Source organism: Anastrepha obliqua, chromosome 2 (assembly GCF_027943255.1).
Source record: "Anastrepha obliqua isolate idAnaObli1 chromosome 2, idAnaObli1_1.0, whole genome shotgun sequence".
NCBI classification, from domain to species: Eukaryota; Metazoa; Arthropoda; class Insecta; order Diptera; family Tephritidae; genus Anastrepha; species Anastrepha obliqua.
The window spans coordinates 15,527,446-15,599,534 of NC_072893.1; positions in this window are offsets into that span (position 1 = coordinate 15,527,446).

Consider the following 72,089-nt stretch of genomic DNA (forward strand, 5'->3'; position numbering starts at 1 on the left):
TCTAAAGAACGGTTTGACCCACTGACTCTCAAAATTTAAGTGTCTCAGTACTTTCTTCTCATTTTTTGTTTCGAAATATTCAGAGAAATTTCAAATTTTGTAAACAATGTAAGTGCGCTTAATTTTGAGCTAGGAAAAGTAATTAATTTGATGAAAATGTTGAGACACACCTCAAGCACTTCGTCAGCTGATATTCTACGCCTCCCTCCCATAGCATTTCGTCGCAACTTGATTGAGTTAAGCGACAACGACAATCAAAATGTGCGACTGGCAAAAGCATAACTCACCAAATAGAATTTAATTAAAAAAGCTTAAACAAACAAAGTAAAGCCAAATGGCAGCTAAATTACTTGTCGCAGTAAACGCCCCGCGCGCGCTCTTCAAAAGCTACCTATACTACTTTAATAGCAGTAGATGTAGGTGCTTGTAGAAGTAGTGGCATTGCTAAATATCAGTAGGAAAGTAATTAAAACCACGACAACGACTACAACAACAAATACGATGATGACTATATGGCTATAGTGAAGCTGATGCTAAGACAACCAAATGGTGGGGCAATTGAAAAAGAAGCGGGAGCGGCCAAAGATAAGCAAGCGTTTTACTGCTACGAAGAACTAAAACGTGGAGCGGATACGCTGCTGAAGTGATGATGGGGGTGGCAATTATATGCCACCTGCTACCAGCAAAACGCCATCAAAGCCACAAACAACGACACGCGCACCGAAAATGCCGCCCACTTAACTCAAATTAAACGGCGCTTAGTCTGCTTATAGGCGTTGGCATTGGTGTGAGGCGGTGTGCGTTAAGCGCGCGCGAATAAGAAAAAGTTGCAGGAGAAGCAGCTACAACAGCTAAAGCAGCTGTCATTGCAGCAATTTCAGCATGTCATGTCAATTCTAATAACGCGAAATTATACGATTCATTAGCGTGAAGCAGCACAAACAACGAATGGGTGGAGGGCAGCAGGATAACGCAGGGAAAAGGAGGAAAATTGCAAAAATGCCACGAAAAAAAGAGGTTTAACACTACTATTAATGCTAAGCAAATCAAGTGGGGCGTGAGTGGTGCAGAGCAGTACTTACAAGGAAATTTATCTACTACCCAGAAATTCCAATGGGAATATGCAACTTAAGCGCGCGGCACCGCTGCCGCTCCCAGCAACCCCGCATAGCTGAACTTACATCTTTAGCGCATTAATTGCTTCGCTAAACCTTTGTGTATGAGGACTAGCGGAATGCCTTTTCTTTTAATTTCCCTGCTAGTTCGCTCAATGGCTTCTTTTCTTTTTCTTAATGAGCCCTTTAAAAATATTTTTCCCTCGGCATCCTTAAAAAGTATTTAAAAAGAAAGTGAGTGTGAGTATTTTGCAGTGGCTATGTGTGTGCGTGATTGTGTGTGTGTATGTGATAAGAAGTGGCGCATATCACGCTTTTAATTAATCGTCCCGTGTCATTTAATCGACGCGTAATTAAAGTGCCATCAAAATAAAAAGTAAAAGAAAAAATAAAACGAAGTGGCAGCAGCGAAAGTAAGTCAAGTCAAACAAAGTCAGTTCAAATCATCTAAGTTGCAGATATCTGAAGCAAAAGTTGCGTTGACTCTTTTGTTATTTCTTCTTCCATGTACCGATTTGCTCTGCATCTATAGCTGTGCACTTCAACCATCTCAACCAATGACAGGCGTTTCGGGTTGAGACAGTTGTCCGTAGAAGAAGATAGACAGCTTGGCAGCCGTGAATATTTTTGAATTTAAATTGAATGAAAGATTAAAATATGAAAATTGAGCAAGTTTTCGATCGAATGCAAATGGATATGGATTTACATATCTACATCTAAATATGGATTAGGTTAGGATGTGGCAGACACACTCAGGCTCATAGCCAGAGTTGAGCATTTTGCACTTCCACTAAATTGCACTACAACTAATTTTTAGTGCTTGGTTGGTTGGTTGGTTGAAGTGGTGATTCATCCAGAATCCCACTAGCGCTTCCGCACCATTTTGTTGCCACATCCTCGTTACCAACTTCTTTAACGGTTATTTACAGCATGACTATATCCAGTCTGTATTAGGTTGTTGACGTATAAGCCAGACAGTGGTTCGAGACTCTCGAACAGTTTTTAGTGCTGGTTGAAATAAGAGCTTCATTATCACTATATCTTCAGTTGTTCAGTTATACGCTTATTGTTTTAATTATTTAGTGCACTGTGCCCAACCCTGCCCATAGCCTATCACGATGCCGAGAGGGAATCTTGTACTTATCTCTCCTAAAACCAGTATCAAGTTTTCAAAAATTTTGGAGGAACCCTCATTTGCACAGTACTGAGAGTTTCCCACTAATTAAAAAGTTGTCTGCCTAAAGTCATGACCTGATATCCATAGTTTCATTTGGAAGGAAATTTGATGTCAGATTTCCATTGCGTGAGTAATGAAGCAATCCAGAATGCATTCAGGGAGGTTTGACGGATTTTTTCTTTACCGATCGGTTCAAGAATGAAATAGGGTCTGGAGCCAGATGGTACTTAAACGATAGTAATAAGTATCACCATGCTATGGGGGAAATGGCAACTGTTTTCCAAATGGAAATTTTTTCCCACCTGAAAGTAGCCGAATGGATAATCGAGAGGAGATGGAGCGCGAAACAAATTGGAGTTTTCAGTGACAGTCAGGCTGCTCTGAAGGCCCTGGAGAACGCAAAGCAAACCTCAAAGATTGTTCAAGAATTTTGTCGCAAGACAGAACAGGCTTGAACTTATATGGGTTCCACGACACTCGTGAATCAGCGGTTCCCCCACAAGCGCCGGAACCAGTTCCGCAGGAATCATGAATTGGATCAGCGATTAAGTATACAATTTACATAAAGAGCGATGACGCGGTCTAGTACGCTGCAGAACTGCAAAGTGTTCTGCGACAAGCCCGAACAGAAATCTGTCGAACTTTCTTCTAAAACTTGTAAGGAAAGACGTTTTCCTTTTCCTTACCTCCTAGACTATCTACCGTCTTTTCAGAGCTCTAAATACAATGGGCTTTTTAGCTTGAGTGTTTTAGGAGCCACCAAATCTCTTGGTGTTCCTTGGCTCGACCTATTCAAAGTTCAATTTCAAAGTCATGAATCTTTTCGTCTAGATAGAACAGGACAATGTCCCAATGCAAGATGGTCTCTTCCTTTTCCTCAGTTATACAGCAATTGCAGAAGTTATATATCAGCACGCCCATCCTCTGGACGTGTCTGGCTATTATTTGGGCAGTGCCCCGTTATAACGGAAATCAGTATACTTATATAAAAGCCTGCAGAATTTCTCCGAAACTGCATCACGGAAAAACTACTTTCTGAATTTGAAATTTGTTTAGCCCGTTTGAAAGTCTAGCTAGTTCACTCTCACTTTAGCAACGTGTTACCTGTTTGTATTAAAAAAGAGATATAAGTATTGCAATACAAATATTTTTTAAAAAAGTATACTCCAAAAAATTTATTTTGATAGCGTTGCCACCTGAATTTTATTCAAAAATATCAGCTCATCACAAATTTCACTTGAATTATAAAATATAAATATCAAATGTAAGGTGTTTTCATAAAAAAAGTGTATCGAGTGTTGCCACATAATTTTTATTGCAAAAGGATTAGCTTATGAAACATTTCATTTCACTAAAAATATATGAGTATCATAAGGAAGGTGTTTAAAAAACTGAAACGTATTATTCACTAGGGTTGCCACCTATTTATATTAAAAAAAGTAATTTATTAAAAAATACAAATAGGTAACATTGTATTCCAGGATATCAAGACAACTATTTAAAAATAAAAATATGCTCAAACAATTTATTTTTCATAGTGTTGCCACCTGAATTTTACTGCAAAAATATCAACTCATGACAAATTACATCTGAATTATAAAATATAAATAGCAAATGTAAGGTGTTTTAATATAAAAAAGTGTATCCAGTGTTGCCACATAATTTTTATTGCGAGAGCAGTAATTTATAAAATATTTCATTTCAATACTAAAATATAAGTAGCAGATGAATGGTGTTTAAAAACACTTAAAAATATTTTAAGCTAGTGTTGCCACCTGGCAAATCGATTACAAAAATATGTTATTTAAAAAAATGTATATAAAATACAAACAATTAAAAAAATGTATAGGAAAAAACTTTATTTGTGAAAAAATATGTAAAGTGAGACGTTTAACCTGTTATAAAAAATTGAACGGTTGGACAAAACACAAAAATTAAAAAAATAAATAGTTGTAAGTATCTCAGGTCATTAAAGCAAATATTTTGTCTTTTCAATCATAAAAAAACATTTTTTTTTCATAGCGTTGCCACCTGAATTTTATTGCAAAAAATATTATCACATATCAACAACAAATTTCACTTCAATTATTATATAAGGTATAAATATCGAACGTTAAGTGCTTTAATAAAAAATAAAATATCCAGTGGTGCCACATAATTTTTCCTGCAAAAATTTGAAACTTACCTATGAAATATTTCAATCAATACTAAAATATGAGTGTAAGGTGTTCAAACCCACAGAAAAATATTTTTACCAGTGTTGCCACCGGAAAAATCGATAACAAACACATATTATTTGATGAAATTTAATTTAATCCAAAATATGTAAACAATAAAACAATTAAAAAAATATATGTTGTAGGTATATTGATAGATGTTTAAGTCGCTATACATATTTAAATAGTTGGTCAAAACACAAAAATTAAAAAATCGGCAGATATTTTTTTTTTAATATGTGAAAAAAAAAGTTTGATAGTGTTGCCACCTGAATTTTATTGCAAAACATATTAAGTTGTACAAACAACACATTTCACTTGAATTATGATGTAAGTTATTTAATAAAAAAAATATATATATTATCAGTGTTGCCACATAATTTTACCGACATAACCTACGAAACGATTAATTTCAACACTAAAATATAAGTACGAGATAAAGGTGTTCGAAAACACTTAAAAATATTTTCAGTGTTGCCACCTGAAAAAATTATAACAAAAATATATTATTTAAAAAAGTATATAAATTAAAGCATTTAAAAAATATATTCAGTGAGAGGTTTAAGGTGTTAGTCAGATTTCAATAAATGGTCCAAAAACCAAGATTTTTTAAATTCCATTAGGAATAAACCGCCAGAAAGCAAAATAGATTAACGAGGCCAACGCAAGAGTTAGTCTTGTCGAGGCCTTATACTCCCGAGTGGAGTGAACAAGGAAAAACAAAACAAAAAAAATAAAAAGCAAAGCAAAAAATAAAAATAAACCGCCAATGGTATAAGCCGAGCCAGCGAATCATGCCGTTGATTGCTAATTTTTTTTAAACGCAATTAAAGAAGTCAGCAATAACATCAAAAATAAATCCACAGTCTCAAAACTACTATTTACCTGTTAATGCGCACCCAATTCAATGTTTGAAGGAAACAGGCTGTTACTGTAGTTATACCGACAGCGACAATTGTGGCGCCAGAATTTTGAGCCAGAAATGCATCGAAAGAACTTTTTCAACCAAACTAGGCTTGAAAACAAAATTGAATTAACACATTGATCAAGCAGAATCATTTAGTTTATGGTTATAGCAATGGAAGAATGTAATGCTTTTAATGACCGCAAACAAAAACACTTTAGTAACAAGAAATCTGTTCACTTTTTCGAAAAAATTAAAAAGTTGTTGGATTGTTATTATAAAAAGCAATGCAATAAGTTAGTATTCCGTGGTTCAAATGAGGAGCCAGGGGTCTAGTATTAGTTAGTACGTAGAGAACCTTCATCAAAATGCCGCTGTTTTTGGGAAAAATTACTAAGTAAATGGAGCTTCTCTATGCTCGCTGTTGGAGTCTCATGTGTAACCTTATATGCAAGCTAAGCCAGTGGACGTGGCTAGTTTAAAATACAATTAAATTAAAGCGAAGAAATGCTCAGCACTTTTTACGTATCTAATTAAATCAAGCCGTACTTTACTTGATTACTTCCATTAACAGCAGCGCAGTCATTTCCACTGACACAAATATCGTCTGCTACTCAAACCACCTAATGAATAATTAACCCATTTTCCATACACCTGTGCACGTGAGCAGCCTTGAGAGAAGCCTTTAATATTAACATTAATTCATTATCCCACCACCTGCTGTGATGAATTGGGGACTGCGAAATTTGCCGTTCTTGTAAGTGTGTCACGGCGGATATTCGCCTAATATTTTTCTCAAGGACGCCATGCGATTTCTTGCACCCGCAAACCGCAATCCGTAGTACACAAGACTTAATCCGCAATGCTACTCATATTTTGCAATTATTCCATACTAAATATATTCCTGCACTCTTTATTCGCCTCCAGTACGCGGCGATTGTTGTGCTGACTACGAGTATTTGTTGTAATGAGCAGCGTGAAAGCATTATTGTTATTATTATTTTTATGATTATTACGGTAAGTTTTGGTTTTTGTTTTTGTTATTGCTATTGTTGTTGCTTGCGCCTTTAAGCTTGGCACTCATTAATAAACCAAAATCCGACGCTCATTAACGCAAGGCATCAAGTACAAGGAACGGAGTGAATGAAGGTGAGTAAAGAATGCTGAGTTCGGTTGGCTGGTTTGTTGGTTGGCGGCTGAATGTTTGTGAAAGTTTAAGGGGCGTACGCCCAGCGCGTGGAGTATACACAAGCGTTCACGATAATAGTAGCGCTGCATATCGCATGTTGGTGATTATTTATTTTTTATATAATTAATGATTTTTTTATATAAAAATACGGTTCATACTACAGCAAAAGCCATATAACTCAAAGTTTCAGATTTTGTATCAGATTTTTTTTTTTTAACTTGAGAACTTAAAATGATGATACAAAATGGAAATATTCTAGGAAAGAATTTTTTTTAAGGGGTTATAGGTTATACGGCTAGAATTTTCAAACAATCAATTTTTTTTTCCTAATGTAACACACATATATTTCAGAATACACACAGAAACTTTAATAACGTTCCGGCGAATATTTTGGAAGTTACACGCAAATTTTAAAAGGCGCTTCAGAGTGCTTGAAAGTACAAGGCCGAAGCGGCAGCGCATTTTTCTCAAAATGGTGTTTTTAAAGTCGGTGACCAATATTATTCGATAACGGCAAACCCGATTTGTCTCAAATTTGAACACGAGCTTCTTAAATATATTTTTTAGTAATTAATCGAAAATTTTTTCTCATCGCTGAATATTTTTTTTTTATAAACAATTTCAAGCCGAAATTTGGGTTTTTTTGAGAAACCGCCTTTTTGTCAAAAAAAAAAAAAAATTATTTTGCTTATTCTTTCGATTAGTAGATTTAAAATTACTTTAGCGAAATCTGTTTAGTTTTTTAATTTCAGAGGATCCATTTCAGAAATATTGTGGTCACCGCAAAACGTCTTATTTGAGAGGAGCTCCCGGAGATCAGCTGTAGCTCCATTCCAAATAAATGTTTTTACTAATACTAAGTCTTAAAATACAGTTAAATGAAAACATAATATATGTAAAAATTTTTGGATGAATAAATTTAAAAGTTTTCTCAGAAAAAATTCTCTAAAGTTCACCTTTTTTCGGCTTTCCGACTGTATATAACCCGTTAAGAAAACTCAAAAAAATGTTCATCAATACATCAAAATTTTTTTTCTTTTAGAGTCTTTAGAATATTTTTGGATATGCAGCTTTAACACTAGATTGCCCAAAGAAGTCGTTTTGACTGCCTTTTTAGTTTCAATTAGAAAAACACTTACGTATATAATGCCACAATTTCTTAGAATTTTGTGACTTTTTGTACAACATATAAATGCGTTTATTAATAATTGTAGTTACCACCCCCTCCTTCATTTCCGTGTTATACCTATATTGCCCAAAAGCAGTCATTTTGACTAGTTAGGAAATTTTAAATAATCAAATGACTCTTATTGAATTAAGTAAATTTCTTATATGACCAGTCCGGGCTCTGTACTGAAATAACAGTTTTCATTTTACCGTTAGAGCATTTTTCGGTTGCCGCCACAAGATAATTTGTCGATTTGGCAGTATACTTGATAAGTTGCAGTTGCTCAATAAGCTAAAGTAGTACTTCTTATTCGAATCTTTATACAGTGATACTTGTTCTAAGAAATTGTTTACTTTATTTCTTTTGTTCCCTAAATTCATGAAAGAAATGTCGAATAGAAGTGAGTTATTGGAAAAGCTAACGAACATAAGTGAAGAGCGCTCCGATATAGAGTCAGATGCAACAAATTCTGAACTATCATCTGAAGATGAAGCGGATTATATTCAAAGTGAAACATCTGACACTGAAGATAGTGATAAAGATTCGATCACCAATGATGAAAATAAAAGTGTCATCAATATGCCCAGGAAAAGGTGTAGGGTACTAAATAGTGCAGACTCTGATGAAGAAACTGAAAATATCTTTCAGGAGACCAGAACAGCTGCCGATGGTACTGTATGGTCAAAATTTGACGAAGGTGGTATTCCTGGAAGGTTACCCAACAGGTTACGTAAAAAGGAGCATTATGGCAGATAATCCTATCAGTACATTCTCGTTGATAATAGATAACTATATTATCAAACATATAAAAAAGTGCACAGAAGAAGAAGGCCGCCGAAATTCGAGGAACGATTGGACAACATCATTACCGGAAATACGTGCATTTATTGGGATTTTATATGCTCGTGGAGCTTACGAAGCAAAAAATTTAAAACTGAGTTATTTATGGTCAGCAAAGTGGGGTCCCGAATTTTTTAGAAAAACTATGGCCCGAGAAAAGTTCAAGCAAATCGTACGATTTATTCGGTTTGGCAGAAGAAGCGAAAGAAGTAGACGCCTACAAACAAATAAATTTGCCTTGGTTTCGGAAATATGGGACAAGTTCATTGAAAATATTCAAGCTTGCTATCAACCAGGGCAAAATATAACAGTTGACGAGCAATTATTTCCGTCAAGAGCCAAGTGCAGGTTTACCCAGTATATGCCTAATAAACCCAACAAATATAGCATGAAATTCGGGCTTGCATCAGATGTTAGTAGCAAATACAGTAGGTTCTGTTTTTATGCGGCTTTTTTTGAAATAATGCGGTTTTTTTTTTTAAATTACAAAATGCATGTCGAGCTATCGGGAATTGTACATATAAACAAGATTCTAAACCAGCTAAGCAAAAACTCATCACAGATTACATCAGAAATGCTAACCCTACAAGTATGGAACCGCCTGCATAACTATCTAGAACAGACGTGTACATTTCCTCAAGTAACGAAAGTGATTTTACGCCAAATCCTAAACAAACGCGCAACATGTGGGTATTGTCTGATTCTATTTCTGACGTAAATTTATTTTTCGATTCTGACGTTTCTTAAATAAAGGTATAATTTTCAAAAACACAATATTTTGTTCATGCGATTTTATTTAATTATTTCGGATTTATGCGGTTCTTAGCACTTTTGAAACGTATCTATAGTTTTACTATAGAACTATAATAGTAGCTTTTTTTATGCTGTTTTTTTATGCTGTTTCTTGCGGAACGTATCTACCGCATAAAAACAGAATCTACTGTATATTTTAAATGGTTTTCCTTATTTGGGGAAAGATGAACAACGACCATCGTCAATGCTTCTCAGTGAACACGTTGTTCTGAAACTTGTCGGGCCACATACAAACTGTGGAAGAAATATCACGACCGATAACTTTTTCACTAGCTTGTCACTCGCGACAAAATTATTGGCCAAAAAAAACAACTCTAGTTGGAACTATTAGAGCAAACAAAAGAGAACTACCCAAAGCAGCCAAACAAAGGAAGGATGCCTCGTTTTTTCACTCAGCTATATAAATCAGAGAATTGTGTTCTTACACTATATAAAAGCAAACTAAATAAAAGAGTAGCTGTTCTAAGTTCTAAGCATAAATTTGTGAAAATTGATAAAAGTAATAAAAAAATGGAATCTATACAATCTTATAACAGCACAAAATGTGGAGTTGCTATGACGGATCAAATGGCCAGAAAATACATAGTAGAATCTAGTTCTCGTAGATGGCCCCTACAAATATTTTTCAATATTTTAGACTTGGCTGCAATAAATGCTTGGATCCTTTACAAAGAAACGACAGGAATACAAATACAACGAAAATAGTTCTTGTTTCAATTGGCAGAACAGTTTTCCACTAAATACAGAGCTGCAAGACAGAAAAATTCATCAGAACATGAAGACCCAAAAAGATCAACTACAACATCATCAAAAGCAACCCATTCTAACAAACGCAAAACTTGTCAAATACGACTTTGCCACAAAAACAAAACAATGTTTCCGGAAGATGTACACATAAAAAGATGTCCACCTTAATTTGCATAAAAGGTACAAATAAAAATGAATAAATTATTTTTTCCAAGTGAAGTAAATTTTTTTTTATTTCTAATATGTACTAATAACTGTAAATAATATAAAAAATATTAAAAATTAACTTTAAACAAATTTCTTTTCACATTAGTTATTCTTTCATAATGCAGTCAATTTGACTGCATTTGGGCAATATAGGTATATACTAACTTTCAGTATTTCTAGTGTTAAAGTCGATAGTATTTAATTCAAGTATGATAAGGCGCCAGTTCAAACGGCTAAAAATTAGTGTTAATTTTTGATAATTTTTTTTTTTGATTTGGATATTTTGTTAATGAATATTTTTCCATATTTTTTTAAGTTTTTTATGTGGAGAAAATTCACCAGGCAGGCAGAAAGAAAACAATTTTCAAAAATCAAAGCGATTCTTGAGCCACTTTGTTATACCAAAAATGATTATAGCTCATTCTTCTGATTTTCTAAAAATTCTGATTAAAAAGTTTGAAATGCTGATGAAAATTTTTGGAATTTTTGGAATTTTGCACAAAGTGTAGCATTGTTGTATGTGGTTTTTGTGTTAGAATTTGTTATGCATTTTGTTCCATATACCGAATGTTCGAATTTTCTTTATAAGGAGAAAATGCACCAGACCGCCAGCAAAAAAAAAACTCCCAAAAATCAACGCGATTTTTGAAATAATATACTTTCAACTCGCACTTTATTTTTAAATTTTCTAAAAATTTTGATTGAAAGGTTTGAAATTTTGATGAATTTTTTTTTTTTAATTTTCTTAATCGTTTTTTTTGAATTTTTGAAATTTTGCACAAAGTATGAAATTTTGTTGTATATGGTTTTTGCAGTAGTATGAACTATAGTTTAAAAGAAAAAACTAAAGTACAAAAATAAATAAATAAAAATTGCAAAAAGTAGTCAAAACTATGCAACGTCACGCTGCTATTATTGTGAGCCCAGGTGTACATCTGTAAATGTCCCTTTGTATGATTGAGTTTGTGTTTGTGTTTGTCTATGTGTTAGCGGTGGTAGAGCGCATTGCTGCATGCAAAGGGCGCGTGAAAAAACCTAACAGTCACAGCATTGTTCTCCACTCGATGCCTCCTCCGCCCTGAGCGCGCGCGCGCTGTGCTAATAAAAGTTTATTATAAAATGCGCTTTTGCACGCTCAGCTTGCGGGGCACAACAACGCGCAGGATATCATTATAAAATATCCCATGGCTATTTTTGTTGACTTTGCATTAAACTCACGAACGAAGCAGCTTTCTTTTCGGGCAGCCGCTGTGCATCAGCAAAGCCAAAGGAGTTGCTGGCAGCTGCAATGCGTTGCGCAGGCGGCAATTCATTTCATTTGTGATTGTGACTTATGACAACGGTGGCGACTTGACTTTCCACTGGCTTGGCGCTCACTGTGAAATTAATACACAACATGAGTGGTAATGGAGTCCCAGCGTCGTCGTCGTCGTCTGCTGTTCAGTGTCAACTCAAGCTCATTCGGTGGAAGCGGTTGGCAGTTAGCAGTTGGCAGTTGATGACAGATTTTTAAAATGCTGCCTTCATTAATGCAAACAGCAGGTGATACTCAGAAATGCACCTGTGATTTCTTTTTTGTCATTTGCCATTTGTAATTTTAATTCATATTTTTCCAACTCACTCGCAGCGCAACACTTCACCAGCAACACTTCACCAGCCTTTGCCCAAAACACAACAATACTTACGAAATATATATGGAAACGAATATTTATATTTAAATAACAGGAAAGCAAAAGAAAAGGTGCATATTTCAACTACCTTGGCGCTTGGTCTAGCAGCAGCATTCGGTATTTCTTTGCCACTGAATTGTTGTGTGTCCCAATTTTATTTGCTTTATTCTTAATTTGTTTTCCGTTGCGGCAGCGCGGGAAAAAATTAAAATGAAAAAGGCAACAGCGTAACAGCGCAACCGGAAAGGCGTTGAAATGTGAAAGGGCATAGGGAGCGGGGAGTAAAGGATGCGAAAAGAAACAACGCAATGAATGAAATACCTGAGCGTGAAGAACACCAGCAGCTAAAAGCAACTTTAAGGTACAACAAACACACACACACGCATGCGATTGTAAATTACTCGCATGAACCTGCCGCAGTTGGCATAAGCGACGACGTGTGAAACTCACTGCGCTGTATGATTTTGATTAAGAAAGCGTTGTGTGCTTTTAGGCGTTAACCAATACATGCATGCGTGCCATATGCGCTGAATAGGGCAAAGTTGAGCATAAATAACCAAAAGCAGAAGTAAACATTTCTTCGCACAGAGCAAGGGGAAGTTTAATCAAAAGCACAAAAAGTATGCAGTCAAGTTCTAGATTAGAAAGCCTTTCATTTGGGATTTTTAAATTAAATTAATACAAATTCACGACGCCACTAAGCATTCATAAAAATATAAGTAAGTGATTATTTTAAGACACAATAGCAAGCGCAGTCATTTTATTGCCCACACGTGGAAAAGATCATGGTCACTAAAGGCGAGTGGGTATGTGCGTGTCAGCCTTTTAAGCATCTACCATTCGAAATTTACTATGGGATGAAATATTAACTGATAAAATAAAAGTTGTTCTTAAAGCGTTAAATGCTATCCTCCTATCTACAGAACAACATCTTACGACCTCAAAAGTATGATACTAATTTTATGATATGTGGAAGCCACGAAAACAGCTGATTCGAAGTTGCTGAATGTATGCCGATGAAATAAAGGTACATACATTCCAGTACTGACAGGTGCAGTCCATTCCTATGGTTTGGGCTGCCTTTTTGAACGATGACCAAGTTCTGCCAATCGGAGAAGCAAACCTCTTGGGTTGGATCAAGGTGTAATACGACCCGTGTTGAGATTCAGCCTGGCTGGGGACCCAGATTAAAAAATACCCCAGTCGCGAACGTAGTGCTCCGGATACCTAGCGACCTCGGATTGTATCTAGTCTTACCTGTGTGCAAGGATCTCTGTGCAGATGGATCTCCTTTGTCCAACACTCGTGGAACTAAAAATGAGGGGATTTAAAAAAAAACAATGAAGTAGTCGGAGGGCTAGAGAGAGCACCTGCTTTAAGGGGTTATATACAGTTGGAATTTTCAAAAAAATCGATTTTTTTATTTTATTTTCTTAATGTACATATATTTAAGAATACACACAGAAAATATAATATCGTTCCGGTGAATATCTTCGAAGTTACACACAAATTTGAAAAGGCGTTTCAGAGTGCTTGCAGAGATCAAGCGGCTCAAAACAGGTTGCAAATATAGACAATGAGGGAGGTCCTAAGCACGTCCGCACCAGGCCTATTTCGAAAAGAAGACGACCATCAGGGTATTTTCTAAGTTAATAGATCTGCCAGCAGATCAGTTGACAAAAGAACAGGATACTTTGAATGGAAAAAGGGTATGGTATCCAGCTTGAAAAACACGGCGGATATTGCTCCAAAAAGGCACAGATCGGCTGAGCACACACAGGAGCAGGAATCGCCAAGAAATGAATAACAGGTTGCCATAAATACCCGTTGTTTTGCGAAGTAGTGAAGGGTGAAGGTAAGGTACTGGCCATCGATGACAGAGCAGAGGAGAAAAGGACTACCTCCTAGGAGAAATGGAGATGGATTGGGGAAGCCATTTCTGAAGTCTACCTCTAAATTTTAGAAGCGGGGTTCTCTTCTAGAACCTAGAGGTAGACTGCACCTTGCCATGGCAAGGGCTGGTACCAAGGTAGGGCAAAACTCATCGCTTGTGAGGACAATAGGTCAGCTCAGCTCTACAGACTGGTCGTGTAAAATCGGTGATATTTGGCCTGGAGCCAAAATTCGAAACGGTCAGCAAGGAAGAAATCCCAAGCAGATACAGAGCTGGAGTGTAGACTCCAACCAAGCAGGCAGAGCCGAAAAAAATAGAGCAGATATTTACACCATGCAACGATGACCTGCCAACACATAATTGGGAGGTAGGGAAAGTTGAGGAGCCAGTAGAAGGTAGAAGGCAGGTGTTATTACTCCTCAACGCCAAAACACTCGCCTTACTGGCCCAAAAAAGTTTGAAAGGTCCGATTTAGTGTACGAGCCAGCTCTAGAACATGGTGAAAAGGGCGATAGAGCTGATAGATTTTTATTTTCACAGAAGTCTTAAAAACATCTGTTACAAATACCCTCACCGCCTTCCGACGAATTACTTGGCGATAGTGTCTGGAGGATCGTTACTGCGACGAGTGGAGACTTCGTTCGGGTCAAAGTCACACGCTGACAGTGTTAGGCTTTTGACGCTTATATTTATTATATTATATATAATATATGGATCCTATACAATTATTGGGTGTTTGGCCGACCTCCTCCTTCCATTTACGTATGCGTCTTGATATCGTTACACAAATGAAGCGAATAACAGCTTGATGCCGTCTCCGAACGGCAGATATCCTTTTTTATGCTAAGCTTTTTTGCTGCAGAAATACTCTCCAAGGTTTTTCATTGCTTGCCAAAGAGCAACCGCTATTAGAAAAAAATGTTCTAGCACTTTGGCGTTTCATAATCGAAGTTCTAAAGCCCGACATTTCCGAATGGTAGTCATGCACCTAGACATTCGGCTGCGGTGGTCGCTTCCTATTCATAAAAAAACCAAACCACACATTTAACTATTATTTCAAAAAGGAAAAAACTGCCAATTTCGCAAATATCCCAAAACTAAAATCTCGAGGCACAGCCAATTCCACGTTCTCCGTGCGCTACATAGTCACATATTAAATCAATTGACAGCTAATAAAAGTGTCAATTTGCAATAGCAAAAAAATCTATATTTTCCTAACCAAAAGGAACCCGAAAAAACAATGTAATAACTTCATCATATTTAAAGGCACTTCAGCCGCCCGCATTAGGAAAGCACTGACGCCTCCCAAAGCACAGCCAACATAAACTGCCATACTTTGTCAATAAACATAAACAAGCACATGTGGAAATCAACAAACTCGATCTAAAACACATAACAGCCCAAACGATAAAAAGGAAATATTGAAAATAAAAAGGTTGGCAACAAAAAGTGCTTCAAAGCCAAGTTGCCAGACGCAACGCACACACAACACACGCACGACATCATTTCTGCTGTACTTTGGGTTTTAGTGAATGCGTGGCTGGGTGTATCCCTTTTTCTTGTATTTGGATGTGTGTTTGTGTGTGTGCACACAGTGGAAAATAAAAAAATATGGACATATTATCTGCGTGTTTACATCGACAATTTGATCCCCAAATGATTTTTTGCGTGCGTGCGTGCGTTGAGGATTGTCGCCGAACACACGCCGACAACTCACATTCTTCCACATCTTCTTCCATCCTTGGTATCTTCTCTTGACCTCACATTAAGCTTTTCTGTGCTGGTGCAAATAAAAAAGGAAAAATTGTGACAATCTTGAGTTTTGAATTTGCACACTGACGATTTCCTATTCGATATCCGTTTGCCCTGATTTCACAAATACAAATCTATACGTTTGTATGTATTTTCATATATTGCAATAAACATTCGGCCAGTGATATCACCCTTCCCAGTATACTGGCATGGTCTAGTATTAAGGTGTGTTGCTTCATACATACTTATGAACTTGCAATTTCGGCGCCTTACATCAAATTCTGGCAGTCTTAAAATATTAAAAATCCATTTGCCATGCCACAAGCACATTTATTGCCACACACCGACTGAGTCTCGTATGAATGCAATATTTGCTTTGCCTCATTGTTGCTCCATTTTCTTGTGCGCTCATTTTCTTCAGCTTGACTTCACCCACCCGCCAACGCTAATAACGGAATAACTGAAGTGAATAACTGCTGAATGCGCTTTTCGACGAAGGCATTGATATGTGCCGTACTATAACAGTACTAAGTATGTTGCTCGTGTGCAATTCGCCCTCATCCAATAGTCAGACGTCGTGCAATAAGCAATTCTACTCACTTCTGTGTTATCTACACATACATATGCACTGTGTGTTTCGCCATTTGCCAGCCAATTTCCCGAGGGGCCCGCACACGCGTGCTCGCCCTAGCACTCATAAATGTCTTTCAATCAATGATGTTTCAATAAGTCAAAATCGATTACGAAGTTTATAAGAAATTTATGAGCATTGCCACACAACAGCAACGCGTCTCATGAGCCTGTCAGCCCATGTGGTCCTGGCTGTACAAATATGACATTGACTGCTTAACCGAGTACGCCTGCCTTACGGCAACCCTTGAAAGTTTATTTAGTTTTTGCGGGTGTCCGAAAATCACCCTCACTTAGTTCACTTTGTTTACGTGGCCTGCTTTAACTCCTTTGCCCACCAGCGCCGCTAGTGTGAGGCCAACGCGTGCAAGATTGCGATAGTGTAGTACGTGGGGTCAAAGCTTGTATGTGGTATGTTGTTTAAATGTCTACTGATTTTTTTATTTCACTTCCTTAAATTGCTAGATGAGATTTTATGTAAAATATAACTACAATTTATAGGCTAAAAGCGCATTTCAAACTCCAAAAGTTATATTAACTCATGGAGAAAAAGTGAGTACGAAAAGCTAAGGCAATTTTATAATTTCGCTTTTCAAAGAGTACTCATCCCTACTGTTAAAACGAACTTTGCTCGATCATTTTTACAAACCTCTGTTAAGGCCAGATTTATGCCAATAACAAAATTCTGTAAATTCTTGAAAAGGTGATAGTCACTTGATATTGGATCTAAAACAGTGTTGATGCTACGAATCTCCTATGGAAGCACTCGATACTTCTGGCGCTTTGTTAAGATCTGCGAGACCTGCATCTACCCCAGCGGAACTCAATACCACTTCTTTTTGCCAATCTTGATTGCTTCTACAGGGTCAGACACTCGAAGTGTAATCAATTAAAAATACCATAAATTTAATTTGGAAAATTACTTTTCAAAGTAAAAAATGTAAGTAAAACATAAAATTATGAACCAATTTTCTTTCGCTCAACAAGATCACCTTTCAACTTGACTATGACCTTGAGATGGCCCAAAAACGAATTGCAAGCTTCCCGAATGTGACTTGCAGGTATTTTAGACCACTCGTGGACAATGGCTTTTTTCAGCGCCTCGAGACTAGTGGAGCTTTTAGTTCGGACCTTGATCTCCAAAATAGCCCTAAAAGAATAACCCATCGGATTCGCGTCTGATGAATTTGAGAGCCCATGTTTGGACGTTCTGTTCACTCGAGCTTTGTGAGACTGTAGCGGAGTCCTATTGAACTTCGATGGTCTTCCACCCATATGTTTGTCTGCCCACGGCTGCAAAGCCACCTCCAGAATACTTTCCCAAAAATATTTCGCATTTATCTTGACGGCAGTCTCGATGGGAATTTAGGACTTGCTCAATTTGAAACGCTTTCTCTTTAGAAAACACAATATTCGGAATTCGACAGCTTTCGGTCAAGCAAAACAACTCCTTCGATCTCTCAAGTCTGAATTGTTGCTGCTTTGGTGTGAGATCAAGCGTCTTTGGATCTTGTAAAGCTTGACTTTGAGACCATTTTTCAGTATGCGGCGGATCCTACGGTCAGATATTTTCAGCTCTTTCGCCATTTGAATGGCACTTCGTCGGGGATTTCGTTCAAGTCGAGCGATGGTTCACTTTTTGAATAATTGACGTTGAAGTCTTTTGATGGCCACCTTCATGCCATTTCGCGATGCTACTAGTATCGTTGCAACGAGTAATGGTGCGATAAACAAAAACTTGATTTATTTTAAAGTGCGCGAGCTCACGCACAATCGCAGGTTGTGATTTTCCTACCAAATACAGGGTGGGCCATATAGCGTTTGCTTTTTGAACCACCTATTTTTTTGAGAATGGTAACACAAATGACTTGTCAAATGTATTCATAATTTACTTAAAGGTTTGACATTTACGAAATGGGACGCTATACGCTTGAACAAAATTGGGAAATATTGAAAACCTATTTCCAAAGTGGTGAGTCTTCTTCTTCTTTTCTGATTTTCACATCGATGGCTACGTCAACAAGCAAAATTGTCGGATTTGGGGCTCAGAAAATCCACACGTTACTGTAGAGAAGCAAATGCATCCACAACAAGTCACTGTTTGGGCGGTTTTTGGTCTGGCGGCATCATAGGGCCATTTTTTTTTTCGAAAATGAGCGAGGAGCCGCGGTTACAGTAAATGGCGAGCGTTACCGTGACATGCTCAACCGAATAATCAGCCGAAATTCCGATATCAATTGGCCGCCTCGGAGCTGTGATTTAAGCCCGTTGGACTACTTTTTGTGAGGAGCCGTTAAGGACAAATGCTATGCGAACCATCCAGAGACGATTGATGCTTTAAAACACGAAATCGAAGTTGCCATTCATGAAATTGGAGCCCAAACAATCGAAAATGTGCTTAAAAATTGGGTTGATCGAATGGCCTACTGTAAAGCCAGTCGTGGCAGTCATTTGAACGATATTATTTTTCATTCATAAATGACAATGTTCAATCTCCCAAATAAAAAAAAAGTTTGAAAAAATATTGATTAGTTTTTTTTTATAGCCGATTCAAAGAGCAAATTTTACATGGCCGCGCACTTGTAAACAATACTATGACTGCCACTTAGCCAACTAAGAGACAGCTGATGCCCGTACATGAGCTGCGTTAGCGGACTGAAGTTAGTTACACTTCGAGTGCCACACCCTGTAAGTTCAACTCATTTTTAATTTGTATGGCTAATTTCAGGTAATTCTCCTTGGAGCAACTTACAATTCTAATTCATCCTCTTTTTCCGGATTTTCCACACATATCAGCTAAACAAAAAAAAATATTTTGTATTTCTATGTAAGATCTTCCGACGGCTTATAATTTCAGAATCTACTTTGGTTGTTCTGTGGTGCAGTGTTTCGCAGTGCCGTATTGCACAGGTGCATGATAAGATTGCATTAGAATAATAAATGAATTTCAGGCTGGCTTCCGCAAAGACACAACAAGCATAGTTCACTTGAACTTTCAAGCGAAAATGAAAACTCCCGCCTTCTTTGTAGATTTCTCTTGCGCTTTTTATAAATTTGCACCACATAGTATGTCAAGTCATATAGTTAGCGGCTTACAATTGTTATATGCAGAGACTTCAAACCAAGTGCAGCATAATGAGGAGCTTTAAGAATCCTTCGTGGTAGATCAAGGTCTAAGACATGGCTGTTTATTAAGGGGGAAGTCTACTGTGACAAGGGAAAAACAGGCTTATTTTCCGGATTTTATTTCTAACAAAATATTGCTCGTACATAAAATCTATTTAAACTCTTATCTTTATTATATATTTAAGTTTTTGAAAAAAAAATTTTAGGTCAAAATATTCAAAATGGCCGCTGTGGCACTTCTGCAAGCGCAGGTCCGCTTTTCTTAGGTGCCTAAACGGTGTACATGAAATCTTACGTTTCGGTGATCTAAAACAAAAAAACAAAATATTGTTAACATATACATAGTATTGACTCTCGTCTGACGTAGGATTATGTCGATAAAAAATTTTGGCGTTGAAAAAAAAATTCTTGAAATTTTTTTCTTTTTTTTTGCCTAAAATTGATGTTACTATTGTTTATAACAATTTAACATATAACGATATCAAAAAAATCCTATGTCAGACGAGAGACACTATTACAGAGAATATATAATTAAATTTTTAAGCTGATTCATTTATCAGAACTCGAGATATCGTGTACACCGTATACAAAAACTTAGTTTCGAGAAAAATGCATTTAAAGTAGGAATGTGCCGCAGGTACGCGCTTTGGAGCGCTTCGGGAAAAGGTCGAAATTTCAACGAAGAAAAATTTAGCCAGCTGTAACACATATTGTACCTTATTTAAGAGGGTTCAAAGTATTTTTTAAGCTAATAAAAAAAAAATCGATTTTTTGAAAAATTCACAGTAGACTTCCCCCTTAAGTCCTACACTTTTCTCTTTATATCTAAATGACCTAAATTATGTCAAAAATAAGTTCTTAGCCCTTTATAGATACGAGGCGTGTTTTTAAAGTAAGTACCGTATTTCAATTACGCTGTCGCAGCGCTGCGGTTGCCGTTTAGTGCATTCGCGTCATGTAGCTACATCTTTTGGGAAGCCACAGATGCCATTACGGAACCATCCGATCGAGTCTATATCTGTTTGTGTGACTTTAAAATGCCTCCACCTATTGAGAATCCCACCGACTGTTAAGTGCGTGCTGTAATACGGTTTCTCTGTGCTCAAGGCTTCAAATCAGTTGACATTCATCACCAAATCAGTGAAGCGTATGGTGAGAACTTTATGAGTGATGACATGGTGTGAAAATGCGTTAGATCCTTAAAGATGGCCGCACAAACATTCATGATGAGGAACGAAATAGAAGACCTTCAGTCATTACCGATGAACTGATTCAAAAAGGGGACTGTAATGTGAACAGACGATTCACGATTTCGTCCTTAGCTGAAAAGTTTCCTGCTATCTCAAGAAGTTTTCTTTACGAAATTGTGTCCGAACATTTGAATTATCGGAAATTTCGTTCACGCTGGGGGCCAAAAATGTTGACTGATGAGCACAAAACCAAAAGAATCGAAGCAGCAATCAATGGGATGGCGGCATTCATCAAACAATTAGGACAGAAAGGGTGTGTGGCTGATCCATCTTTTGACTCGCGGCAACACATCTTTGCAACACCGTACTGTGCGGCTTTTCAAAAACTGCGCTGCGCAATTCAAAACAAAAGGCGTGGCATGCTGAGCGCAGGGATCGTTTTGCTCTACTATAATGCCCGTCCACATACAGTAAATCGAATACAAGACCTTATCACTTATTTTGGCTCGGAACATTTGGACCATACAGTCCCGATCTAGCGCCGGGCGACTACCATTTGTTTATGCACTTGAAGAAGCATCTGGCGGGGCAGTACCATTCCGATGATGACAAAGTAAAAACGACTATGCAGCAGTGGTTGTCTTATAAAGCAGCAATCTTCTTTGACGATGGCATACAAAAGGTGGTCCCAAGATACGACAAATGCCTCAAGAGTAATGGGAATTATATAGAAAAGTAGAGTAAAGTATGGCCTTTCAAGTGAATAAATTGTTTTTGGAAAAAATTTACTTGTTATTTTTTTATGCAAAAACGGTACTTACTTTAAAAACACACCTCGTATTTGGTATTGACATTTTCCATTCTTCGATTTATAGGAAAAAAATAAATGACTTAATATTTCCATTATTAACCCCAACTTAAAAGTGCCTCCTTCTGGCTTTGTCATGTCCGGTATTATCATAGTACTATTTTGAAGAAACCCACAATAAACATGTTTGTTAATAGTCCATTTCGAGTTATTTAGCCATTCAACGTAAATAAAAAAAAATTAGATCCTTTCATATTCAACCTCTAATTAACGAAGGAAACCAACAGAAGCTCCCAACCACTACAGAATTGCGTAAGCATTCATACTTACGAAGTGATTAGTTGCTTATTTACACTCACAAACATTTTGACACTTATTATTTGACTGTCAAATAAGTCAAACTTCCTTGTTGTTAGTTGTTATTGTAAATAATAATGCCCCAAAGGCGCTAAACTTCACATCATAATTTTCCTCTCAAACTCTCATAAACACACAAACACGCACATACACACTCGTACATAAGTTGAAGTATTGTGTGCTTATGTGAATGCGAGGATTTATACTTGCCAACGAATGTATGGATATTTGCTCTGCACCGCAACACCAACAATAGCAACGACAACAAATCAAACAATGCGGCTGCAAAACGAGCTCAAATCACACATTTGCCGAGTCAACAAATGACACAATACCGAATGTCACAATGTCAACTTGTACATTTATTTATTCTAACACAAATGTGTTTACGCACTCACACACACAAACATATGTACATACACGCATATGACTGCAAAATATGTGCTCATGTGTGTATGTTGGTTTGTGGAGGAATGTGTCATATGAAAATGTGTGTGTGTTTGTGTGCATGATGGCATTCTGTTTCTTTCTCATGTATGTACGAGTATGTGTGTGTGTGATTTATATCAGTGTATGTTTGTGCCACTTTCTGTGTGCCAACTGCAGGTTGGTGATCTGTTTGTGTGATTGTTCTTTCATTTCAAATGGTTATACCGTTATTTATTTATATTTACACGCACACTTTGATAAACAAATTGTCACGTTTGATTGCTCAATTTGTGGAGGGCTCGAATGAAATCAAATGCGCAATGCCAGTTGCTGTTAGAAGTGTCAAATATAAATTCACGCTTGCATGTGAATGTGCGTTGAGCCGCTGGCAATTTGTATCATACAGTAAAACTTTGTTCAGTTGAAAGAACTTAAATTGGTAACTAATTTGAAAATGAGACAAGTTCCACACTATACAAGGTGGCGGTGGCCAAAAGCGGCACGAATAACATCTAACAGCCACAGAATTCACTTCTTATGGCTCCCTCCAACTTTTTTCTGTTTGATCGATTCAAAACACTACTACGAGGAACGCCGAAAGGAAGTAATGGAAAAATCGCAGGAGGTCCTGATGCGCTATACTAAAAATGGAGTTCCAGAAATGTTTCGGGAGCTGGATCAAACGCTGCTTTATGTGCGTAGCATTTGATGGGGAGTACTTTAAATGCGATAAAATCACTTATGAAGAATAAACTTTTAGAATTATCTGAATATAATTTAGAAAATTTTTGATCACGGTGGAATTTACATTGCGTTGTATTTATAAAAATAGCTACAAGGTGGATCAAAGGCTGTCGCTCTATTTGAAGGCGCTAAAACTTTCTCATTTGGCAATTAAAATATTTTTTTCTTAACATTTGACTCTCAGCAAATTAAAATTTGACAGTGTTTCAAAATGGGCAGTTTAAATTATTAGGTGCCGAACTAAGTTCTCGCTGTTTTTTTGATGAAAGTACAACTTTATTTTGAACAAATGGTTACAAGAGAATCATTGGAAGTCTTGCCCATCGCTGGCTACTACTTTTCCCCATCTTTCTGGTAGATCTCGCATATCGTCGCGGTAAAACAGTTCATCTTTTGAGGCTATCCACGGATCAGGCGATTTTTTGATGTCTTCATATGAATGGAACTGCTGGTCAGCTAGACCATGTGCCATCGATCGGAACAGATGATACTCGGATGGCGAAATATCTGGAGAATATGCCGGGTGGGGTAGGGGGTACGATTTCCCATTCAGTGTTTCCAGATAGGTTTTTACGGATTTGGCAACTTGCGGCCGAGAGATGTCATGCTGTAGACTCATTTTTTCATGCCTCTTCGCGTATTGCGGCCTCTTCTCGCGCTGTTCTCGGCTCAATAGCATCAACTGGAGTCGATACCGATCCCCAGTGATGGTTTCGCTTGGTTTTAACAGTTCATAATAAATAACACCAACTTGGTCCCACTAAATCAATAGCATAACCTTCGCAGCGTGAATATTCGGCCGAGGCAACGGCGTAACTAGAAGCATGACCGGGCAGTCCACATGACTTTCTTTTCTTTGGATTGCTGTAATGAATCCATTTTTCATCACCCGTCACGATGTGATGAAGAAAACCTCTTCTTTTTTGCCGCTTCAGCAGTTGTTCACAGACGAAAAAACGACGTTCAACATCCCTTGGTTTTAACTCATAAGGAGCCGAAGTCCTCTCTTTCTGAATAATTTTCAAAGCAAGCAATTGCTTGGAAATAAATTGGCCGGTAACTCCTAATACTGAAGCCAGCTTTTCTTGCGTTTGGCACGGATCCTCATTGAGCAATGCCTCCAATTCAGCGTCTTCGAAGGTTTTTGGCCTTCATTCACGTGGACGGTCGTCAACATTAAAATCACTGCGGCGGAACCAATCTCGGCACGTTGTTTCACTAAAAGCAGCATCTCCATAAACTTTTTGTAGCTCCCGATGCTCCGTTTTTTTAATGAAAGAGAAAGATCAACTCTTCGATTATTCGGCAAAAAATCAGACATTTTCACAAAACCAAAAGTTTATGATACCAAAACAAAATCACTAATGTGTCGAAGCAGTTTGCTTACCATATGTCTAAGCTTGGTTTATGAAGTTTAGGTTATGTTAGAATCGACTAGTACACACTCCTGGCGGCACTTATTGACAAACAGCGGGACTTAGTTGCGCACCTAATATTAAAATATTTCTTTTTGTGAAATAATTTAGATGTTCAATGGGAATTTTTAAACGTGGGATATTACCACCTTTCTGGATATTTAAACAGAAAAAATACTCGGTTTGAGTAACCGATTATCTTCATATTATAATTCATCTAAAAAATGACCTTATGGTGCACTGTTTATTTAGAATATATGGTTGAGTCATCCGACAATTGAAAAGCTTTAACCATTAACACAGGTAGTAGGCAACGTTACTAGAAACTCTCGTAAAACTAGGGTCGTGTTGGGACCACTTTTAACGAATTTAGTGTATAACGGTGTTCTAAGACTGGATGTGCCCCCTAGAACTAAAGCCATTAGATTCGTGGACAGCAAAGCGTTGGTATTGGTGGCAAAACATATACACGAAAGTGAGAGGATCGCCAGCGAAACAGTTAGCAGCAACAGGTGATTGAGGTCTATGAAGCTGGAATTATCTGAGTATAAGACCGATGTAATCCTAATAAGCAGCAAAAAGACAGTAGAAATTATGAATGTAAATTTTGGGACTGTCACTATAAGCTCGAAACCCACTATTAAATATCTAGCAGTGGTGATTGGCAGTCGTTTAAATTTCAAAACGCACATGGAATCTGCTGCGAAGAAGGCATCAAGTGTGCAATCCGGTCTGTCGCGAATAATGCCAAGCAGCGGTAGCCTTAGTCGTAGCAAAAGAATATTATATAGTCGGGCTGTCAGCTTGGTCCGACACCGATCTGGGCTGATAGATTGAATATAGGTTAGGTTCGGTTAGCCTGGTTGGCAATAAGCCACGTATAGACATTTTGGTCCCTAACGATACCAGATGGATACCGACCTCTATGAATACTAAAAGTAGACATCATGTAGAATGTCAGCGCTTTTGGCGAATCTAAGCAGAGCTGGGAGATCCCTCAAACAGTGGGGCTTCCAGGCATTTTAAACGCGTTTTTAATAATGCCGAACTAACGCACAGAAGGTATTCTGAAGTTTCCTCAACATAGATTAAACATAAATAGCTACGCAAAAAAAACTACTAACCGTCTATCGGCTTAGCGCTTTGCGAACTATCTGCGGCTTCCGTACAATTTCCGATACCACATCCGTTGTCATTACAGGACTAGTCACGGTAGACATTCTGCCAAAAGAAATTAAGTCAGTATATATAAGGTTATCTGAAGAAAACGGTAGAGCAAGGCGTAAAGAAATTGCAGGAGAGGAAAGATTTCGTTCGATCGCCCACTGGCAAGGCCGATGGAAGAGATCATCGAAAGGTAGATGGACGGAAGCATACCCATTCTTGCGTCGTGGTCAGAAAAGAACTATAGGGAAACAAACTTTTCCTTAGATTCGCCCATGACAGTTCCTCAAACTGCCCAATCTGCACAGAGAGGGAGAAGACGCATAACTTGACTTGTTCCAGTGCACACGCTATGCTCCCGACACCTGCAACATATTAAACGGAGAAAATACTATAAATTGTATGCTGAAATCGGGTGTTAATGGGAAGCGCATCTGCGCGCATGCAGAACAGATTCGCAATGATTTAAGACGCGCGGAGCTTCGTAGACGTAATAACTAGCAGCCTATGAGCTAACCAGCTACGTGAGGTAATATCTTCTTGGCTGTTACACGGAGAGAGTGATATAGTGTATTGTGGCTAGGTGTTTAGTACGTAGGTATCGCTGTGAGGCTACAAGTCGTGCATACTGCTATGCCTGTATAGCAGTACTCATAAGGGTTTCCTCTTCACGGCCATCATACTGAATAAAAACCATCACCGTTAAACAGTACCGCATCATAAAGTGAAAATATATGAATTAAAATTGAAGGTTGTGTAGTTGCAGCAAGATGGTTCCAATGTCTACACACCGTTTAATTATTCTCCAGGCGGTTCGACTCCTTGATTTGGGATCTTTTTGTTGGCTTGTAAGATCACCAGATCTGGCAACTCCAGACTACTTTCTAAGACTTAGTCCAAAAGGCTGGTCTACGTAAGCACGCCACAGATCATCGAAGCCTTCAGCAACAACATTTGTAAAAAATCGATCATTTATCGTCGAAAATCTTGACGAACGTAATGGAAAAGTCCATAAAAGTATTCGAAATTTCCATCAATTCTTTCGGCGACTTCCTACTAAGTAATGCAATCAGCTGAATAAGACGTGTTTTTGTTTTTGCTTTAAGTGTTAATGTGTTTTTGATAAATTTACCAGGTGATGCTATTCTGCCGATGTAAGTGTTCTCACAGTTGTTGCTGATATATCTATGTGTTGATTCACCTGACCATGTCAGTGCTTCTTTGTCACAAATATTTTAAAAGGTTCATACATTTGTCATCAACGAGAAGAAATTCAACAAGAAAATCTGCATTCTCCCTGAAAACCCCTGTCACGCCTGCATGAACTCTGCTACTTTGCGAGTTCGAGTCCAGTGCTATTCTCGTGATGCTATCTGGTGGTTTTCCAAGCGTGTGACCTATCCATCGCCACTTTCCGCGTTTGATTTGGTATAGAATAGGCGCTTCATTCGTTGATCTTCACAGCGCATCGTTGCTGATGTTGTTCGGCCAGAATATTTTGTAGATGATGCAAAGACATTTGTTGATGGAAGATTGTAGCCTCGGGGTGTTGGTGTTAGAGACCAGCCATGTTTCCTTTCCGTACAGCAAACTGACTTCACGCATGAGTCGAATATTCGTAGTTTAGTGCGCCTGGAGATTCGCGAGCTCCCTCATACTGTTTGCATTCGCCCGAGTGCCGCCCTTGCTTTGTTTAGCCTGCAGTTGACATCTTCATCTGCTCCACCATCTGCCGTGCTGATGCAGCCGAGGTAACAGAAGCTTTCGACAAACTCCACCGGACATCCGTCAACCAATATCTGCCTTGCGTTATTGTGGTTAACTCTCATAGCCTTGGTCTTGGCGATGTTGATCTCCAGTTCGACAGTGCGTGCCAGCGCGACTAGTTTGTCCGTCTTCGCTTGCATGTCAGAAAGTTTGTGAGAGAGGAGGCGGATGTCATCGCCGCAGTCCAAGTTCTCAAGATGTCTGGTAAAACTCTATACGATGCCTTTTTTGTGCAGGGTCAGCTGGCTCATGACGTCATCAAGGCGGATGGCGGCGAGAAGGGGCGACAGAGGACAACCTTGCCTTACGCCTGCGTTGGTAGTGAATGGATCGCTGATATCGCTTTTGTGAAGCACTGCCAGATCAAAGTTCTCGAAGAGGGGTTTGATGATAATGAGGACTTCAATGGTAATAAAATTGCTCTTCCAGAACTTTCGGAAATCAAGTTCATTTACCGTACAGTCGGTTAATATACATATGATTCATGATTTTCAAAGTTATTGTGAAACGAAACAAAAATTTCAAACTCAGCAGAATTCTAGTATATATCTCTTTTAATGTTTTTCGATTTCGTCAATTTTTTCCTTTTTTTTCAGAGGTATTCTCTTATGCCAATGTTCGTTTAGATAAAGCGATTTTACGATAGCAATCACCACAATTTCGCACACACTTTCGACACTGATTATATGAAGCGGCAGTGTACGAGTACATACACACAATACATATGAATGTGGGCAGATATAAACCCTGTAGAGAAAAGCTGAGGTAAAGAGATCATATTCTTTTAAGAAACTGGTGAAGAACTTGTACTATTTAAGTTTGAGATATAACCTTAGCTATGTGATCAAATAACTTCATTGGTATTATGTGATTGAATAACTTTGCAATACTGCTTTGCTTCGCAATAGGGCTATAGTTACAGGCACCATTCCGATCACCTGATTGATAGACTGGTTCAATCGAGCAAAGTTTCCATAAATCGATGAAAGTTCCACTTTCAAAACACATTTCTAAAACCAATAATAAAGAATGTAGTAGTTTTTCTTAGAGGGAATTTTTGCGCCCATATTCCACACACACACGCACATTGTGGCAATATTGTTTTGCTGCAAATCGGTGTTTTATTGCGATAACATGCCAATGCTGCAGCTTAAATATTTGAACACCAAACGAATCGCAATGGAATTTCTAGCCAACAGCACAACAACAATAGCAACAAAACCAACTGCAAACGCAACTGTACGCAACGCGAAAGCCAAAATGGAAACAAAAATATTTATTGAGTAGTGATATATTCGGTAAAGTGAACGCGAGTGGCCTCAAAAGCCAGCGATCTGCTGGACTGACTGACTCACTGACTGACTGAATGATAGTGATTTCTATTTTCAGCTCAGCGAATTTGTCCATACGAATGTAGTTGTGCATATGCATGTGAGTGGGTGTGCATTTGTGTGTGTGATCGTGTGTGTGTTTTGGCTTGGAATTTAAATTAAATCAATTTGAATGCAACAAACGAACCAAAGAACCAAATGACCAACCAACCAACTGACCAGCCATTTAGTGGAGCGAACCGTCAGCGAACAAGACCGGCCGCCAACCAACGATGCGAGCGCGCTAAGTGATAGATAACCAAATGAATGGGCAACAAGAGAGTGGACGCATGCAAAGCGAGGACAGGGGCAAAAAACAAAAAAAAAACATCAGCGCAATGGAATGCAATGTAACGGCAAAAACAGCAACAACAACAACAAATAATGCAGTTGCAGTGAAAAAATTGGCGCGGCGCACAATGCGTGTGGCATGTGGCACCATGAGTGAGTGAGTATTGGATGGCGGCGAGTGGATTAAGTGATTGAAGCATGTGCTACATGCAACAACAAGGCAACAAGGCAGCAATGCAACATGCGAGTGATGTGATTATTCGACTTTGGCGTGGGATAAAAATGCCAAACAATGCGTTGATAAACCAGAAGAATCGTACTTCGCTGGCAGACTTGTTTGAGGCAGCTTTGCATGCTGTTATTTATTTTGTTTTTTTTTTTTACTTTTCAGTTTGCATTTTGATAAATTTTTTTTTTTTTTTTGTTATTTCATGGGCCATTATTGTGAAAAATATTTTATTCACTGAAGTGTGACATCTGTTGTGCACTCAAGGCGCGCGCGAACTGTTTTTATATAAATTTTTCATTGACTTTTTTTCCTAGCGCATTTTTTCAATTTTCGGTTTTTCTGCTCTGCTCTCATCAAAAAGGTGGACTGCATTGATTTCGTTGTAACATTTTAATTGATTTTTCATTTGACCTTTGACTATTTGGTGTATTTGACTAAAAGCGAGCAGCAGTCAATGGAGTTTTTGCGTGCTTTTTTTCTTGTATTTTTCTTTTTTTTACTTTTCACTTAACATTGAGTATGTCCACACGTCACTTTTAACTGACCCTCTTTGCTTACTGTTTGGTTCACTAAAATGTTGGCTTAAATACAAGTGCACTGAAGATACATAAAATAACCAAAAACGTTCGTAGTTTCGCTGCTCAATTTCGATGTCCAACTGTTGATTGCTGCTGTGCGTGCATTGATGTATGCGGCGTTTACTTTTTGCTCCTTTGACCGAATATGCGAGGCGAGCTTAAAATGTTAAATATACAATTTTTTTTTTTTTCATTTTGATAAACTCTGCTTTAAGTCTAATTCACTTCTCAGATATTTCATGAAATTAAATTGTCTCACGAGTGAAATAGTATCGTCTGTTCGTACCGCTAATTTTCATGTCAAGTTCGACAGGATGACCAATTTGAAAATCCTCAGCCTCATAGGAACACAGAAGGAAATGGGAAAGCTGATGAACTGGCAAAACAGGCGGCGAGTTCGAATCGGTTTAAATAGAATATCCCCAAAGCGTGCGCAAAAGGGAGATCTTCTCGCTATTTCAGAAGCAGGTAGTTGGCAGATGGACTTAAGGGGGCAGATACTTGTAAATGGCCATATTTTCCCTGATTTTCATTAAAATTATTTAAAATTAAGAAATCAATAAATTTTTTTGAAAATTGGCAAACAGTTTATTTATACACTAGCTGGCCCGGCGAACTTTGTTCCGCCCTAGAGGCTTTTTTATTGCCTTTTTTATTGCAGATTTTTGATTTTATTAAGTTAATTTTTTTATTATTATAATCAAGTATTTCAATGGAGCTTTAATAGATTGCACTATTCAGTTAAGCACCTTGTGATACATGACATTTTTTGTTTTATTATCAGGTGCAAGAACAAACAACGCAAATTGTTTTCCAACCCGTGAACATGCCACATATAATTGACCATGTGAGAAACTATGACTTTCTAGATTCAGATTGCATGCGTTCCAAAGCACTCTTGAACAGCCTGACCAACGCATGATGTTCATGAAGTAGTTGCTGCAAATCTTTAAGAATTGCTCTTTTCATTGCTGCATTGATGCCTTGACGTCGATCAAGTTGTTCTTCCATGTTGCCCATGAAGTATATTTATAAAAATTTATGCTGTGCATCTTTGAGAGGTTGCAATGATCCAATTCGATGGTGAATCTGTCCTTGTATCTAATTATAAAAAGCAAAGTCAGTATTTTTTATTTATAAACTCTTTTTTTATAATCAGCAAACATAATACGTATTAATAATTATAGTAAGTCCAGAAACAAATCAATAAATACCTTGAATGTCGGATTAAATCCTCGTTCTTCGATAATGTCTGCCCCAAATGAGGTCATTTGGAAACCATTGTATTTTTGAGTGTTTGCAAGAAAATGCCGGATTCTGGTGTTTCGCCACAAAGCAATGAAGGCAATGGCTCAGGTCGCGGAGGCAATACTGGCAATTTCACTCTTCCACTAAGGCATCACAATCCGGGCGTTTCTTCGGTAAACTTCAATGCGCTACAATACTCGCAAACAACCTTCATTGGCCCAATGCAAACGCTAGGATGCAAGAAGTAATCAGTGTTGCAATCATATCGAAATGCTGCTCGATTCAAATCAGCTCTTGATAATTCTCTTCTTGTGCGTCGAAAATGATCTGCTTGTTGATCTCTGTTATTCGCTCGACGATTTCGCATTGCCAACCGAGCCGTTTCACGGGCTGCCTCGCTTTGCTCTTGTAATTGCGAAGCACGAAGTCGAGCCATGCTAACGCGGCGCTCTTCGCGGGCAATTCCTTGTGCTTCTTCAGTCGTTTCATTCGCAATGTTTCGTATCCTTCTTGCATTACGGCTTTGTCGGGAAAGATTCGATCGTCTTGGTCGCGACATTGATAGTGATGATTCAAAGAGAATACAAATTACTGTGATTATATATTTCTGACAAAATTTATATTATGAAATTTTCTACTTAACCATAGATAAAATTATGTTTAGCTGTCATTTGCGTTTTGTTATTCCACATTTTATAGTGACTTCACGTAAACGCGATCGAATAGGATAAAAAGTATCCTATGTCCGTCTCCTGGTTGGTTGGTTGGTTAGAGTGGTGATTCATCCAGAATCCAACTAGCGCTTCCGCACCATTTTGTTGCCACATCCTCGTTACCAAATTGTTTAACAGTTATTTGCAGCAGGACTATATCCAGTCTGTGCGGTTTAGGAACCTTATTAGGTTGTTGACGTCTACGCCAGACAGTTGCTCGAGACTCTCGAACAGCGGTTTGCCCAGGGTTAACATTCTGTCCTTCCATAGGGCAGAGCATTCACAGAGGAAATGGAAGATTGTTTCTTTTTCCTCCGGTTGTTTACAACTATGACAGTATGTGTTGTGAGGGATACCCATTTTGGCGGCTTGTTCTCCGATAGACCAGAAGCCAGTTATGACTGCCGTAAGTCTGCAGGTGTCCCGTCGTTTCATGTTTATTAATGTCAACGATTGCTTGAGGTTGTAGGTGGGCCATAACGTTCTGCTGATTTTGCATTTCGTCTGGTCTCTCCATCTACAATCTGCAATTCGAAGGTATTTTAGGGAAATTGCATTCTTGACCGCACCTAGTGGAGTGAGTACTGGTACTGCAAGAGCGCTATTCATGGCAGATCCCCCTCTTGCCAGTTCATCAGCTTTTTCGTTACCTTCTATGTTCCGGTGTCCCGGGACCCAAATCAAGGTTACTCTATGGTTTTCACTCAAGTTGGTGAGGCTATTCCTACTTTGCTCCACCACTTTAGAGGTTGTTATAGTCGCGTCCAGCGCCTGGATTGCGGCTTGGCTATCCGAAAGAATAGCGATATTGCCCTTAAAAGAAAAATCTGCGATTAGTAACCTACAGGCTTCCCCAATTGCTAGTACTTCCGCTTGGAAGACGCTGCTGGTATTAGGGAGACGCACAGATTTTTCAATTCCAAGTCTATGAGAATATATACCAGCTCCAACACCACAATCCATTTTACTGCCATCTGTATAGACTGTGGTATCGAAGTTGTTTAGAGAGAGTCCCTTATTCCATTCTTTTTTAGATGGAAAGAGTGTGGCAAAATTCCTATTGAACTTTACCATCGGGACGATGTAGTCAGTCCTCACCGAGGTTAACTGAGTTTGTCGCAATAATAGACTAGCGTGACCATAAGTTTTTTCTTTCCAGCGACCCGCTTCATTTAACCTAAATGCACTCATGGTTGCCGTCTTCTTTATATGTAGGTCTATGGGAATAACGTGTGTCAGAGCATTGAGAGCCTCTCACATGATCTGATTGCACCGACCGTTATTGCACAGGCTGATCTTTGTATTCTGCCGAGTAATTTGGTATTGTACTCTCTCCCTAGAGCTTTCCACCAAACGTCTCCTGGTTCTCTTCACCAATTTTCAGCCAAATCGGTTCAGCCGTTCTCGAGTTATAAATAGTGTAACTAACATGACTTTCTTTTATATATCTAGATTAAAGATTAAAATAATCTAAATTTTTTTTTTTTTTATTTTAATCATTTAAAATGGCGGATGTACACTCAATTATTCCAGGCAGGTCGCAGCGGGGCTTCTCAATCGGCGGGCATTGTAGCATCGGCGTCAGTGACCTGAATACAAAAAAACAAAATTTTTTTTGTTTATTAATGTCGTAATTTTTATATGAATTAAAAACAAATGGAAAAAAAATCGCGGAATAAAATGCTTAAAAAAAATGAATTTTGGGGCGAATTTTCCTACTATTTTTGCTTCAAAAAAATTATTATATTTTTTCGAAAAATGTTCTAAAACTTATAAATTCACATAGAAAATAATATCATAAAAAAGATGCGTGCAAAATTTCAGGGAGATCGATCAATAACTTTTCGAGTTATCGTGTACGCCAATTCGAAAAATATAGTTTTGAGAAAAACGCGTGTAAAGTTTGAATACAACGTAACTATACCTCTCCCAGCGCTCGAACGCAAAGAATAGGGTCGTCACGGTTGACGATCTATAATATTATATAAGAAATACGTAAATTTAAGTTCTAACATTTTTTTACATATTCTTAAAGGAGCATATTAACATTTTATGAAATTCTTTTTTTTTTCGAAGCCTTACAAGTGTCTGTCGCCTTAAACAGCTACCTGCAAAATAACTAAACAAACGTGGCCTAATTTCAACAAATCCAAAACTGACGAGTTGTTAAGACAACCATGAACAGTCAGCTTTAAAATTTTTCCTCTCCTTCTTCTCCTTCTTCTTGCTCTTCGTCTTCTTCTTCTCCTAGCGTCACAGTCCTTGGTGAATCATTGCTTCCTTCACAGCTTCTTGCCATCGATCTCGATTTACAACCACTTCCCTCTGACACTGCATGCGCATTTTCCTAAGACCAGCTTCCACATATTCTAGCCACATTTTCCTCGGGCGTCCCCTTCCTCTTTCTCCGAATCTTGTACCTTTCTCGTTAATCGCTCCCTTCGCATTCTAACCACATGTCCCTAATCCATGTTCCCATCTAAGTCGTTGAGTCTTAGTACATCTTATAATAATTTCTTTCTTAACTCTGTCTTCCAGTTCGGCATTGTGCCTAATGCGACAAGTGCCATCTGCCAGTCCAAGCGGACCATAGATCTTTCGGAGCACTCTTCTTTCAAGGCATCTTAGCTGTTTTGTCTCGTTAGCTTTCAGCGTCCATAGTTCACAGCCATATGTAACCACAGGTTGTATCATTAGATGTGGAAACTGCAATCAAGAAGAATCTAACGAAACAGTCCTTCAGTATCTGTGTGAGTGCTCAAGTTTGGGTGCTCTACGACATAGAATGCTGGGGTAGTTCTTGAATATAAACTTGAAAGAAATTGCAGAAAAGAAAATAGATGATATAGACAGATTCAAAATCAAATCAAGATTGTTAGTTCGAGTATTAAATAGCAGTGGTTCTACAAGGTGAAATCCAAAATACACAAGACTGGTGTCATAAAAATGTTTTTGATGGCGCCATCTTTTTAATGAGTTAGTGGGTTGGAAGTTACATCCTTAGCTGACTTTCAGTGAAAGCTTGGTGACGTTATTGCGTCTAAAGTGTCAGTATGTTTGTGTCATCGGTACAAAAATGAGTTTCGAACAAAGAGCTAATATAAAATTTTGTTTTAAAATCAATAAAACATTTACCGAGACATTTGAATTGATGAAAAAAGTTTATGGCGATGATTGTCTATCTTGTGCCAGAGTTCGTGAGTGGTTTACACTTTTCAGAGATTGTTGTGAGGACATAAATGACAACGAACATACGGGCCGGGCCGCCCATAATCAATAATCACCGAAAACTCCATCGAAATTGTTCGTAAACTTATCAAAAATGAACCAAAATCATCGTTGAAACTCATGGAATCGGAGTTGAATATCCCCCAAACATCGGTTTATCGAATTTTCACTGATCATTTGGGCTTACGAAGGGTCTGTGAACATTTCATTCCGCACACGTGAACTGAGGACCGAAAATTGCTCAGAATTCAACATTCGAAAGACCTCATTAAAGAGGCAAGAAAACACGAGCATTTCCTTTGTAGCATTGTACATGGTGATAAAACCAGATGTTTCCAACATGAAGTGCCGAATGGGAGGCCCCAGACGGGCCAGCTCGCAAAAATCGCCTTTGGAGAAGTCAAAAATCAAGTCGATGTTCACTTGTTTTTACGATTCCAAGGGAATTGTCCAGAAGTAGTTCAGGCCTATGGGCCAAACCGTCAATGCAATTTTCTATCTTGGCGTTTTGAAGCGTTTGTTGAATGGCATTCGTCGAAGTCGTACTGAATGCCGCGAAGGAGGAAGCTGGCGCTTATTGCATGATAATGCACCATCTCATCGATCCACTCTTGTGACTGATTTTTTGACTAGAAATCGCATTTAAACCATCAATCACTCATCATATTCACCTGATATGGCTCCCTGAGACTATTCAGAAAGTTGCATTTGGTCATGAAAGGAAAACGTTTTGCGTCTGTAGAGGTCATCTAAAAAGTTTGTGCCGACATCCTGAATGACATCCCGATCAATGACTTGAAACACTCTTTTGAAAAGCTTTAAGATCGCGCAAAAGGCCAGAGGGGACAATTTTTATTAAATAAACTCGAAGTTATCAGAACAATTTTCATTGTGAATTGTCAATTGTCGTTTCTATTTTAGCGCAGTCTTGTTTATTTTGGAATTCACCTTGTACAGGTGGTGTATCAAAATTAATGTGCTATTGTGCTAATTGGGTCTGAGTTGTGTCACTCAGGCAACATCTCTCAACCAAGCTAGAAATAGCAAACGTATTTCTGTGTATTTGGTCGAATTAGAAGGGAGTCATCTACTCAGCTAAAGTCTTACTTCGGACCTGAGCTGTCAATAATTGTCCCATCTAAAGAAAGTAACCGCCAAAAAATGCCCAGCTTTGGCCAGTGTGAGATGAACGGGATGACGCCAGATCACACACATCGATAAGAACTAGCTAGACAAGCCGGGAGTTTAATTGGGAAGTTCATGTTCATCTCTCTTTTACCCTGGATTTGGTATCAATTTCGTCCTACATCTTCCTGATTGAGCTGTGTCTATTGTGTGCTCTTTTATAATATTCAGCTTGGCTTCTCTCTCGATTGCATCCGAATACTTCGTCATCAGGCTCATTTGGGCTCCCGGGCACAGCGGCATAGAGGGAAGCTGCTGGGCTGATGAGCTGGCTAGACAGGGAACTTTGGAGACGGTTTCGTCGCGAAATGAGAGAATTGGGGTTCCCCTGAGAACCTGTGGTCTGCTCCTGGAAAGATGGGCCTCGAGTCAACTCAGCGAGCTCTGGGCTAGTACGCAAACGTGCAAGGTCGCGAGATCCTTCTGGCTACGGGTAGATCGGGGACGATCAAGGGAACTCCTTAGGCTAACAAAGCCCCAGCTCTCGAATTTGGTGGTCATCCTTACCGGACATTGTCCGTTAGGTGTTCATGCCGTGAGACTTGGGATTGCCTCAAGTCCGTTCTGCAGAAACTGTCTGGAGGACGAGGTGGAATCATCTCAACACCTTCTTCTCAGCTGCCCTGCTCTCGTCTGGCAAAGACTTTGACATTTGGGCTCTCACTTTTTCACTACGCCTGCGGATATAGCCGGTGTAAAAATCATAAATTTGGTGAAGTTCATCAGTAGCTTGTTACGGCTAACTGCGAACACAAATCAGCCACCGTCGGCGTCGTCGTATAATGTATTGTCATCATAGTCTCTAATCCCAAGACTCCCTCTTCCTTCCCTTCTCCCTGGCACCACAACGGACGAATTTTTTAATATTTGTCCAACTGAGCCCTTAGCTAGGGCAGCCATTTAATCTAACCTAACCTATAATATTCTGCTTCGCCTAAGGATCATAGAATCTAGCTTAGTTTTCAGTAAGAATCCATTTTGAGCGCATGAATAACTAGAATGCAGTTAAAAGATATGTTGAAGGCGTATTACAGAGAAACAAGATAGACCTCGACGCAGTCCAACAAATCGCAACCTCGCAGACAGGCGTATAAGAAGACGAGCCAAAAGCATGTTGGACCCCGATGTGGGTGAATAAAAGTTGTCCACTTCATGGACGTCGTTCTGGACCCTCCCGAAGAAATGCAGAAAGTAATTGCGGGAAGAGAAGAAAGAGAAGGAATTGTTTTAGTGGCCACACACACGACGCACTAGACGACGGTCGCTGTAAGTGTGAAGGCATTTTGAACCCTAGCTCACCCGTCAAAATAAAATATCCTCGTACGCAGTAAAAAAGTGGCTAGCAGGATGAATGAACCTTCAGCTCTTGACACCCAATGAGCTCACTGCACTTCATCATCCTCCAGTGAGTATTTGCTAGCATCTAATGAATCTAAGACTCATTTAGCTTTAATTTAGTTAACCAGCACACAAAATTATTAAAAGAAATCATAAATCCAATTTAAAGCAAAATTCTAATCTCATTATTTCATTGAATTTAAGCCACAGCCACGTGCAAATCCCACATAAATGCCCACAATTAAGACTAAATCATGAATGCGGGAATGAGCCTAAGCAAGAATCGCAATTTAATTCCACTTATTGAACAATCAAATCGAATGCCAGCAACGGCAATTCACTCCACTCAACACCCAACCAAGGAGGCCGCCTGCTCATTTCGCTTCCACCGCTCCCAATTGTCCGCTCATTTGTGGGGGCCTACGCAGTTTGCTTGCAAAAAAACCGAAAATAAAATGAAAAAAGAAAAAAATCAAAAATACTCCAATGTCACCAAAAGGCAAATAAAGGACAGGCAGCGAAGGCAATACGGGCGTGCAAAGCAGAGTAAGCAAAGAAAGTAATATCATTAATAGGATTCATAAAAAGGATAACACGCCGTAAATAATGGCTACAGTCTCAGCGCACAACTCAGAAATACAAAGCAACAACTTGGCAGCAACAGACGAGAGTCTACCAACCACCCCCCCGCCAAACATCTCCCTGTCAATACGCCACAATTTGGTTGCTTCGACATTTTCATTTTCATTCATTTCATTTTCAGTTATTGCGATATTGCCATTGAAAATCCAGGCACGTACGTATTCAATTACTTGTTGAACTTGTTGCGGCCACATTGCGGTGTATGCTCGCATTACGCCGCAGAAGAAGTGAATGGTTCGAGCGCTGGAATTGGCGAGCGCGGTGGCAAATTTCGGCTTTTAAAAGTGGGAAATCATATTTTCTGTTATTGCTGCTGAATGAGATTATTAAATTGATGCGCTGTGTGAGTGTGAGTGTAGGAATATGGCTGAGATTACCACATGCACACCTCACCACATCCATACATACATACACTCGATTCGAGCAGTGAGTCCTTTGGTGGCACAGAAGCACCAGTGGCAGTAGCAGCAGCAGCCAAACAATGAAATAAACAGATACAAACAGATAAATGTAGCAAACAGATGTTTGCAGAGACAATGAAGTCGACAGCTCAGTATGTCTGGCTGACAGCCTAGCAAGCAGACTACGGCGAGGAATTTAAAAACATTTTGTTGCCGGCGAGCAGCTGAAATCGAACTGGCCGTGCATTGGTTGACTATGAAGTATATTAAGGCGTATTGTGGTGCATTTTGGCGCAAATATTCGATAATTCCAGTAGTCTGTGAAAGTTGCATTAAAGGGGTTAAGCAACTCTCTTTCTTCAATAAATATTTTTTTGTTTGTTAATGGATAGAATTTCAAAAAAGATGGGCCAACAGTTTATGTTCACAAAAGATTTCGAAGTGCTCAATTTTTTCACATTTTTTGCAGATGCCACGGAAATATTCGAATTGTTCAAGTGTATCTTTTTGAGTTTCTCGATCTGCCGTAAAAACTGCCGTATAACTCAGAAACTAATTTCGATTCTGCGCGAAAAAACAACGCTCAAGAAATAAAGGAAAATAATGTGAATTACTTGTAGTATCAGGTATTAGGGCGGTCATGTCGCGAACGAGTTATGATAAAGAAAAAAATTAAATTATTTTTGGAAGTGAAACTTCTTAGTCATCGATGGACGAGCGAGAACGGAGAGTAAAATTTCAAGAACATGCAACGTTTTGTTCCGCGAGATAGAAAAAAGATATAATGTAGAGAAAAAGGAGAGAGAGAGCTATACCTTATATATACAGTTAGTAACAGAAGTAAGTATACGCCGGACACGTTTTCGATTTTCCTCCAATCGATTCCTTCAAACAACCTAAGTTATAACAAAATTGTGTTTTATTTACATGAATGATATACAAAAATCAAATTTAATCCAACTAATGACAAAATTTTAAAAAGGAACAAAATTATAGCTTTTTATATTAAACTTTATAAAAATTCATGTCTCAAAAGTAAGTATACAGTTCATTATATTATTAATTTGTGACATCAAAAACATAATTAAAATCAAATCCTAGTATTTGGTAGGATGATCATTAGACTTAACAATCGCTTTAAATCGTGATGGCATTGATTTCACCAAGTTTTCAGTTACAGGTATTTTATTCCATTCCTCTTGAAGGACGTTTTTCAATTGTTCCTCATGACGTATTTGCCGCATTAAATGTTCCTATAAATGTTCGATTGGGTAGGTATCCGGGGACTGTGGCAGTGTTTTCAGCTGTTTTCGCACATTGTATAACAGCCACTCTCGTACAATGCTGGATGTGTGCTTGGGGTCATTATCCGGCTGGAAGATCAACGTTCCTCCAAGGCCCAATTTCGTAGCCCTTTCCTTTAAATTATTTTTCAAAATATTTAAATAATATTTTCGATAAATAACAAATTTCCAACCCCGTTTGCAGCCATACATTCAAAAACCATCACAGACCCCCTCCATGCTTCACAGCGCCGGTCATATTGTTTAGATCCAATTACGCGTTAATTTTTCTCCAAACTTTTTCACAGCCATCTGATCCACGATACTGAACTTACACTCATCAGAAAATATGACTTGGTTCCAAAACGTTTGGTCATATTTTTCAAGATCTTTTGCGAATAAAATCCGTTTACACGACACTACTCACGAACGGCTTTTTCCTAACATTGCACCCATGATAATCAGCTCTATGCAAAACCCGGCGAATAGTTTGGTTGCTGAATTGTTTTCTAGTCGGTATCTAAAATGTACAGCAAAATTAAGGTGCATATGAAAGCTTATCCCAGTACACAATTACCATGTGTAAAATATTTTGATTGCATATTAAGGAAAGCGTTAGCGTCAAACAATTCCATAAATCAGGCTCCTGTATACTTATTTATGTTACTAACTGTATCTTACATACACTTTAGGCTATTTTTCCTGAGTTTTCTCCATGCGTTGCTAATTTCTAGTAAGAAATAACACTGCCTACTTTTTGGCGCTTGTTTGTTGGTGCAAACTTGTGGAAAATATATTTTTGGTGCCTACTGTTTGGGGCGTTTTTTGGTCCCAATTTTATTGGCGTTCTTTTGGTGCCTAATTTTTTACGCTTATTTCCGTTTCCCGGCTAGTGCTTGTGCGTACGTTAAAGTGCTATCGTTTGTGCGGGTGATAAACGTTAGGAGTAGTGCGCGTTGTTGCCACGATTTGTGTTCGGCGTTTACCTACACCGGTCGACCCTTCTCCGTATTTTGTCCATTTTGTCTATTTGTATTCTCTGCAAATGTTGTGAATTTAATTAGATATAAATTCTCTCTCTCTCTCTCTCTCTCATTCTGTCTCGGGGCTCTCCCTCTTTCTTTGTCTGCCTTGAAAGTTTCACTTCTTTTATGTGTACTACGCTACACGCACTTTTTTTATTTCAGTCACTTATTTCTGAATTTTTTTTCTTTATATGAAATTTGACCCTCCATCAGTTAAGCCCGCAATATGCCCACCGGTTACTTCTTCAATGGAAGAATTATATAATACCTTTTTGAATAGCTAAAAAACCTAGAATTTTTAAAATACTTTGTAGAAAAGCTTTCAAATAAATTTACTTTTTTTAATGATGTGGATTAGGAAACATTAAGTGAAAAATTGGAAGTCCAACACTTAAATTTTTCTAGATATTTTGCAGGTTTGTACTTCGAAGTCATGTCATTTTTTGCGCTCTACTCATCACTCTACCTCATCTAGACCCAGTTCTCGTATTAAACTTAAGATAGACCTGGATTGAACTCAGCGTATGTACCTTTCTTCCGGCTGCAAGTACCCGAAAAGTCTCAACCTTTTCCCACTATGGCGCTGCATGCAAGGAAAACGTGCATTAGAGTCCCCGGGTATTGGTCACAGAAATGACAAGGCTCAGTTGGCTGTATACCGATCATGTGCAGATGATTGCAGTCTGCAATGACCAGTGAGAATGCCCGCGATTATTCTCAGTTTATCCTAAAGGAGGGTTATTAGTTTCGCAAACATCTTATTATTGTTGCCCGCCACAGTAAGGATTTGCTTGGCGTAACACTGTAATTTGGTGCCAGCTAACCTTTTTTAGCCTCAGCTCTTCACTCCCAAGCTTCTCCTTGGCTAGAGACAATTCGTCCGCTACTTCGTTCCCAGTTATTCACCTGCATCCTGAGGCCCAAATTAGCCTGATGCGATTGTGCGTTCTTAACAAATTCTGTTTCTCGATACACTCAAGAACCAGTAAGGACTTAATCTGAAAGGATGGCAAAGCCTTGAATTCCGTCTGCCAGTCGCTCAGAATAACAATTCGCTCATTCCGGAAGTTCCTATCTCAGTTTATCTCTGCTTGGAAGATGCCTATCCAACAGTTTATCAAGCATCTATTTTTAACTGTCATGTATGGGTTAAAATTTTGTGGATGATTTTTTTTACTTTTAACCAAGAGTAGAAGAAAACCAATTCAAGCCTCGAAGAAAATAATGCTTTTTGACATCATCACATCTAAGCAAATCAATCAGAAATTACCGAAATAGTAATACCACTGTTTTGCGACCAGTTTTCGGTTGTTGTTGCTTATCTGTGAGAAAAATTGTTTGCCGGTGTGTGCTCATTTTCTTGGTTACGGGGGTGTCAATTAGTATAGGGTAGGCCATGTAAAATGTACTTTTTGAATCGGCTATAAAAAAAATTAACCAATATTTTTTCAAACTTTTTTTTATTTTGAAGATTGAACATTGTCATTTATGGATGAAAAATTATATCCTTCAAATGACTGTCACGACTGGCTTTACAGTAGGCCATTCGATCAACCCAATTTTTAAGCACATTTTCGATTGTTTGGGCTCCAATTTCATGAATGGCAACTTCGATTTCGTGTTTTAAAGCATGAATCGTCTCTGGATGGTTTGCATAGCATTTGTCCTTAACGGCTCCCCACAAAAAAAAATCCAACGGACTTAAATCACAGCCCCGAGGCGGCCAATTGATATCGGAATTCAAAAACGGTAGCCAAAAGTTCGAGTGTAACTTTGGCAGTGTGACAAGTTGCATCGTCCTGTTGAAAGCAAATGTCGTCCATGTCATCGTTTTCAATTTTTGGAAACAACTCGTTGAGCATGTCACGATAACGCTCGCCATTTACTGTAACCGCGGAAGAAGAAGAAGACTCACCACTTTGGAAATAGGTTTTCAATATTTCCCAATTTTGTTCAAGCGTATAGCGTCCGATTTCGTAAATGTCAAACCTTTAAGTAAATTTTGAACACATTTGACATGTATTTTGTGTTAATATACTATTCTCAAAAAAATAGGTGGTTCAAAAAGCAAACGCTATATGGCCCCCCCTGTACATTAACATCTACAATAAAACCATTTTTCTTGCTTGAATTTCTTTCATACATTTTTAGAAGAAAAAAATTCCGAAAGCTTTCATCAGCCTCTAGAGTGGCCTACATCTTTAGTTGATAAACAGATTCGCGTGTCTACAGGAGATAGGAGTTCCGCAAGTTATTTATATAAGCTCTGGGTTCTATATACCTCGCTCCAAACTGGTACAAATTTGACCAGTTTTGGGCTACTTTCCATTTTTTAATGTTCACTTCATTTATTCATTAGTTTTTCTTTTTTTGTTTTTTGCAATATAGCTCCTTTATTAACAAATGCCTCCGCCTCATCATCATCATCAGCAAGAACGCACTGTGGAGATTAACGAACAAGGTAAATCAAACGCAGAAAGTGGCGCTGGGTTGATCACACATTGAGAAAACTACCAAATCGCATCACAAGAATGGCACTGGACTGGAACCCGCAAGGGAGTAGAGGTCGACGTCGACCAAAAACACTTGGAGAAGGTTTATGTCATGGGCGGTGCAAAAACAAAAGCGCAGAACCGTGTACGATGGAAGAGTCTAGTCGAGGCCCTATGCTTCCGAGCGGAGTGAACAAGGAAGAAAAAAAAACTGTCTAATAAAAACCATATTTGCACTAAACGCATATCAGGTGTCCAAAATTGAGCCTCACATTATTGCTTTCAAAAACTTGGGATAAAGAGCCATAAAAACGTGGTTCAGCGCAAAAAAAAAAAAAATACATCACTAACTAATCTCATACATTTCAATATCAAATACAGATTTAAAGGCATTGAAACTCCCTCAAAAAATTCATAGATGGCTCAAAGTAGTAATTTTAGTGAGCTAAATGGAGTGTGTAATGAACTTAAATTTATGTGAAAGTCGAAGCACTGTGGTGTTGGATACACACGCAGAAAAGCTAAGTTTACCATTCAGTCCCCATTGCAGAAGCTGTGGGGATCTTTCAGAGAAATAGACTGTTGAGCACTTCTCTGTAAATGTTCGGGTTTCGGAGTTAAATTAAGATGTCTGGATGCTCCTTTCTTCAACAGCTCTGGCTGGCTGTAGATATCTGCCCAGTGGAGGTCTCATAATGCTACCAAAACGGCGCTTTAGTGCTACTTGGGATGTACCAGAGTGTTATTTTAACCATTTTTCCAACCTAACAAACTGGGCAGAGAAAATATTATAAAAAATTAAAGAAACTTGAAACTTAAAACTTGCTCCTTATTATACCAAAATGTAATAAACTGCATACCAAAAATCTGTTTAGAAATTTTAATTAAAAAAAAGGAATTTTCGTGAAAAGTTTGTAAATTTTTTTAAACTCTTTTATACAGCTTCGAGCTTGAATTTATATGTATAGGGTCCGCCATATAACTTTACGGAATTAAAAATGCTATAAAAAAGAAACTACTCAATATTTTTCCAAACTGTTTCTTTATTTTGAAGTACAATCCTTCCGGTTAATGATGGAACACAACTTCATTCATATGGCTGCCATATGGCGTCATACCAAGGTCTTTAGGCAAAATTCGTCTCAATGATGTCTCCGAAATGTCCAATTGTTGAGAACGGCGGTGAACTGATGTTCCTGGTGATTCACGAACACTCTCGGCCACAGCAGCAATATTTTCGGGTGTACGCACGGTGTTTGGTCGGTCACGCGTTGGTTTGTCAATAAGCAACCCAGTTTCTCTTACCTTTTTCGCAAAGTAACGCACATGCGTTTCATTCGGTACTTTTCTTCTTCCCATTACCGTACGGAATTTTCGTACACATTCTGCAACATTACCATGATTTTCAAAGAAATGTCGCAATATTTCCCAGCGTTCTTTGAGCGTATGCACAACCATTTTCGTTCAGCGGAAGAATAAAACTAATTTTCTGTCAAATCAGATGACAGCTAAGTGTTATCATTCTTCAAATAATCTCTTCTTCTGGTGGCGCTATAACCGCTTACGCGATTTTGGCCGAGTTTAACAAAGCGCGCCAGTCGTTTCTTTCTCCTGCTAACCGGCGCCAGTTGGATCAAGTGAAGCCAAGTCCTTCTCCACCTGATCTTTCCAACGCAGAGGAGGCCGCCCTCTTCCTCTGCTACCACCAGCTGGTAACGCATCGAATACTTTCAAAGCCGGAGCGTTTGTATCCATTCGGACGACATGACCCAGCCAACGTAGCCGCTGGATCTTTATTCGCTGCGCTATGTCTATGTCGTCGTAAAGCTCATACAGTTCATTGTTCCATCGTCTGCGATATTCGCCGTTGCCAACGTGCAAAGGTCCAAAAATCTTACGCAGAATCTTTCTCTCGAACACTCCAAGCGTCGCTTCATCGGATGTTGTCATCGTCCAAGCTTCTGCGCCATGCGTGCGGACGGGCATAATGAGAACCTTGTAGAGTGTTAGTTTTGTTCGTCGAGAGAGGACTTTACTGCTCAGTTGCCTACTTAGTCCAAAGTAGCACTTGTTGGCATGATAGATTCTACGTTGGATTTCAAGGCTGACATTGTTATCGGTGTTAATGCTGGTTCCTAAATACACGAAGTCTTTTACAACCTCAAAATTATAACTGTCAACAGTGACGTGGGTGCCGATACGCGAGTGCGCCGACTGTTTGTTTGAAGACAGGAGGACCATTCGCTTTGCCTCTTTATCCAGTTTGGAGAAGGCAGAACTAACAGCGCGGTTGTTAAGGCCGATGATGTCGATATCATCGGCATACGCCAGCAATTGTACGCTCTTATAAAATATTGTGCCTGAGCGATTAAGTTCTGCGGTTCGTTAGATGCTCTCCAACATCAGGTTAAAGAAGTCACACGACAGCGAGTCACCCTGTCTGAAACCTCGTTTGGTATCAAACGGCTCGGAGAGGTCCTTCCCAATGCTGACGGCGCTGCTGGTGTTGAGCAACGTCATCTTACATAGCCGTATTAGTTTTACGGGGATACCAAATTTAGACATCGCGGCATACAGGTAACTCCTTTCCGTACTGTCGAATGCAGCTTTGAAGTCGACGAAAAGATGGTGTGTGTCGATTCTCCTTTCATGGGTATTTTCCAAGATTTAGCGTATTGTGAATATTTGGTCGATGGTAGACTTTCCAGGTCTGAAGCCACACTGATAAGGTCCAATCAGTTGGTTGACGGTGGGCTTCAGCCTTTCACACAATACACTCGCTAGAACCTTATAGGCGATATTTAGTAGACTAATCCCGCGGTAGTTGGCACAAATTGCAGGACCGCCCTTCTTATGGATTGGGCAGAGCACACTTAAATTCCAATCGGCAGGCATGCTTTCATCCGACCATATTTTGAATAGGAGCTGATGCATACACCTTTCCACCTCCTCGCCGCTATGTTTGAATAGCTCAGCCGGCAGTCCGTCGGCGCCCGCGGCTTTGTTGTTCTTTAGCCGCGTTATCGCTATTCTCACCTCGTCATGATCGGGTAGCGGAACGATAATTCCGTCGTCAACGATTGGGGTATCGGGATCTTCACTTTCTCGGTGACACTCTTTAATAGGTTCGAGAAGTGTTCCCTCCATAATTCAAGATTGCTCTGTACGTCAGTCACCAGTTCGCCGTCTTTGTTCTTACAGGAAAACGCCCCGGTGTTAAAACCTTCTGTAAGCCGCCGAACTTTCTGGTAGAATTTTCGGGCGTTGTTCCTGTTGGCCAGCATTTCAAGCTCTTCGCACTCACGTATTTCGGTCTCCTATTTCTTCTTTCGGATAATACGTCTCTCTTCCTTTTTCAGCTCTCTGTAGCGATCCCACATGGCTCGCGTTGCGCCCGATCGCAGCGTGGCTCTATAGGCGTCATCCTTTCTTTCTGCGGCAGCATGACATTCCTCGTCGTACCAATTGTTTTTTCGGGCTCGCCGGAATCCGATTTCTTCTTCGGCGGCGGTACGTAGAGAACGAGAAATGTTGCTCCATTGCTCGTGCATGCCGGTTTGTTTGGCGGTACTCTCTGAGATCAGGAGTGAGAGTCGAGTGGCGAATCTTCTGGCTGTCTGTTGTGATTGCAGCTTTTCGATGTCGAACATTCTTAGCGATATGTCAAATTAGCGATATGTTAAAAACACGGGCTTTGATGCGGATTGTTGCGAGACGCTCGTCCACCGGAGTGAACGACAGTACTGGGCGACGAAGTCTCTCTCCCACAACAAATCCGACACCGAATTTGCGCTCCTTTACATGGCAGCTGTAGTAGACGTCGCAAGGCCCTATGGTTTTCTTTCCTTGCCCCGTCCATCGCATCTCTTGGATGGCAGTGATGTCAGCCTTTACTCTCACGAGGACATCAACCAGCCGGGCAGAGGCACCTTCCCCATTAAGGGACCGGACATTCCAGGCGCATGCCCTCAAATCATAGTCCTTAGTTCGTTTGCAGGGGTCGTCATCAGTATAGGGAGGTCTCATCCGAGGCTTTTTTAAACTTTTCATTGGGGGGGATTTTTAAGTGGCGGGTCCCAAACCCAACGCACAACCAGTTATCCTGGAATGTTTCGCCTTCTCACGGATGTTCGGAAGCTACTCAGAGGATACGTGGGCTAATCCCGGCCGTTGTGAGCTGCTTGAATCATATGCAGAAAAATCGTCCTGGCCATTCCCAAGTGAATGGCGATCAGTAACTTTCCCCACTTGCGTGGCCTTCTACACATGGAACCATCCACCAAAATTTTTTTAAAAATAATAATGGGCTTTAAAAAAGTTTGGAGAACCGTTCAAAATGTTGATGCACTGTCGTTAGTCACGGAGCGTAGTACGTTTTTTACGTACTCGTATTACCTTTTCACCTAATTTGAACAATATTTTTGCATCAGAGTGGTCATCGACGACATTGCGCTGGTCCATTTTACTCAACCAAGTATGAATGCGAGTCTGTTTGGAGCGAACATTACCTCAAACGGAGAACAACGCTAGAGGGCCTTTTTTGCGGCCATAACTGCATTCCATATTGCATTACTGCTTCTCGTCCCTATTCGCCAAGTTATTTAACGCTATTTCATATGTCTATCTTGTACAGGGTGGCACAAAATGAATCATCCAATTTTATTTTTCAATAAATTTTTTACGCGTTCCATTACTTGTCTGTTCGTACACTGCATCTGTCTGGTCAAATATGATTGACGTACATCAGTTTACCCAAAGCATGAATGCTCTCTGGCACGAACCTTTCCGCTTTTTGTGCGGACTTCATTCAAATGGTAGATGAAAACACTCGGAGCCAGCCTCACCTTAATTAATAACTACACACACATACATATGTATGTAGGTGTGAATGCTTATTTTTAATTTTCATTCCGCATGCGAGATTTAGGCTGTATTTATGATTAATTTTCCACAGTTTCTGCGGAGTGGGAGCCAAAATGAAGCGATTTCATTATTTATATTTTTTCGTAAGGCTTTCACCTGCTGACGGCTTTTAAGCTTTTTAACCAAGTTTAAATACAATTAAAGGCAAATATAAACAGAACTCTTTCATTAAATGTTAATTGTATTTAACAAAAGTTGAAATATGCAAGCGCGTACTTACGTACATACAATAACACTCATACAAATACAGGCATGCACTTCCAGTTGTATGTGCAGATATTTGTAATGAAGAAAAAAAATGCAATAAATGTTTGTGAATTATAACAAAGTATAAACTTTTGAACTTTTTATGCATTTTTGGGGATTTCTTTTTATTTTTGAGATTTTAGCACAAATGCGTTAGCTTAAGCGTGGAGCTGCAATATATTTTCATTTGATATTAACATAGTGATAACAGTGGCACAGACTTACTCTAAATTACAAAAGTGGAGAACGGAAAAACAATTTTAGAGAGTTATTTTCTTATTTTTTATTTAAGGGGTTACATAGGATTAGAAATTTCAAAAATTCGGTTTTTTTGTGTTTTCGATATTTCGAAAGAATAGTCTTAAGAATGTACTGTTAACGTTTCATGCGGAAATTTCCAATATTATAGCTTCTACCGCCCATTAACTAGGTAGAGAGCATCCCGCGCGCTTCTGTACCACAAACTTTAAACTCGTTTTTCTTGAAACTACTTTCTCCGGCACGGTCCGCATATAACTCATATAGTTTTTAATATTTTTTGATGCGGTTTTTTGAAGTGAAACTTCTTAGGCGTCGATGGACGAGCGAGAACGGAGAGTAAAATTTCAAGGCAATGCAACGTTTTGGGCATTTTTGTTCCGCGAGAGAGAAAAAAGGTATGACGTAGAGGAAAAGGAGAGAGAGAGAGCTGTACCTTATATACTTTATAGTATTGTAATTTACCGTCACAAATCCATCCATTTTCGGTTGATTATTTGCTGTTAACCGTCTGATATTTGACAGTTAATATCAGGTCAGTCCATAAGACATTTTTTGAAGATGGTTTTAAAATTAATAAAAAAAATGTTTAAAGTATTTATTAATCAATAATATATTTTCCTTTATTATTTACAATGTGTTCCCACCGTTTAGGCAAATTTTTAATTCCCTGCTGAAAAAATTGTTTATCCTTGGGGCCAAAATACGCTTTGAGATCCCTTTTTATTGCTTCTTTTGAGGAGTAGTTGTTGTTACTCATATGGGAGTGAAGTCCACGGAAAAGGTGATATTCACAAGGTACAATATCGGGAGAGTATGGTGGATGCGGCATTAGCTCCCATCCCAGCTCGTTCAGCTTGCCTAATGTTTGCCTTGCGGTATAAGGTCTTGCGTAGTCGTGGTAAAACAAAACTTTGCGTCTATTCACTAAAGACAGTCGATTTGTTTTAAGTGCCTCATTCAGGTTTGATAGCTAATGGGAATAATAATCAGCAGTTATCGTCTGGTTAGGTTCCAGAAGTTCATAATAAACAATACCGGCCATATCCCACCAAATAGACAGGAGAATCTTCTTGGGGTGAAGGTCATCTCTAGGTGTCGGTTCTGGTGTCTCATCTTTATCTAACCATTGGCGTTTGCAAACAGGATTATTGTGAAGAACCCATTATTCACCACCAGTAACGATACGGTTCAAAAAACTTTCATTGTCAAGCCGTTGCAGCAGCTGCGAACACACATTCACTCTCTGCTGAAGGTTGGCGAGGGAAAGTCTGTGCGGAACCCATTTTCCCAGCTTTGAAACTTTTCCCAACTGAACCAGGTGCCTGTGAACTGTTCCATGCGATGAATTTCACCTCAGAGCTATCATAGTTATAGTTGTTGTTGTTGAAGGGGTTCAGTATTGCTGTACAAATAATCACAATTAGCGATTAGTGCCGTTTTAGTACTACTGCTCGCGTGAGATGTTTTATTGTTGTTGTTGTTTTTTTATAATTTTTCTCATCAGATCCATTTCATGAGGTCCAAGTATAACACTAAACTTTGCATTTCCACTCCTGAGGTCTCATTAATTTGCTCTAAGAAACTCGTCCTCTAGATGTTGTAAGACGGCTATGTTTTCATTGTTGTAGCGCACGTAGTTATGTTTAGTGCCGAATTTTTTTTTGCTAGCTCATCTGTTATCTCATTGCCCTCTATATTCCTATGATTGGAAACCCGGAATCAGAGTAGTTTGAAGCCAAAGACCAAGCAATTTTACAAGGTATGTGTAGTTTGGATGAAATGGATTTGAAATCTAAGGCCTTGATAACTGTTTTTTTATTGCTCTATAACCGACCATAGCATGCCTTCGGGTTCCCAAAACCGTTATATATTATATTTTCAGCCTATTTTTTCCTCACATATTCAAAAACGTCTTGGAGCTTAGGATGAGCTTTATGGCAAAGCGGAAATGATTGAAACTCGCCATCCGCAACAGCAAACGCAAAATGTTCATAGAGTTCTGCGATGACCTGAGTACTAACCCATAGGGCTTGCTTGTCAAATAGTGCGTAATGAAGCGTAATAGCAGCCAACATGTTTCAACTCTCTTGGCCCAAATTGTGCAAGAACTCTTCCCTGCGCAAGCTGACTTCACTAGGAACCTCGCAACCAATCACTAACATACCAAAGCTAAATGTGGACGAAGTACTCGAAGTACTTGACAAATTGTAAATTTTCCAAACATCGCGCTGAAGAAAGCGATGTCACTAAATTCACATATAAATGCGAGCATTTTCAATATGTACCTGCAAGGCGGCATATTCCCAAATAGCTAGAAACTGCAAAAATTGGTACTTAAACCAAAAACAAAACTTATTTCAAGCACACAGTTTGAAGCACTATACTCCGAAGGGATACACAGGAACTGATGATGATGGTGAAGCACACAGTGCCAAGTACTATTTTTGCTGTTTACAGGTACTTGGAATATTCAGCTGGATAAAAAAATGGAATAGACGCCTAAACCATTTCTTGAGTTGATTTTTTCTATGTTTTTGGACTTGGTTTGGACCAACAACTGTTTGCGGATTAAGTCGCCTAAGCCTAAAAAACATGAGTTATCGTACGCACCGAAGCTTTGAACATCGTGCGATGTTTTTAACGTGAGTACCTGCCATTCCAGAGGTTGTGGGTTCGAATCCCACCTGAAGCATGGTCCTCGGACTTTTCCAAATTTAGCTTCTTTCCCCCTTTCTAATAATTTTCCATTCCAAAAGCATTTTCAAAACTCACTTCTCAAACCCAAACTTATCCTTTCCATCCTCACTCTTGCACAATAGTCAGTGCATCATTTGGATAGTGGCTAGTAAAATAAGGAAAAAACACACAATTACACATTGCATCAGTGGCGCCAACAGGAAGAAGAAGGGGGCAATCGCGGTAATAGTGAAGTCCTCAACCATCTGTGCGATCCTTCTGCCAGAAAAATGTGAGCCACAGATGGCGCTCCAAGCAGTAAGAAGGCGTCGTTCCTAAGCAGCGAAAGGTGGGCATTTCCACTACTTAGGACTGATAGCGGCAGGTTAATCACCTACCCTGTCAGAAATCAAAACAGATTAATGAAACCAACGCAAGACTGAGAAAAAAAGAAGCCTCCCGGCAACGGTTCAACACCACGGTGCTCAAAAGCACAACGCATCAAATCAAAGCGCTGATCAGAGTCCCAAAAACGCAAAAGCATTTAAGGACACCAATTAGCAGTGTGATATGGACACACTAACCACCTTGGTGGGGTTCGAGGCCTATCTGAACCTCTGCCGTACTATGGGTTCGGCACCCGGCTCCCGAAGCCTCGAACAACCAAATGCACCGTTAAATTCGTTCAAGCAGTTAAATGTGTGAAAGTTTGTTTTTTCCAATGGTTAAGTGGTTGCACGCAAGCGCGCACACACATTTATATGACGTTGCACTCAAATGTTGCAGAGTGTGTGGTAAATGGAAAAAGAGAAAACAAAAAAATGAAAATAATAATTGGAAAAAAGCTTAAAGCTGGTAAATCAGTGCAAAAATCTGAAAAACCTGCTGCTAATGAGTCGCAGAAGTCATCAAGCCAACTTTGCCGCGGTGTAGCGTAGCGAGTAGCCAAACCATTTGTAGGAGTTGAAGGCATTTGCTTTAATTGTTTTTTTTTCTTTGTTTTTGTTTTTTGTTTTTTTCCTGTTTTTTTTTTTTTTTGTTCTTTGATTATTTTCACTTAACAGAGAGGTAATAAAAATGGCAATAAATTAAAATCCATTTAAAATGTGGGTATTAAATGTAAGAGATAATAAAATTTCTGAACTGCAAATGGAATTAAATGGAAAGCGTTTTGAGAAATTTTACATTAAGTTAGCTAATAGCGCTTATACTCATATATATGGATACAAATGTGTGTGTGAGTGTGTGTGCAACTAAGTGGCTATGTGAGCATTCATTTAAGCTTGTTTTTTCGTTTTTTGCTTATTTGTTCTATGTCCAGCGCGCACTGCGCATTAAATGTATTTTCTTGCACAGCCACACAGCCACACGCAAATGCGCAATGAAATAAAAATACGCTGAGCGCACACAAACATGCACGCAAACAAGCAAACAAAAAATGCTAGCCAGGCATATCTACACAATTGGGCCACTTAAAATTTCATATGCTGCTCACACACACACACACATACATACACAAACACATAAACATACATACATAGTTATGCAAACAAACCCATTTAAGCTTCTCATGAGCCGCACACAGTAGCCACTGGCGCCTGCATATTCACGCGCTTACATTAATCCGGCTAAATTAAATTTTCACTTAATTTGTAATAAAAATTAACATATTTTCAGCATTTGCGCAAAATACCAGGATTAGCATATTTTCTCGTTTCTCTGGTCCTCCCCTTCTCCTTGCCCTCCTCGTACTCAACAACAGCCGCAAATGACGGTTGAGTTTGATGACGAAAATGTGGCTACGTGGCTTCACTGAATAGCGATCTTAATGCATTTAACAGTGTATTAGAGGTGAGGATGAGGTGGTATCCGGTGGGTTGTGGCATTCGCTGGGCTGTGGCATTCGGTGAGCTGTGCTGCTGGTTTCGGCTTTCGTTGCTTGATGCTTTGCTTGATTTGCCCAACTATATTACATTCACGGCGTCACAAAGCGTAACCACAAACAAAAAGCTATTTAAATTCACCCATCATTGGGTAAGCTAAATTTCAATGCCCAGCTCTCGTCGGTTTCCTCTAGAGAAATGCAATGCAGCCCTTATCGGAGGCGTAAAAAATTGCGCTTTTATATTTAACATTTTCATTATTTTATAATATATTCGAATGTAGTACATCTGCCATGCCACAAGCAGCACTCACAGTTTACACCTGCTGTGGCTTTTTTTTATATTGAATAGAAGAGGCACTTAATATGTTTTATTGCACCAGTTTACGGAGAAAAAGGCCAAGAACAAGAACATCCAATTCGTATGTAAAATCGGCAAGGGGGTTGGGAAGGAAGTAGCGGTCTAACGGCCAAAAAAATTCAAGAACCAGACCATAAAATTCCTTTATGAAATCGGTCAAAGGAACCAAAAATATAGAGAAATGGCTCTCGAACTATTGCCAAATAACAGCGAAGGAAACGATAGAAAGTACACATTTCTACTTTGATAAAGCACTTTGATCGGTTGACGGATTCTCCAGAAAATGATAGAAATAGCAATAAAAACTGATTGGTCAATTTTGCTATATGCCATGGAAATATGGACCATAAAACTCTCCGACATGAATAGACTGGAAGAATTTGAAATGTGGCTTATCCGGAGATTGCTCAAGATACCATGGACCGACCACGTTTCAAATGAAGAAGTGCTGCGAAGAGTTCACGTCGGTAGACAACTAATCACGTGCATCAAACGACGAAAAACTTGATATTTGGGGAAAATTCTACGAAACTCGCAATATGAACTGCTGCCACTCTCATATTGCAGGACAAGATTGAAAGAAGAAATTGGTTGAGGAATATAAGGCAGTGGTATACGGTATACAACGTGTTGGTACCCTCTTGGAAGCAGCTAGAGACCGCGAATTATTTTCAAATATAGTTCAAATTTTAAATTAAAAAAAAAAAAACAAAATTGTTATTACTTTTAAATTGTATAATCGCTTACATTCGATTACGAAGAGCAAATAAAGAAGAAGAAAACTGATTTTTGGACTCACCGAGGCACAATGGGGATTTTTCCACCAATTTTGTTCAAAAATCCGAAAGAAAGCAATTTTTGGACAGATTTTGTTATTTTTTTTAAATGCTCGTCAACGATTTTAAAAGAGGCTGTCTAGAACAGAATTTCATTTTTTTATTGGCAACGAATTCTGACTTAGCAATAACAAAAAGTCAAAGATCAATTTTTTTCTTAAATTTTTCCGGTGAATATTCTAGGCTTCTCCATTAAGGGGACAGATACCTGTAAAATTTCGAAAAAAACATTTTTTTCTCTCATAAAATGTTAACATAATTCTTTAAGAATATGTCAACCACTTTTTAGAACGTAAATTTAAGTATTTCTTAGATTATAGATCGTCAACCCTGACGACTCCATTCTTTGCGTTCGAGCGTTGGGAGAGGTACACGATAACTCGAAAAGTTATTGACCGATCTCCCTGAAATTTTGCTCACATCTTTTCTATGGCATTACTTTCTGTGTGAATTTACAATTTTTTTAAATTTATTTATTTATTTATTTATTAGAATTTACAAATTTTTAAATTTATTCGAAAAAAAAATTTTTTCGAAGCAAAAATGTTAAGAAAATTAGCCCCAAAATTCATTTTTTTCTTGAAGCATTTTAATCCGCGATTTTTTTCTTTTTTCTATTTTTGTTTAATTCATATAGAAATTATGACATTAATAAACAAAAACATGTTCGTTTTTTTGTATTCATGTCACTGACGCCGATGCTGCAATGTCCGTCAATTGAGAAACCCCGCTGCGACCTTCCTGGAAGAATTGTACACTCAATACACGCCATTTTAAATGATTAAAATAAAAAAAAAAATTAAATTGTTTTAATGTATTAATAAACTGTATGCCAATTTTGGATTTATTAAATAATTTTAATGAAAATCAGGGAAAATATGGACGTTTACAGGTATCTGTCCCCTTAAAAAAATAAGCTTTTAAGTTCTTAGCAGCAATTACATTTTACACAGAACAGTTATTTTAGCATAAAAGAATTCATATTTAATTTAGCAGGTGAATTGGTCGGTTTCTCTTCATACGTCGAAAAGTTCTTTTTTAAAATTGTTAGAGTGTATTGACGTCCTTGTTTTTGTTTGCATCCAGATTGGTTTAATGACCGCCTTGAACACTAAAAGCTTATTGGAAATATTGAGCTTAGAATTTCTCCCTGCTTGCCAATGCAATTGTCGAAATTTTTCCTTTATTTGTTTTATTTCCTTTTTGATGTGATCTTTCCAAGTTAATTTTGAGTCCAGATGGATTCCAGGATATTCTGCAGATGTTTCAATTTTTATATTTTTATTGTTGAGCTTAAACGACATAGGAGCAACCTCTGTTCTTGTCGTAAATATTACTTGTACAGATTTGTCCTCATTTACTTTTAAGCTCCATTTGTCAAACCACTTCTATACATTGTTGGTATACATCTGAGATTTTGTTGTTGCGGTTGAAAGATTTTTGTCAGATGACAACAAAATTGTGTCTTCTGCAAATGAGTTAGTTTTGAGTTAGTTTCGTTTGAGAGTGGTATATCAGAGGTAAATGAGACATATGGCTGTGATCCTAGAACACTGCCTTGATGAACTCCTGCTTCTATTGGATGTATATGTGAGTATTTAATGATCACTAAGGTAGCTCTTGATAATTAAATAATAGTCCAGTGGTAATATTGTTCTAATTTTATGCAATAGACCTTTGGCGCCAAACTTTGTCAAAAGCTTCTGGAAGTTTTGATGCATAATATCACTTCTCGTGTGCTTGTCTTCCTTATTTTTGTGATGATATCAGCATTAGCATTATTAATTGTGTAAATTTGTTTATGTTCCTCGTTCGATAGGACCTTTTCAAAATAATTTCCCATAATAAAAACCCATGTGTTGTCATCTTTTTTTAGTGGAGGTTGATGCTTTATCTGGTTTTTAAGTTTTTTTTGTACATTTCCACAAGGAATAATTTCTGTCATGTGTAGAAGTTAAATTTTTTAAATATTCTTCAATATCCTTACCAAATTCAACCGAAAGGGAATTAAAGTAGTGGCGTACGCGGACGACAGAGTGCTCATGATTTCAAAAATGTTTTCACACATCGTGAGATTATAGAAGGAGCTCTGGTATTACTCAGCTTTTGGGCCACAGATTTCGGCTTAAGTGTAAAACCGAGCAAAACTGAACTGATGCTATTCACTAAGAAAACCAAGATACCAAACTTTAATCCCCCAAAACTAAACGGCGTTAGTTTTACGTTAACCCAACAGGCAAAATACCTAGGTGTTATCTTAGATCCCAAGCTCAGTGGGTGGTTCAAGGTACAATACAGGGTAAAGAAAGCGAATATAGCACTTTCCAAAATAATACACCCAAACCAAGATACAAAGAACAGAGTGTATCTTAACTACAGGAGTGCTCAGCACCAGGAAGCGCCCAACGTACTGACTCATCTATTATGATATCACTAAACTTACATATAAAAACAATCGCTACTTTCAGCGCAGTAAGACTCAGAGACATAGGAAACTGGACAACGAGATCCCTACAGGGACCCTCACTGCTCAAAAATAAATCAGAATACACAGTCCCCCGACCTTGACTTCAAAAAAGACTTTACGGTACATTTTTCCACCGAGAGCAGAATAGAGCAAAGGGAAGGTGATTGGAGAATACGATATTGAAATCTACACTGACGTTTCTATACTGAGAAGCATGTAAATCACTAAAACTCTGCAAGGAAGTTGGTGCAAGAGTAGCTATCTTCTCAGACAGTCAAGCAGCTATCAAGGCCTTAGACTTCAACTCCATTTCATCCAAGCTAGTCTTACAGTGTAGAGAGGAGCTGGAATTACTTAGTCATTGGCTTGAAATCACTCTGATATAGGTTCCCGGTCATAGGAACATAAGAGGTAATGAGATAGCGGATGAGCTAGCAAGAAGAGATTCGACACTAGACATAGCAGAGGCGGTGGCAGTTTCCACCCCACTGAACACAATAAAAACATCCCTTGCTTCACATTACAATGCTTTAGCCAAAAGAAGATGGAAGCAATTAACTACATGTATTACAACAAAAAACACATGGCAGTCGTACAAGACCAAAAGGACGAATCACTTGTTAGGATATTCTCTACCACACATTTCACGCATCACTGCAACCCTCACAGGTCATTGGAAAGTAGGGGATCATGCAGATGGACTGACTTCATCTTCAATCCCATCTGCAAAAGCTGTCAAGCGGAAGAAGTGAAAGAAAGTCTTTTGCGCTACTTATGTGAATCTCTAAGGCTAGCCAGGGTACGACTTCGCTCCTTCGGTAAGCCTTTCTTACGGCAAATTAATGAGATCTGAGACATCCAGATAAAAAATTTGCTGCTATTTTAGGACCTCATGAAATGGATCTGACTTAGAAGAAAACAAAAACAAAAAAGACATCATCACACGAGGACGGTGCTGGTCACAAATTAGGATTATTTCAGTGAAAATACTGAACCACTGCAACAACAACAATAACAACAAATTTTTCGATGACAAGAAACAATTGACTCAATTGACTCAAAGCAAAACCTCTTAAAGTCGCATAAAAGTCAACAGATATATAGTTCTACATACACAAGTATATAACATTTTACCAACACTTTATCGGAGTTAAATTAGAGTACAAAAAAAAACTTTGAAAAAGTTCACAATATTCCAAAAAAAGCGGAAGAAAATACCCAAAAAACTGGGAGAAAAATTTTGTTTGCTCTTTGTAAAGAAACATTTTTTTGTTAACATTCACATTTAAATGCTTAACAAAGCCTAAAAAGTCAATATCACACGCAATTGTCCAAGTGTTCCTATGCAAGCAATTTGTATCAATTAGGCGCTAACACAAATTTTGTTCATTGCCAGCGTAATAATCTGCAACAACATTGCCACCATTTCCCCTACATTTGCCTTCAATGATTGAGGCGTCCTCCAATACAGTGCTTGCTTTGCTCTCCGTTAATGAGATTGCAGTGCTCACCAAAATTGGCCTAAATTTCCATTTCAACTGGGCTGTTATAACTGCTACTACTTAGACTGCAAATACTAGCAACGACTCTAATTACAAGCGAAAGTACAACGTGGCGTATGAGTAATTTTAATTATTGTTGGAGGAAGTGGGGCATTTATAAAAGGGGGCAGGTATCTAAAAAGTCACAATTTTTGGGAAAAAAAGATCTCGCCAGCTGCCACAGTCAGATTTGGTGATCGTCGAGTGAAGATCCTAGGTTGTATATTTCATTTTCAGTTCAAGCTTCACAAATACAATACAAAGCGAAACATACACACTACAGAAAAAAAACAAAAACAGTTCACACTATTCCTAAAACAGATGAAGAAAAAACCCAAAAAACTGATAGAAAAATTTTGTTTGCTCCTTTATAGAAATATTTTTTTTTTTACATTCACTTTTAAATGTTTCCCAAGTTTTTGGAATATTAATTTTTAGTGTTTTAAGTAATCAACTTTTTATTTGCCCACAGTCTGTAAAGAGCTTCTGTTTTCATAGGCTATATTTATAAAGGAATAAATACTTTCTCACTCTTTGGACAATGGACTATAAACCTGGTAAAACTGATTCATTTATTTTAAGTACCAACGGATCGGTTGGCCGAAACTTGATAAACTAAAAGGGCAAAGAAATTATCCAGAATCCTCAAGCTTTATTTTCTCCAATGCCACTAGGCCCTGAACACTTTCTAGGTGTCAATTCTGCATCGATTCAACTATAGAGTGACGCCTCATGAAGACGCCCCATAGAGGTCGTTGGTCTGGGTTAAACTCGTGCAGAGTAGCCAAGTGCTTTGTGAAAGAACCAAACAGGAAAACAGCGACCTTTCTCCTAAAACTGAGCAGCAAGAACCTAAGAGTACTGGTGGGTGTAGTCACATGGCACAACGCCTGTGGTCAGCATATGGCTGCCATGGGGGCCGTCGGCAGCCCGATATGCCTATCCTGTCTTGAGGATGACGTCACTGCAGAGCATTTTCTCTGTAGCTGTCCGGCGTTTTCCGGAATCCGACCTAGGATATTGGGTTGCGATATACTGAGTATATATAAAGTTGATACTCTTCCTCTTGCGGATCTCTTAAGATTCATCAATGAATCCAAGATATTTGTGGAAGAATGACCTCAAACTAATTTTTCCATCTTACCACCAATATTTTATTTTTCCTAGCCCTCTATACATTCTTCTGAATTCTATCCGGGTGTAGTACAATGGTCTCCTGACTGAGTGTTTGGACTTGTCTAACCTCCCACAAATCCATTCTTATCGAATAACAATTAGTCTCCAGTAGAGCAATGAGATCTCCGGGAAGTAAAAAATGTATAACTTTTATTTGTATTTATTTTATTTTTTTTTTAACTGTTTTTTAACTTAACTTTTATTTGTATTTGTTTTATTTTTTTTTTTAATTTCATCAAAATTTTAAACTTTATGAGAGTATTTAGAAAAATTTTAGGTTTGACTTTTGTAGTCCATACAATTTTCGTAAAGAAAAAATGCAAATGTATTAACTTAGCCTTGATTTTTGGTTATTTATTTTTTATTTTTTGTTTTCTTGCGGGAGCTGGTGCATTTTCTCCACAGTCTCGAGCACTCATTATATGAAAACAGAAATGCAGAACACCACCAATAAAGAAAATTATAAAAAATCAACGCAAATATTGAGATACTTTACTATAAAGACGAACTAGTTTTTCAAATATTTTGCAGACTAGTCTACATACAAATTGTTTTTTGGGTATTGGGTAAAATTAGAAAACTTTTGGTGAAAAATCGTAAACTCAACACTTTATCAAGCAGGTATTTCTAATGGTAGGGCTTGGTTCAAATTTTATTGCTGATTTTCATTACTAGTATACGTTTTAACTAAAAACATGGCCGCTTGAATCAACATTGAAAAAAAAGTGGGAGTACCAGCAACCAAAAATATTTTTAAAAATAATTTTTCACATCCAATAACCCAAAATCGGTTAAGTTTTTGCCATCATGTGGCATACGCACATTAATGAGAAATGGCCCAAATGTTAATATCCTTACATATCTAGGACGAATTTTCTGGTAACCTTGTGTATTAAAATAAATTTCCAGCAAGTGCATTGCCGAATTGATCATTAACCCTTTGGGGATGAGTGTCGGCATATAGCCTCCCAAGCCGTTTTACCGTTCCGGACACGTGTCGGCATATAGCCGCCCAAATTAGTTCGTAGCTGCATGGCTCGCGACGTCTGTCGTTCTGAGCGATAAGACACGCACAGATATAATAAAAGGGTCACGTTTTCATTCAAAGATATTAGGAGACATAACGCGATGAATATCACTTTGAATCTGATAAGACGGAAGGTGACGGCATTACTTTGTCAAGTGGAAGTGAAATCCGTGCAATAAGGAATGCACTCAGGCATTTCAACATTAGCAGTGATATTATAATTATTTTTTGATTTTATGGAAAATTTATCTCAGCCTTAGTTTTTATAACGCGCAACTTATTTCTTTTCTTTACTGCGCACTCCAATACATCTCGTCCTCAGCGACGCTCGCCCGTCGAGCGGCTCTGTCTCCAAAGGGTTAATATATTAAAAAAATTATTTTAACCCTTGAACTCAAATAGTTAAAAAATTGGAAAACAAAAATTCCGAAATTTATTGCTCTCAAAAATTCTATCAAAAAATGCTCAAATTTCATTTTAAATACTTTTTCTTCTTAATTGGCGCGATAACCGATAACAGTTTCTTTCACCAAATGGACGCAACAGGTGAAGCCAAGTCCCTCTCCACCTGATTTGTTGTAGGTAGAAGAGGCCGTCCCCCTTCCTCTGATACTACCAGCTGGTACCACACCAGCCGAATCACTTGTTTCTATTCGGACGATATAACCCAGCCAACGTAGCCGTTAGATCTTTATTCGCTGCGCTACGTCTGTGTCCTCGTAAGGCTCAACAGCTTATCGTTCCATCGCCTGCGACACGCGGCGTCGCCAACGTGCAAAGGTCCAAAAATCTTACGCAGAATCTTTCTCTCAAATACTGCAAGCGTCGCTTCATCGAATGTTGTCATCGTCCACGCTTCTGCGCCATACGTTAGGACGGGCATGATGAGAGTCTTGTAGAGTGTTAGTTTTGTTCGACGATAGAGGACTTTACTACTCATTTGCCTACTTAGTCCAAAGTAGCACTTGTTGGCAAGATAGATTCTACCTTGTATTTCAAGGCTGACATTGTTATCGGTGTTAATGCTGGTTCCTAAATACACGAAGTCCTTTACAACCTCGAAATCATAACTGTAAACAGTGACGTGGGTGCCGATAAGCGAGGGTGCCAACTGTTTGCTTGATGACAGGAGGCACTTTGCTTTGTCCTCGTTTATCACCAGACACATTTGCTTTGCCCAGTGCAGTTGTTAAGGCCGATGATGTCAATATCATCGGCATACGCCAGTATTTGTACGCTCTTATAAAAAAATCAAGTTAAAGAAGTCACCGCCATTCAATTTCCAAGCTCATAACTGGGGGTTCGGCACGTCTGCAGAAAAGTTTGGACTTCCTTAAAACTCCCATTGCAGAAGCTATGGAGATACTGCAGAGCAAGAGACTGTCGAACACTTTCTTTTTAAATGTTCGGGTTTGACGGCTAGGCGCTTGAGGTTACTTAGTGTACCTTTTTGGGATAGCCTGAGGCAATTCTCCAGCCTAAATCTCTTTCCTCTCCCCCACTACATCAATAGCACTGGGTGGCTGTACATTAGGCCGGGCCGATTTGTGGGGAGGCAAAAATATCGCCCATTGCTCTGTGAAAATTATATTCTAGGGATCAAAATAAGAAACTTTGCTGAAGGAACCATACCTCTAAAACGAATTCTGATGTCCTCCAATTTGGGTCGAACTTTTTATGATATTTTGAAATGATTGTATGGGGAACCCCCCAGGGGAGTTTCAGGGGGTGTGCCACTGGCATGGGTGGATCGGCCGTCCAAAGTTAGTGGGGGTCGGTCATACATTTGGACTCGATGGGAGCACTCTAAATGGGTCAAAGTGGAATTTTTCGTTCGACCCAAATTGGGGGACATCAGAATTCGTTTTAGAGGTATGGTTCCTTCGGCAAAGTTTCTTATTTTGATCCTAGAATACGATTTTCACAGAGCAATGAGCGATTTTTAAATCGACCCACCCTACTGTACATGGTTTTTCTTCTTTTAAAGCGGCACTCTAGTGCTACTTGTAATGTACCCGTGTTTCTGTTGCTATCTAACCTACCAACCTACCTAAGTGTTCTTATGGTTTTCCACTCTTCAATTAATCATAGCGCTTGTCATAGTTTGGCTTGCTTTTGTGCAATGAAATTATGCCAAAAGCTAAAAAAATTGATTTTACTTTTATTTTCTACCAAGTTTAAGCAGGAATTCACCAACAACTATTATTGATAACAGTAAGGTAAAAAATGCACGTTCAATTGGTTATTGTCAGTTGTCTCTTCACTTCCAATATCGCCTGTATGACTGTTCATTTTAACTGCATCTCAACGGGTGCTGCACCATTGCCACGCGTTTTGCTTAAAATGGCATGAAAGTGAAAGTATCATTTCTTCGCTTTTAAATGTGGCATACACTGTTTTCACGCACAAGTCTGTGGCATGCCACATATGCTACAAAATAAGACACATCTTTTTTCGTGCTTCCACAAAAGCACGAAATTATACTCCGTTTGTAATTTAATGCGTTGTACAGCAGGAAATATTCAATTTAAATTAAACCAGCCGTTTAACCATCGAATAAAAAAAAACCAGGAACCACAAAAACGCAAGTCAACAAAATATTTATAATGAATAAACAGTTGGCCGAGAAAACAAATATAAAAGTAAAAACAAAAAAAAAATGAAAAACGCAAAAGCAGGTCAACAAAAGCACTTTTCATCGATTTTCGCTTAAACGATGAGGATTGCACCGCAAAAATTGTCACATTCAGCAACTGAAATAAAATGAAAATAACAACAAACACACTACAGTACTATAATGCTGCTGACCGTGGCACCTGCAGCAATGACCGTTTGTTTTTAAATAAGCGAACGACTGAAGATTTAAATATTCCGCTTTTACAACTTTGCATACATACAAATACACATTAATGCATTCCTATATACACGAACATCGAACACACATACACACATCTGTACATAAATGTATTTACACCTACACAAGTACATGCATATAGTCACTCGCCTCTGGCGGACTTTACTCATTACTGATGTTTTCCCACGTAAATGCCATTGTATGTGTACAGTCGGCGTCAAAAGTAGGAGTACACCGCATATTGATCAGTTTTGACTACTTATTTGTTTACTTTTTAATTTCAATTATTCAGCTATAGAAACACGGTTCATACTACAACAAAATTCATATAAAGCGAAGTTTCGAACTTTGTATAAAATTAAAAGTTAATGGGAAAGTTTTCATAAAAATATTATTATAAAACTTTTACTTAGAATTTTTGGAAAAATTTTGGGTAAGCAGTTTTATAGCTCATTCAATTTTGGAGTAATAAAAAGCAAGTTTCCAAATTTAAACTCAAAATTTTTATAACAGAATTCAATGAAAATTCAATGAGTTTTTCCCCCGTAATTTTCTTCTCCTTTTTGAGTATGCAGTTTTATAGCCCATTAAATTTTGTTCTAACAAAGTGCAAGTTTTAAGTAATTCAGAAATTGCGTTGATTTTTGACAATTTTTTCTGCTTGCGGTGTTGGTTATTTTCTTCCATATAAAAAAAATGTGGCGTAGGCTTTAAATGGAGAAAACCGATTTCCACGGTTTTGCATTCGTTGGAAAGGTCTCGGGCTCCGTGAGGTTTATAGCATGTACTCTGCTCAATTAATTTCATGTGAGATTTATTACACGCACGTTCTTTCAAACGCTAACTTAAAATCGGTATTGTGTTCTCTGTGAAATTGTGAAATTGAGATTAAAGTTATTCGTTTCCTAACAGTTCAATTAGAAACCATCAAATCAATCACGCATATCGTGCAAATTTTTATTCAACTTCAACAGGAGGCATTTGTCTTTAAGGTGATAAGTTGAACTGTGTAAATTATATGGATCGTGCATTTGAGGCTAAATTCATCAGTCTTTCCATAGTCCAAAATGCCGAGAGGACGACGTGCGAACATCGGCCGCCGCACAAGACATGCAAGCCAGCAACAAGTGTGTTCACAGAACTTAAGCGAAGAAAGAAAAAATATAATAAGAGACAAGGCGTGAGCACACGAACGGAGTTTTTGAACTCTCTGAAGTTACCAGGATTTCCACCACATAACTATCAACTCAAAGTTGGTTCAGATATTATGATATTGCATAGTTTGAATCCACCGCGACTTTGCAACGGTACTCGACTTGCGGTGAAAAGACTTATGTCGAATTTGATTGAGGCAACCATTATTAACGGAAAGCACGCAGGTGAATATATATGTATTCCTCGAATACCAATGATTCCGACTGATCTTCCGTTTGACTTCAAACGATTGCAATTTCCGGTTCGCCTTGCGTTCGCAATGACAATTAACAAGTCGCAAGGACAATCGTTTAGTGTTTGCGGGATAAATTTAGATAATCATTGTTTGCGTTCACGAGTTGGGAAACCATCCGCTTTGTTTGTGTTAACGTCAGACCAAAGAACAAAAAATGTGGTTTACCAAAGAGCACTTCAATGAAACGGATAATTTGCGGAGAGGTATAACGCTTCGATCCAGTATTTGTTTTGGATTCCCTTTCATTTTTTACTTAGAGAAGTTCAACTAAATTACACTTCATTTTTGTAATCGAAATGAATTCGTTACTGTTATTAAATTAAATAAAATTGTTCCTTTTCAAATATAAAAAAAAAACATTATTTTTCTTCATTTTTTAATCCCCAAACGAAATGTTACAAAAAACGAAACCATCTGGTGGCGAAACGGAACGCCTGGTTTGCTAGTTTTGTATAAACTTTGAATCTATGCTTTATACTCGTATAGTTTTGTTGTAGTATGAAAGGAATTTTAATAAAATATATATATATATATATATATATATATATAAGGGCGGGCCGATTTAAAAATCGCTCATTGCTCTGTGAAAATCGTATTGTAGGGATCAAAATAACAAACTTTGCCGAGGAATCATACCTCTAAAACGAATTCTGGTGTCCCCCAATTTGGGTCGAACGAAAAATCCCACTTTGACCCATTTAAAGTGCTCCAATCGAGTCCAAATGTATGACCGACCCCCACTAACTTTGGACGGTCGATGCACCCATGCCAGTGGCACACTCACTCGAACTCCCCTGGGGGCCTTTTTGGCCTTTACATGAGAAAAGAAACTAAAAAGTTCGACCCAAATTGGGGGGCATCAGAATTCGTTTTAGAGGTATGGTTCCTTCGGCAAAGTTTCTTATTTTGATCCCTAGAATATGATTTCCTAATATATATATCTATCATATCCATATCCATATCATATGATACTATGGCTCCGCGGGGGCGCAAAGGACCGTGATAAAGTTCCTCCATTTCCCTTTGTCATGTGCCAACCTCTTGCTTTCGCTCCAAGTTTTGCTGGTTTCGAATTACTCTTTCAGGTAAGTCTACCTCTGAGACCGCTGCCGTGAGGATTCCAATCGTTTGCACTGCGGGTTTCTTCTTAACACGTGCCCATACCAGCCCCATTTCCTCTTCCGGATTTCCAGGCGGATTGGTTTCAGGTTACAACGAATACACAGGTCGGTTTTTGAGATCGTATCGAGCCAGAAAATTCTCTATACTTTGCGGAGACAACGATTAGTGAAAACTTGCAGTGTTTGGAGGTCAGAGGCTGCAAGATTCCAGGTTTCGCAGCCATACATAAGAGCGAGCTTCACGTTGCAGTTAAATATTTTTATTTTTGTGTGCAATTTTTATACAGTTTTCGATGTCTTCCCCTGAGCCACCATTGGCAGATATAATACCCCCAAATAGCAAAAGGAGTCCAAATCTTCGAGCACAGCGTTACTGATTTTGAATTTTTGTGTATAGTTAGTGTGTGCACGCATCATCTTTTATTTGGCAATCTTTAGTTTTAGGCCTACTTTTGACGTGTCTGCAAAAGTGTGAGCATTAAGATAAATACCGTCAGCCTAGTCAGGATCTTCTCACCATCCATTTAGTCGCCATGTGAATAATTTAGTTTTCCCAGTAGCTTTGCTCATTACGACCTCCGAAACAATGTTAAAGAGTAGAGGGACGCAGCCTTATCGGCTTCTTATAGTGACTAGTAAACGACCACGCAGTTCCTTTCTATGCAAGGTCAGACATTTAGCTAGGATTAACTCGATTATAAGTTTTAGTTCACCTTTATTTGCTAGTGCATTTCAAATCGAGTGATGGTGGAGAGTATCGAATGCTTTTGTGAAATTGATAAAGATAAAATAGAGAGGACATCTCCAGTCTAGCGACTGCTCTACAATTACTTTGAGGCCGTTGACGGGATCAACGTAGATGCGTCCAGTTCGAAAGCCTTCGCAAAGTCTAGAACACAACATCGTAGTTTTGTCTTCAGAGCGCTCGATAAGCGAATGTTAATTGTTTGAGGAATTATTTTGTTCACCATGCTCAGAAACGTTATTCCTCGGCAGTTCTTACATTCTGACAGATCACCTTTCTTAGGAAGTTTCATGATGGTACCTTCTTTCAACTCTACAGGCAGCTCTCATTTATCCCAAAAGTCCTTAGTTATCTGGATAATTAGGCGTGTACTGGTTTTGTAGTCTAAATTTAAGAATTCAGATGTAATATTTTCAAGTTCTGCTGACTTGTCGTTTTCATTCCATCTATTATTTCCTGCATGTTTGGATTACTAGTTGGGATTGAGTTGTTTTTATGGCGTCAGAAAAAATCGCAAATATTTTGCCTGGCTGGTGAAACTGAGAAGAGCCGAAGTGTGTAGTATTCCTCCCACAGTTCAAGCAATTCACCCGATGAGTTTCTAAGCGGTTGTTGTTGTTGCAGCAGTACACCTATCACTGTCAGTGTTACGTAAATCACGGGTCGTCTTCGCTCATCTAACGGTAGGCTCAGGAAACTTGCTGTTTTGACAGGTTGGGTCCACAGGGAGAGGTGTGTTAGATGAGTTGGTTTGATAGGAGATGTGAAAAGGTGATTAGGGCCGTGCGGAGTGCCTTTAGTTTAGCATGTCAGGCTCAATTCTGGATTAGTAGAAGGTTAACCTATACAGTATCCAGAACGTAATTGTGCCAAGGTTACGCGGGTTTCTCGGGGTAGCTGCAGCTCTTCATCTGCAATGGTTGGTGGTTGGACTCTGATAACAGCATTCGGGGATCAGGAGCTTAAGAAGGATGTAGTGATGAATGTCGTTTATAGTCTTCCTAAACACTGTCCGGTCTAGGAGTCGTCGATTTTTTTTGTCCTGGATCTCGTCGGCATAGGTGAAGAAGTGTCTCCTGACGTGCCTGTGAGGCGGCTCAGGTTCAAGCAGGTGTCTGCATGGGTGAGACCGGCTGTAGCACCCTATCAGAAATTGCTTACTGCGCCGTTTGTTGTGCTCCTTCACAAGCAGCATCAGTGCCTCGTTGTGTGGGTGTTGTAGTGGGGGCATCACAAGACATCCCGTCGCTGTCCGAATGACAGTGGTTTGTCATGTCTGAAACTTCGTCCACTGCGGTCCGCCAATTACTTTAAATGTCGCCAAAAACATTTATTTGTCTTTGCCTCAAGTACTGCCAGCCTGCGATTTGAGGACCTTGCTACGGTTTTGGACTTAAGTAGCAATTGCGGTTATGTACGCAGAGAAGCAGAGCAAACTGTAGAAGATAGCTCCCAAAAATTTGGGGTTATTGACAGTCGATATTGGTTTTTCGTCGAATTTGACCTTAAGTTGTAGTTTGCTGACCTTTGTCCTTACCACCTGGAGGGTCGCCGTGAACTTAGTGGACGAAAGTAGTAGATTCCTCGTAGTGAAGAAGCGAGAAAGGCAGGTGAGGCAGTCGTTTACTTTGGCGCACAGACCAACAATACCATTGCCCGACGCCATTATCGTACAGCCATCGGCGTAGGAGACCAGTTGTTGTTGTTGTTGTAGTAGCATAAACATTTCCCGTGCATGCTGCTGCAGTGACAGTCCTTGGCCGGATATAAATCCGAGTCGTTCCGGTAACGTAGAACCGACTGTCGTGGGAACTGGACTAGTCTATCTTCTTGGTGATTATTGCAGCCATTTTCGCTGTCTTATGCAGATCCGTGCTGCGGTGGGTTTCTGTAGCTGACTATGCCTCTGATACGAACGCTGGCTTTTACTTCTTCGTCCAGAGAACTGTAAAAAGATTGCCTTTGAGGATTTTCTCGCCGCGTTCTAGCTGTATTCAGTTCCACTTTCGCTGGATTTCCTCACAATATGAGACTCCATGTTGTATCCCATAACCAGCGGGATCGGAAGCCGCTACGGATACCCAACGTGCCGCTTAGCAGACTCGCAGAAGATCCTTTTGATTATCGCCCAGTAGTTCGGTGTTAATTGAAATTAAAAATTAAATAAATAGTCGAAATTTGTCAATCTTTGATGTGCACTTTTTTCTGACGCTGACTGTATATAAAGGGTGGTTAAATTTCAAGGGCCGATGTTGAATGTGAACCACACCTTAAACGTCAACGACCCCGTTGGACTTCTTTCTTTGAGGTTATTTGAAAGAAAAGGTGTACGTCGATAAGACAGCAACAATTCAAAAGTTAAAGGTTGAGATAATTCGGCACTTTAACGGTATAGAACCTCAATTATGCATCAGCGTCATCGAAAATTTGGACCATCAGATGGAGGTGTGCCGCCGAGGCCGCGGCGGCCATTTGGCCGATATTTTGTTTCATACTTAATTGAGTTATAACAGTATTATCACAATAAAGAGAAATGACAATAACTTAAAAAAAATTGTATTTTATTTAAAATCAACACCGGCCCTTAAAACTTAACCACCCTTTATATGAGCGAGACTGTATACGCTTTTGTCTATATGTATTCGCTCGAGTGTAGCTGCTTGTTGCTATTCCCGTCCAGGTAAACACATTAACCGATTCGCACGCAGCCGCAACGCATTTACGTAAATATTAAGCCAACATTTACACAAAAACAATGTCAATATTTTACGCAATGAAATGTACGTGGAGTTGACTTCTTCCTATGTGTGGATGTAGATGTAATGAAATATGTATGTATGTAAGTGTAATGAAATATACTGAAATTCTGTGAAATACAGAAATTTTAACTCTTACTATTTTTTCTGACCTTTTAAGTCATGGCGGATTTCATAGAAGCCGCATTAAAAACGTAATGCATTAAATTGTAAGATTTTACACATAAATTCAGTGAAGGTGTCACAATTACATTAATATGCGTAAACGAAGTAAATGTCGACTGGTCCAAGATGAACTGCGCTATCGGGGTAGAACTCTACAGTGACATGACAGGTAATATGAGTTTTGTTCAGCTGCAGCCTCTTTCATTCTACCAAGTTTGCTTGTGGGTTAAAGTAACCCGTTTGCTAACCCTGGGTTTGATGGCTGCAGAAGAGAGTAGCATAACGGGCTGCGAGCCAAAGAAGTTGGCCTCTGAGCCCATCGTAGCTAAGGAGTCAAAGGTCTCGTTACCCAAGATATCCACGTGCCCCGGGACCCATGTTAGCATTAGGCTATTACGTCTACCGACATAGTTTAACCTGGATTTACAGTACTCTACTGCCATTAAAGTGGTTAAAGGGCAGTACAAGGGACACATACAGATCTGCCTCTCCACCTGTTTTCCACAACAAAGTTCATCGCTTCTTGAACAGCATCCACCTCCGCCTGAAACACAGATGCGTGCATTCCAAGAGCAAAGTATACTTTTGTGACGCTAGACCCCAGAGCCAGAGCCGTGCTTGGTACTGGAGCCATCCATGAAAATTCGAAAACCGTGTTTACCGGGCTGATGTTCAGAGTTTGACCACAATTGCGCCTTGGCAGCACAACACTGTATCTCTTTTCAAGTACGACTGCTGATGGCATGGAGCCAAGGCACGTAGGGAGGCGAGAATCGTTCGATCGAAGTTTATGCCTTCTCTGTTGTCCAATACCGTACAGGGGCTGTACCAATTCCCATTGTGTTTCAGCCTTCAGATGGCCTTCAACGCCTCACCTTAGATGAAAGCATCAAGTGGTGGTGGACTAACCTGAGTATTTAATGCCGAGCCTAAAGTAATCGGAAAAGCTCCGGTGCAATAGATACCTACAGTGTGTTTTAATCTGAATAAGGTCCTTAGATACGCATTAAAGAATATTTTTGTTTCAGTTTTTTTTCCCCCTTTTGCACACCTCTCGGGAGCATAGGGCCTCGACAAGACTCTTCCATCTTACACGGTGCTGTGTTGTTGTTCTTGCACTCTCGTATGAGATGTTGGCATCTGCTATTTCGCGCAACATCGGCCTTCTCCAAGTGTTTTGGTCGACCGCGACCCCTGCTCCCTTGCGGGGGCCAGTCCAATGCCATTCACTCTCCAATGCCATTTATCTGGTAGTTTTCTCAACGCTACTTTCTGCGTTTGATTTGCCTAAGGATGCGTTTTTCCTTCGGTTATCTCCACAGTGCGTCGTTACTGATGGTGTTTCGCTAGAATATTCTGCAGATGATGCGGAGGCATTTGTTGACGAAAGATTGTAGCCTTTGTTTAAATATAGAAGATTAAAATTTTTAAAATTCTGTGATTTTGGCTTGAAGACTCATTTTCAAACATACAGGAACTCGATTCTATTAGAACTGTTCAGAGACCTCTCTGTTATTTAATTTTGCAGCTAAAGCAATACGTTAAGGTGTTACATGGGTTTCGTTGGTTCAAAAAATCGATTTATTTTTTTTTTTTGCTTATTAATTTCTACAGCTTCTCAGGAATATTATTCTAAATTTTCAAGTCGATCCGAATAATAAATTCGGAGATACAGCCTTTGGAATGTGTGCGCTCCAAGCGCTCAAAGTCGGTTGTCAAATGCTCTCGAAAACTACTTAACCGATTTTGATGAAATTTTACACAGGTGTTTGAAATACAATTTACTCGTGCTTGAATGAAGGATTTTGTTTTTTTTTCAATTACAACTATTTAAAAAAAAAACAAAATATCAAGCAAATTTGACCGAAATTTTAATTTCTTTGGAAAAATGCCTGCCAAAACTCCAATTTTTACTTTTTTTCTTTCCTTCGTTCAAGCACGAGTTTTTCTTAACTAAAGCACTTATTTTTGTTTTTTCATTTATGATGAGCCTGTCAGGAGTTATGCTGACAACGCGGACGCACCTTTTTTTCGAGGGGTCACCGAAAATGACGTCACAATAGAGGAGTTTTAATTTTTTTTTTTTTTAAATTTCAGAAATTATTCTTTAAATATGTATCTATAAGACAGAAAAAAGTTTGAATTAAATAAATAATTTTTTAAATAGAAAAAAAAATATTGAAAATAGGCCTTTTTTTACCCGACGAAACCCATGTAACCCCTTAAAAAAAATAACTTTGATAAAAATTTAAGATAT